Source organism: Lampris incognitus, chromosome 2, assembly GCF_029633865.1.
Source record: "Lampris incognitus isolate fLamInc1 chromosome 2, fLamInc1.hap2, whole genome shotgun sequence".
NCBI classification, from domain to species: domain Eukaryota; kingdom Metazoa; phylum Chordata; class Actinopteri; order Lampriformes; family Lampridae; genus Lampris; species Lampris incognitus.
This window is the reverse complement of record NC_079212.1, coordinates 138,635,180-138,707,268: the sequence shown is the minus strand read 5'-3', so window position 1 is coordinate 138,707,268 and position 72,089 is coordinate 138,635,180. Positions and strand designations below refer to the sequence as shown.

At 44.0% G+C, this 72,089-nt stretch overlaps 2 protein-coding genes across 7 annotated transcripts in view; both read right to left on the bottom strand.

Annotated features, from left to right (window-relative positions):
* Nucleotides 1-12,406: 12,406 nt before the first annotated feature.
* Nucleotides 12,407-30,923, bottom strand: prelp (proline/arginine-rich end leucine-rich repeat protein). Of its 2 annotated transcripts, none has more exons than XM_056274095.1 (7): nucleotides 30,830-30,923; nucleotides 26,147-26,582; nucleotides 25,801-25,986; nucleotides 25,287-25,444; nucleotides 23,645-23,841; nucleotides 13,151-13,226; nucleotides 12,407-12,963 (listed from the first exon to the last, which is right to left on the bottom strand). In XM_056274095.1, the coding sequence occupies exons 2-7, from the start codon at nucleotides 26,576-26,578 to the stop codon at nucleotides 12,873-12,875; spliced, it is 1,140 nt and encodes a 379-aa protein (XP_056130070.1). In that variant the 5' UTR covers nucleotides 26,579-26,582; nucleotides 30,830-30,923; the 3' UTR covers nucleotides 12,407-12,872. The 2 variants fall into 2 exon arrangements, with proteins under 2 accessions (XP_056130070.1, XP_056130071.1); XM_056274096.1 differs by lacking the exon at nucleotides 30,830-30,923 and adding an exon at nucleotides 26,739-26,846.
* Nucleotides 30,924-71,339: 40,416 nt separating this feature from the next.
* zgc:113307 (uncharacterized protein LOC553753 homolog) overlaps nucleotides 71,340-72,089 on the bottom strand; it is a 9,664-nt gene continuing 8,914 nt past the window's right edge. For all 5 annotated transcript variants that reach the window (XM_056274341.1, XM_056274340.1, XM_056274338.1 and 2 more), the window contains exon 5: nucleotides 71,340-72,089. This exon is cut by the window's right edge and continues 1,196 nt beyond it. The gene's annotated coding sequence lies outside the window, so the exon portion shown is untranslated.

The following is a 72,089-nucleotide window of genomic DNA, read 5'->3' as shown; positions in this document are numbered from 1 at the left end:
ACGATTCAACTGCCCTGCCAGGAGATAAGCCAAACTAAAGGAAAAGGGCGTCCTGATGGGGGACAGAGCAACGCAACCTCTGAGATCAGTTTCAGCCACACCAAAAGAGCCTCATCATTTCAGCCTGATCACACAAAATGGAAATTATGAATGATAACGTGATTAAAAAGATTTTTTTTGAACCTCAGCACACCTCCATGGTGACGTGTCCGTTTTCGGTATTGTTTTTCCTTCTCGCAGACATTGTAACCTATATAAAGGCTCATAAATATGCTTTTCTGCACTTTTTCCACTCTTGTCGCTTTCGGTTCCTTTCTACTCTGGGCCGTGTTTGGTGAACCATGAAAACAGCGATGATGCCATGATAGTTTCTCTCTATTTCTATGTGAATATTTTAGCTGTTGACTAGTGTCACTCCTGTTTTCAGTAGCGTTCACCACCAGAATTGAAACTCAACCCCATCTTTTATACCTGTCCATCGCTGTACGCTGCAGTCAAGTCAAGTCAGTTTGGTTTGTATAGCCCAGTTTCCCAAATGTGCCTCTTGGGGGCTTTACAGCAATCCAGAATATATATATATATATATATATATATATATATATATATATTCTGACCTACACCTAACCTGAGCAAGGTTAATTTTCACCCAACAAACATACTTGTGTTTAGATGTAACATGGCTGTATGAGTCCAAATTAAAACCCATAGCATCTGAAACAATGAGTTTGTAGTGACCTAAGTTGGTTTTCCAATATGGGATTATCCTCATTTTCTGATGGGCAACCTCCATGGGCAATTTTCCCTGAAAATTGAATGGATGTATACATGTTTGGTTGGTTGGTTGGTTGGTTGGTTATGTATGTATGTATGTATGTATGTATGTATGTATGTATGTATGTATGTATGTATGTATGTATGTATGTATGTATTTATTTATTTATTTATTTATTTATTTATTACATTCTGTTATCTTGCATTTGATCACCAGAAGGAGAACCAGGTTTCTCATCAGTACCTTTTGTGTGTCAATACTTCCCCTTCTTGTCCTTGAGGTACAAGTGGCTTCCTGTTTGACAGGTAATCAAGGAACCTCTTACCTCATCTACCTGCCTCCACATGTTGACTTCCTGATGCCGGGTAAGACGAATAAAAAAAGTAAAAAAGAAAGAAAAAAGAAAATGAAGGCAAAGGAAATCCAGCAGAACAGGAATGACTCGCATTCGTGGAACTGTACTGAAAAAGAACCAATTAATGTAACTGCTAAACATGTTTTCCTATTTCCTTCTGTGAAACAGCCTAAAATGATATGTACTACATGTACAAATCCCACTGTGGCTCAGTGGGATGCTTGGCTGTTTGTTTCCAGGCTGGTTTAAGGCAGGGACATCTCCCATGCAGATGTCCACTCACTGACCGATCTACAATATATTGTGAAACCTGGTTTTTAACTGGGTAAATTCTTTATTCACAAAAGGAAACTTCCAGAAAAGGAAACCCCTTTAGGATGGGCTACTCATGTCAGGTGTAAACTGTTTGTGTCACCTGTGCATGGTTTGAGGTCGAGGAGAGCAAGACAACACGTGAGTTGCTTATCTAATCTAAATTGGATTTCATGTTGTATTGTTGCTGTATTTTCAGGGGGCGGACGGAAACAATAATTCAGGCTGAGAATTGACTCCATCCCAGGCCACCCTGTCATATGATCACTATGTTGCTCTCATTGCTATCATATAACGCTGTGTTCCGGATAACCCGGAAGTCGAGTTTTTCCGACCTCCCACTAGAAAAAGTACAACAGAACACCCCTCAAAGTCGGAGTTCCTGCTTGTAAACTCGGGGCAGACTTCATGGAGAAGCAGCAGTCTGACGTCACACAACAATGGCCATACCCATGGAGGCGCACAGTGGCAATGGTAAACCATCAATCAAGGCAACGTAAAGTACATTTCCCCGTATTTAATTACACAAATGCATACTATCGTATAGTAAAATCTGTTCTGCATGTAAATTGATTTCACAACATGTCGACAATGTTATGAAGTAGCTGGTTGTGGAAAACAATCCCTGAAAGTTATCTCTGCACAAAAGTTATTCCTCTGTTCCGTTTATATATACAAGGAGGATGCACTGCTGACAGTTCAATTGTTGATACACTTACCAATAAACACACCAGTTTATCACGGTCAGCCATGTTTTTTGTTTACATTTGGCGTCAGGTACCTGGAATGCTTAGAGGTCGGAAACTGTAAATTACAATGGGGAATTCCGACCTCGGACTTTGAATGGAGCGCAGCATAATTCCTCTGCGAAGACGTGCAAACTGTGTAGCCTACAGGCTGTTGTGTCACACTGTTATTATCTACTTAGCTAGCTATGTTGGGTATGTTGTGTGTGCGTGCGTGTGCGCGCGCACGCCATGTTTTTCTGTCCTAATTGGGGACCAAATGTCCCCATTAGGATAGAAAACCAGAAACCACCTACTTTGTTGGGCCATTTTATGGGGGCCCCACAAGTAAAAGGGTCTATTTTAGGGTTAGGACCTGGTTTTAGCGTTAAGGTTAACATTAGGGTTAGGTTAAGGTTAGGGTAAGGGTTAGGGTTAGGCATGTAGTTCGCGTGGTTAAGGTTAGGGTTAAGGGCTAGGAAATGAATGTAGTCAATGAGGGGCCCCCACAAGTATAGATTTGCGAGTATGCGTGTGTGTGTGTTAGCTAGTGTTCTTGACTGACCTGGTCCCTTACTGGAGAACATTTTGCTTATTTGACAGCATATAGCTGTGTCTGTGGCCAAGGGCCTTTCTCTTTTTTATTCTGTCCCTCTCTGCTCCACCTTTCCTTTCATTCTGATCGCCCCTTTCGCTGCACGACTTGTCTAAAATGTTAACGATAGAGAAACAGGTAAACGTTTGCTATGTGACAAATTATATGAATTACCAGTACACTCCCCGCCTGGTATAATAATTGTTATACCACTCCTATCTACATTAATCAAATGTAAGTCCATCTTTTCAGGTTTCTTTAGGAAGAAGAAGGACGAGATCTGAAACTTAACAGATCTTGGCAGTCCCTTGTTTCACCACATTGACTTCTACCTTCCTGACCTTGTTGTCAGCACTGGGGATGGTCTTCACGATCAGTCCAGTGGGCCATTCATTTCATTTGACTTAGCTTTCTTTTAGCAACACAACATCTGCCACTTGGACATTGTGTCTCTCTTCAGTCCATTTTCTGTGAGGTTGGAGGGTGCCCAGGTATTCTTGCCTCCATCGCTTCCAGAATGTATCAGCAAGACACTGGACATGATTCCACTGTTGCATATAGAGGTCTGTTAGATTGAAATCCCCGCGTGGAGCAGATGTTGGCTCCATCTTTCTGGTCAGGAGCATTGCTGGCATGAGGATGGTAGGCAGCTCTGGATCAAACGACAGAGGAACCAGTGGTTTGGCATTCATAACTGCCATCACTTCTGCTATCAGTGTGGTAAGGACTTCGTGGGTAAGACAACTAAGGCCCACTTGCATCAGCCTACTATCCAAGTTGCGTTGTGCAACCCCGATCGGCCTCTCCCAGCATTGACCCATATGTGATGAATGGGGAGGGTTAAAGGTCCAGGAGCATCCTTCGTCTAAGAGGTAGCTTCTTATTTCAGAGTCGTCTGACTTAATCTTTAGCTCCTTGCAAGCACCAATAAAATTTGTTCCCCAATTAGACCTGAGCTGTTTGGAAGCACCTCGGATGGCAGAAATCTTCTCAGAGCATTAATAAAGCTTTAGGTAGACATGGACTCTATTACCTCGATGTGGACAGCTCTGGTTCCCAAGCAAGTAAACAGCACTGCCCAGCGCTTATTCTCAGCACTTCCTCCTCTGTTGTGGCATGTTGCGATGTTCCATGGCCTAAACACATTTAAACCAACCCGGGTGAAAGGTGGTTCAGTGGCAAGTCAATCGGCTAGTAGGTCTGCCATTTTTTGTTCCTGTGTCTTTCCTCGCAGTTTACGACAGGTGATGCATTTATGGATCACATTAGAGACCAGCCTTCTACTCCCAATAATCCATACTCCAGCAGAGCGAAGGGCTCCTTTCGTAAGACGACAACCTTGGTCGGCGACTCCTTTATGATAATGATGCACCAGCAGAGTGGATATGTGATGTTTCTTAGGGAGGATATAGGGATGTTTTTCCATCATCTGGAAGGTCAGCTGAAGATATACGACCCCCAATCCTTAACAACCCTTCCTAGTCGATGGTAGGGTTCAACTTCCACAAGGGACTTTTCTTGGAGACATCTTGTCCCTTTTCTAGTCTGCTGATGTCCTCTTTGAAGATTTCCCTCTGCACACATCTGATGACAATGATTTTCACTTGCGATTGTTCGTCTTCAGCATTTGGGTTTTGAGTTTTGGAGTAGGCCCTGACAAGTTGAATAAGTCTTCTTTTTATGCCTCGAATCATGAATCTCCAAGATGAAAAATGCTCAAAGCGACATGAGCTGAGATGTTCTCCAAAAGCCTTGGTTGCAAGACTTTTGGAGAACATCTCCAAAGAAGGCAATGACTTGTGGCCGGATCTCTCTCAGGCTCCACAAGAGCAACGTTGCTCACTGTCTCAACTGCAGAATCTCTTGTTTCTGCTTGTTTGAGGAATGCAGAACCATGGAACCTAGTCGTTTGTCCCAAAAGACCTGCTGGAATAGGCCTACTGGCACGGTCTTCTGGATTGTGATCATTTGTTACATGATACCACTGGTCAGGGTGTGTGGACTTTCGGATCCTGGTGACTCGGTTGGCTACATAGACATAAAACCACCGGGAGGTGTTATGGGTGTAACCCAGCACAATTTTTCTGTCTGAATAAAAAGTCATAGCTTGGATTCCAGCTCATGAGAAATCAGCTCTGCCATTTCAACAGCAAGGAGAGAGCATACAATTCCAGCCTTGGGATGGTGTATGCTGGTCGTGGTGCTAATTTGGCCTTTCCCATCACAAATCCAAGGTGAAAATTTCCTGAAGAACCCACAACTCGTAAGTAAGCCACTGCTGCTATGGCAATGGTAGAAGCATCAGAGAAAACAGATTCCTCTCCGCTGTGTTGAGGATAAGGACACAGGGACAGAGGGTCTTGGAATGCAGAGCTGCTTAAGATCCTTCAAAAACTCTTTCCAGGCTCTCCAGTATTGTTCCTTTTCAGGTGGAAGAGGATCATCCCACTCACACTGCTCAGAGGTAAATTCTCGGATTAAGGCCTTTCCCTGCATGGTAATAGGAGCCACAGAACCCAGAGGGTAGTAGAGACTGTTAACCATCGACAAAATGCCTCTCTTGGTAAATGGTCTCTCTTCCCAAGACACCTTGAAGATGAAACTATCAGACTCCAGGTTCCAGCTCAATCCAAGACTCCTCTGGACATGTAAGGGACCCGCTCCGAGATCTAAATCCTTGAGATCCTTTGCGAGATCTTCTTGAGAAAACGATTCCATGACAGCGGGGCTGTTCGAAGCTATCTTACGAAAATGTATGTTGGACTCTGCCAACATTTCTTTTGTTCTCTTCACGAGATCAACTGCCTCTTTTTCTGTGGAAAGTGAGGTCAAACTATCATCAATGTAACAGTTTCTGATGATGAACTGCTTTGCATCTGTGCTATGCTCTTTTTCCCCAACCTGGGCAGCCCTTCTCAGCCCATATGTTGCTATGGCTGGTGAGGGGCTGTATCCGAACACATGGATGTTCATTCTGTATTCCGCTATGCCTTTTTGAAGATCATTATCCTAATACCAAAGAAACTTCAGGTAATCTCGATGATCTTCCCAGACAATGAAGGAGTAAAACATCTGCTGTATATCAGCAGTTATGGCTATGGGTTCTTTGTGGAAGTGCATGAACACTCCCAACAGTGTGTTGTTGAGGTCAGGCCCACTTAGTAGTATATCATTCAAGGAGACACCTTGCGCTTGAGTCAAACATGACCCCGATTTGTCCTGGTTTTTGTGGGTGCTGGTTCTGCATGCTGCGTGCTGGTTCTGCATGCTAGCTTTGAAAGATCTTCTGCATAAAACTGATGAAGTGCTCCTTCATTTTTGGCTTTTTGTCCAGTGTTCACCTGAGAATACAGAGTCGTTTGAGAGTTTGCTCTTGGTTGTTTGGAAGTCGACGCCATGGCCTCTGAAAAGGTAAGGAACAATCCAGTTGTTCAAGCTATCCCTGAAAACCTCTCCATCCATGATATCAAGAAAAGCCTTATCTTCAACAGAGAGTGCAGGCCGATCATCATCTTTTGTCCTGTTGAAAACTGTGGAGCTGAGACCGTCCATAGTCTCTTATTGGTCTAGTCTAGCATTATAGTGCTGATGAAAATGGCTTGACTGGTGTGCAGAGCCAGACAAGGTCTCTCTGACGTGGATGCTGTTTGAGCAAGGACTGAGGAACAATGACCTTCCATTAAGCAGCAAGTTTGTCTTTGAGACTATCATGCTGGCAGGCTTGTGGGCCCATCCCAGACACACATCTCCTATCACAACCCACCCCAGGTCGAGACATTGTGCGTACGGAGCATCATGTGGTCCGTTATGCTGTTCCCTCACTTTATGAAGTCTCAAAATATCTCTCCCCAAGAGCAGGAGGATCTGTGCCTTGGGATCAAGTGGTGGGATTTTGTCGGCCACGGGTTTCAGGTGGGAGTAATGTCGTGCCATACCTGGAGAAGGAATTTCTGACCTATCTTCGGGAATTAGGTCACCCTCCAACAGGGTGGGAAGAGGTACGTTGGTGCACCCATCGAGAGATTCAGCCATGCAGTTGTGTGCCCTTCTCCCTGAGGTTTCAATCACACCTGAGCACGTCTTTAGGGTGTAGGTCACATAGCATCCTCTTGTACCGAAAAGATCAAAGAAGTTGGACTGTGCTAAAGATTGATTGCTTTGGTCATCCATGACCACATACATTCTGACTGCTTTCTCAAGATGTTTTGCCAGATACATTTTAGCAAGACATATCTTTGAACAAGACCTCGGACTGCTTGTTCCCCCACAGATCTCCGTACACTTTGATGTCACTGCAGAAGATGCCTCTGCCTCTTGCTCCCCGCCATGCTGTTCCACCATTGCAGAGATTTCTATTTTTACAGGAGCAGGGCCAGGGTGTAGAGCAGATATGTGCCTGTCACTGTCACACTCCACACACTTTGTCGTCACTCGACAGTCCTTCGCCATGTGCTTAGTTGAAGCACAACATTTGAAGCAGTAGTTCTTCTCCTTGAGGTAAGCTATACATTCATTGAGTGGCTTATTTCTGAAGCTATGGCACTTACTGGGGAGAGGGAGGGGGGAGGTTTTTTTGTGGAGAGGGCAATGTTTCTCTGGGTCTTCTTGTTTCTTCCCTGAGGAGCTGGTGTAGTTGGCAGTAGATTCGCTCTCCACCACTGTCTTTCTTACTGAAACCTGAGTTCTGTTTTTCACAGGTCTTTCCATCTTTGAAAAGTTTGTAGGACCGAATGATAAGAAACCGAAGCTTGGATCATTTCTTGTCCTGGCTTGGTTGCGAATAAATTGTGAGAAGAATGCAAAAGGTGGAAAGGCAACATTGTGGCTTTCCTTGTATTGTGACCCCACAGTGATCCACTTTTCTTGCAATCCATATGGCAGCTTTTCCATGATAGGGTTGATGCCGTGTGCAGTGTCAATATATCCAAGTCCAGGTAAATAACCCTCATCTGTTGCTATTTCCAGCTTCATGAGAAGGTCAGCAAGTTCCTGAAGCTTAAGATGTTCTTTGTTTGAGATTTTGGGAAACTCCTCAATTCTCTGAAATAAAGCACCTTCTATTACTTCAGCTGCACCATACATCTCTTCAATACGTTTCCAAACCATGGAGAAGCTTGACGTCGTGTTGTGAACATGTACAGAGCTTATTCTTTTTGTCTGTTCAGATGACTTAGGTCCTAGCCCCTTAATTAGAAGATCCGGCTCTTGGGTGATGCTGGTAAAAAATGATATCCATCCCCAGTAGTTTTATGGGCAATCATCAAACCTTTGGAGACCTGATGTCACACTTACTCTTTTGGCCAGATACTTGAGTGTATCTGACATGACTAGCATCTTATTGAAGGGAGTGTTCAAAACTGGTGTGCTCAGTGGTTCACAGTACTAGTTTGGAACGGGACCTGGTTGCTTAGGCACAAACTTAAAGTTGGAGGAGAGAGGGATGTGTCCCTGGATAGGCTGGCTGCTTCTCAGAGGTTGGAAGTTGGAGTTTGAGTGCATTAAGTCAGTAGCAAATGGTCCACCACAAGCAGTAAGATAATTTGTGACTGTCTTGTATCATGAAATTCATCCAGATGTCCTGTATATAGTGTGGCTTAACTACTTTGTGCATGAGAAAGGCCTTGTACATACTCACACTGGTACGCTGTGCTGGACTCTAGCAGGGAACTTGAATATTCTCTTCTTTGCAAGACAGTATTTTCATCTTCTATAGCAGCCTCCAAAACAGCAGCTTCAGCTGAAGCAGCCGCTGCTTTTCGCTCCAATTTTAAAACATGCAACTCAGCCTGTCGCTCTGCATCGTTACAAGCTGAATCTCCCAGGGACCACGGCCCTGCCTGGAGCTGCGCCCAAGGAGGAAACACAGAGGGAATTCTGACAGGAGGTGGGCTAAGCTAACTGCTAAGCAAGGAAGCGGGGTGGGCTAAGCTAACTGCTAACCCATGCAGGCCAGTGGTTCCAACAATCATCCTGGCTGGCGTTCGTTCCTTTGGACAGTGATTTTTTTTTTTGTTGTTTAGTTTGGATATATGTGTTAGTTTGGGTATGTGTGTTTTTGTAGTTTTTGGATGTTTTTGAAATTGTGTTGTACTGCTGTGGGCTGGGGGGAACGGCATTTCGTTTCATTTCATGTATGTAAATGCATGAAGTGAAATGACAAAGTGTTCCTGATTCCTGAATCTGCAGCAAGGCGTGCCTTTTCTTTCAGCACACTACTTTTGCAGCATAGGACACTTCAGCCTGTGTAGCCTCTGCTCAAGCTCGTGCTTTAACTGCTGTGGAGCTGACAGAAGACCTATGAGTAAGTCTTGAAGATTTGGAGCTTGGGCAACAGGATCTTGTTGCCACTGATTTCTGGTCTTCTGTGTCCTCTTGTCGTTGCATCTCATGCCTATGGCAAGTGGCCGAGAAAGACATGAAGCTTGCAGTTGTAGACGCTTTTGTGTAGGTGGAGTTTTTGCCAATATACCTTTTACTATTCTGTCCTCATCTAATGTTCTAGTATCAGACTAGACAGATAGTTAACATGGTTGGTCCAATAAAGACTTAAGGCTTGAATAAGTTTACGTTCTTTACTTAGTTTTCTTGTTTATCCAGCTTTCTCACTGAATCTTTCTTTTGTAAAACTGCAACAAAATATATAAACAAAACACATATGATTACAATTAGTTGTATGTGTGGTTATTTGCTTCCATATTACAGGTACACTATATGTAATTATACATTCACAAAGATAAACAATATATTCTCCAGGACATTTCTATAGCAACCACATTGTCAAATAAAACAACTGTAAAAACATTAAAACAATGAAATACAGTATTTTCAGGTAGGCAATACCAATTCAATTTGAAGTGAACCTGAGGACATGACTAACCAACCAATGTGAGGGCAATTCATATTTGATGTTTCGTTACTTTTAATCTTTCACCATGTATGACCTACACCATGTTTAACTTCATTTTACATTGCTTAGATAGATGCTTAAAGTCCATGTGTAATAGGACAGAGACAGCCTTATAAGACGTCTTCCCCAGGTGCACAAATAGAGACCCTGAGACTCTGGAGTCCCGCGACCCTGAGGGCAGGATGTGTGGTTCGAACAATGAACGAATGGCTGCCAAACTGTCAGTTGATGGCAGAGAAACATCTGGGAAGTTCATTCGAGTGTGGCAAGGCCTGAAGGGACGGTCTTGGGAGAAATACAACCTGGAGGATAAGGGCGAGGGGAGACCTGACCTATGAACTCTCTGAGCAAAATCTGATATCGATTAGGGTGAGACCAGCAATAAAAATGAGCTACTTCTTCCAACCAGGATAAGAGAGAAACTTGAGTAAACACCACTATGATTGAAACAATGAGCATGTTTGTGCTGCATGGTATAAAGGGAGTGGGCTCTAAGATCAGGGTGCGCATTCAAGCACCTGGGTTTGAATGCGTCTGTTCAGTAGACATATATTAAAATCGTGTGACAATACTGTAAGAGATTTTTGTCTCGTTCCACATTTAATGTCAAGAGTGGAATTTAATAATTGCCACGACACCAGCTAGGGTACTTCGCTGAACAAACCATCTAGCATGAATAAGCAAGATATTAGCTCTGCCAAACATATTCAAATATTTGCAGAAACAACTCAAGAAGGATACATTTGTCATCCAACTATCGTCAATATGCAACAAATCAAGTTATTACTCACAGGCATATACTCTCAAAAATTCACTGAGAAAATGCTCAACTGCACACTAGCTCCAGTTATGCAACAACTAAAATGGCGACTGGTGCAATGGACTTTTATGTAATTACTAATGACCACTAGAGGGCACCATTAATTTATACCTGGAGTTGGACAAATTATATGAATTACCAGCACACTTGCTATATCATTGCTGCTCAAGTTGACCGTTCAGGGCAGGCCATAACGATCCTCACTCCACCGGGAAAAGTCCCGATGCTTCCGACGGGCTGTCCACGTGTGTGTATTTTATTCTATTTTTGTGTACTGTGTCATCCTGAACAAGGGATCCCTCCTCTATTGTTCCCCTCGAGGTTTCTCCCATTTTTTCCTTGATTTTTTTTTTTTATGAAGTTCTCGGTTTTTCTTTCTCTGAATCGATGGTCTAAGGGGGTGTCAGACGTTATACAAAGTGTAACTGTGATGGTAAATCCCTCTAGAACTACATTGTGATCTGACCTGACAATCATTTGTGTGCACTTTTTGCTTTGGTTGTAATGTTACTTGTTCCTTAACCACGAGCTCCATCCATTGCACTGTCTGCTCACTTGAGTATCACAGCTCCTTTAGCCAGAGGATCATTTTGCCCAGGATGTACTGCAGAGAGGTTTGGGCACGCTTTTATTCCCGCTTCAATTAATTGTTTTAGTGGGTGTCTCGTATAGTAAATGCAGAATTATATAGGCTTATTGATATCCATCCATATCTAATAAAATCGAATAGAACATTTCCTTTATATTCCGCTGACCCACACTGCAGAAATTGCATCAAGCTAAAAACAAGTACTTTTCCAGTACTAGTGTTTGGCCACTAGATAGCAGTACCTACATTGCTTTTTTTAATAGGACTTCTTTTGGATGATCCGAGTGCCACTGCTAGCACAGAATATCTGGTACTGTGAATGCTCAGTGGTCTGGTATGTAGACACATAAGAAAGCAACCTGTTTCCTTCTCACATGAACCCGTTTCCTAACACTTTTATGCACAAAGTAAAACTTCCCATAGACTATTGCCCCATGACATATAGTTCTTCATGTCTAATCGTGGGGCAATTCTAACACCCCAGGGAAAACCCCGGGCAGAGTTTGAATATGAGATCCCACAGATGCGTACCTCAGGTATGTGTGCCGAGTTCGTCTGCAAAACACTGCAGCGAAATTCCACTCAGTTAATGCTACACCCATAACTGATCAAAGACTTTATTTCCTACCATTTATACAAAGCTGCTTTATACATAGATGACATGGGGGAAAAAGACATCTTTATATGGGGAACCTTGAAAAACAAAACAAAAACAAAAACAAAACAAAACAAAAAAAACACAGGCACATCAAGGACAGATTCAACTACACGGTAGTTAGGTTTGAACCTGGACATTTACAGCAGTTGTCCAGGAGTGACAGCTCTATCTAACCCAGCTCTTGGTACATTGTGTCCCAATCCTGCCATGAGCATAACTACCCCTTTGCACTGTAGCACGTCTGTCGATGTACCTGTATTTTCACTCTCATTGTAGTCTTTACTACTATTGCATCTGTATAATTATGGACATAAACTTACAGGTAAACTCTAAAAACTCCTACATACAAAAAAACCCCCAAACAAACAAAAAAAATGTATATATAATGCAAATACATCCATTCTTTGAAAGGACCCAACTGACTATGTTTGGAGTCAGTGGCGTGCTCAGTCCTCTCTGTAGTTAAGTAATATATTTGTTGGGTGGTCTTTGGTCCAAGGTTAGTAGTTTCAGATGAGAAAAAGAGAACAAATCTCTCTGACCAAGGCACTCCGTGTAATTAAAATGTCTTTATTGAAACTTAGACATATCCAAAAAAGGACCTAACATTTTTAGGTCCTTTTTGGATATGTCTAAGTTTCAATAGACATTTTAATTACACGGAGTGCCTTGGTCAAAGAGATTTGTTCTCTTTTTCTCATCTGGACCCAACTGACTTTTCCTTATTCTACATTGGTTTAACACTCTGGAATCTGGCAACTGTGAAACTTATGAAAATGATGAACATTAATCAATCACCTCGTACATGTCAAGACCGTAAAGGTGTTTCTCTTGATCAGGGTCCATTTGATAAGAATGTGATATGCAGTGTGTGTGTGTGTGTGTGTGTGTGTGTGTGTGTGTGTGTGTGTGTGTGTGTGTGTGTGTGTGTGTGTGTGTGTGTGAGTGAGAGAGTGGGAGAGAGAGAGAGAGTGGGAGAGAGAGAGAGAGAGAGAGTGAGAGTGTACCTTGTTCTTCGTTTCAGTTAGCACCTTCTAGCCTTCACCTCAATCTGTACACAACGGCGTGTTTGTGTGTTCCTGTGTATACGTGCACCGTGCGTGCATGCACGTGCCCGACGGCCTCAAGACATGGCTGTTCTAGATGACAATGGAGTGAAGGTGTCTGAAGCACATGATGACATCCAGAGGGACAGGGGGATTTAGGTGATTCCCATCCAGACGCAAGTACCTGAAGTACCAATAAAAACGGCATTAAGAACACAGATGCTTAGCATGCTTATGCCTTGACACCTAACCCAGATCTGCACTTCCATTTTTACGACACTTTCTTTTCAAACAGTGAAACCATGCGGGTTTGGGTTGTTGTGCAATGCTTGCTGTGCAACGACATGTGTTGTAAACCGATGTTGGCATACCTCAATCTGGGCGTCAGTTTGTCATCATTCAGGTCAGCCTGCAGGCTAAGTGGACAGATTTGGGTGCCATTGATACCTTGCAAGAAAGGGGAAACCCAGTTACCCACAATACCAGTTGACAAAAAAACATTCACCTGACGAAGACATTCAATCACTTGTTGAGTCTTAAAATCTAAAACAAGTGACAATGTCTTGAGATAAGGTGGATTACACACATTCTGTACACAGTAGACTGTATACAGCAATATATAGACTGGTGACACATTAAAGGAAAAACCAAACAGAGTGTCTTGATAAGGTGTTGGGCCACCACAAGCCTCCAGAAAAGCTTCATTGCGCCTTGTCATAGGTCCTACAAGTGTCTGGACTCTACTGGAGACATGGAGCACCATTCTTTCAAAAGATATTCCCTCCTTTGGTGTTGGGATGGTGGTGGTGGAGAGCGCTGTCTAACTCGTCGTGCCCTGTGGATGGGTGCATTGTCATCCTGGAAGAGACCACTCCCATCAGCATAGAAATGTTTCATCATTGGATAAAGGCGATTACTCAGAATAACTTTGTATTGATTTGCAGCGAACCTTCCTTCTAGGGGGACAAGTAGACTCAAACCATGCCAGGAAAATGCCCCCACAGTATAACAGAGCCCCCAGACCCCCTCAGTGTAGGGGTCCATTAATTTGTCACCTGTCTGTAGCAAGGACTCACTCTCTCTCTCTCTCTCTCTCTCTCTCTCTCTCTCTCTCTCTCTCTCTCTCTCTCTCTCTCTCTCTCTCTCTCGGTGCATGCTGGGAGTCTGTGTGTGAGTGAATGTGTTTGGTGAGAGCAACCTGCTGTTTGTAAGTTCGATATATTTATCCAATTTAAAGTAGTTTTTTTTTTTGGTCTTTAGGGCTGATGGTTTCAGATTGGGTTTGTTTTTATTTTTTGGTCGTGGGCTACATTTGCTGTAGTCTGTGTGTTTTGTGTCTATCCGACATGGACTGCGCGTTTTGCCCGATCCATTTGTTCTGACAGAGGCGGTTCTCCTGGCTGTGGGAGACCGTGTGGGACACGCCAACCTGTCCTACGCCTCCAGCATGAACAAATGTGCAGTTGTTTCCCTGAAAAGGGAGCGTTTTGTGGCTGAACCAATAGTGAGCGGCGCCTGTCTGAGCGGCATCTATCTGCAGGTTTCCGCGCGTGCCGTGCCTTCCACCCGGGTCAGTCTCTGGTGTTCCCCCGTTCATTTCCAACTGAGGTGTTGGAGCGGGAGCTGCAGAGCTTCGGAACGCTGGCGAGCAGTTTTAGGACTGTGGGGTTAGGCTGTACAAACGATAAACTGAAACGCGTCCGGTCCCTCCGGAGACAGGCGTTCATGTGTCTGAGTTGTCCGTCACATGGAGGTTTCCTTCAGAGTAAAACATGGGGAGGGACATTACATGGTGGACGCCAGCACAGGCAGTATTAAGTGCTTTGAGTGTGGGGATGTGGGGCACAAGTGGAACGCTTGTCCTCACAGGACAGCTGAGGGGCGCCCTGAGCCGGGGGGGACGGGCCGGCCGAGGAGCGCACTAACACCGGTGCTCCGCCAGTCGTCACGATGAGGAGCCAGCGGATGCCGCTGCTGCGGTGCCCTGCCGACTGAGCCCAAGGCGGGAGAGGGATACAGCGGGCAGGCAGGGGAAAAGCGAGTTGATTCAGGCAGTGAGAATGTTATTCCCACTGGCCAAAAACCCCGCAAAAAACCCCGCTAATCTCCGCTTTTGATCAATGTAAAAAGGCGGATGTTAGCGAGGTTTTGGGTCAGTGAGGAAATGATGATAGCTCGGCTGTCCCAACAGAAGAAAAGGAGTAGAGGAAACACCGGCAGCAGGAGACAGCAGAGGAAGGAAAATGGCCAGCAGCTGGACCTGACCAAAGTCAGGCTGGTGGTACAAAGGAGAGAAAGGGTGAGTTGGGCATTATGGAGAGTGTTGCTGGTGAGGATAAGATGGAGGAAATAGGGCATGACACTGACTGACTATCTCTGTTACAGACTCGCCGTCTCACAGTGGAGATCTGTACTGGCTAGAGGAAATTAATGGTTTCTTACATGACACTTTTGGAAAATCTGCGAAAGTATGAGTGTTTTCCAGATACATGACATTTTATTGAAAGTGTGTCGTCTTTGCAGAAAGTAGTTGGTTATGATTTGTTGGATGAAAAAAGGTTACGTTTCAGAAAACAACAGCTCTCAGAAAGATGCTTAAGACCAATAAAGGAAAAGGTTGTAAAACGTTAAAGACTAAATAAGTAAGGTCATCAGTGTGTTGCACTGGGTGATCTTCCTCTACCCGTTTATATAATCTTTCTGTCTTTTATGCACAAGGGAAGGATGTCTCCTCCTCCCAAACTGCTATGCCAGTGCCAATCATTGTCAAGCTAGCACTCCTGAATTCCACAGCAACCCGTAGAACTGACTTGATCACGTGCTGACTCGCCCCCAACAAAAGGGATGCCAAACATATTACCAATACTGCTGCAAAGAAGGCCTTCATCGCAGAGATGCATTCATCCTAAGGCCAGCCTAGTCAGGGGAAGAAGATTAGGGTGGATGCCTCAGGAGAGACCACATCCTCCGCCCTGAGAAGGTGCCATCCAGCTGGGTATAGGTTACATGGTGGGTAACCTGAGCGCCAAGCCGGAGAGACGTGTTGATGCAGGACTTCTATCGTCTTCCCCAGCGAGGGCAGTAATTTGACCCCAGCCCACTATTTCCCAGGCTTTTGCTTCAAAACCTACGTTCCTGTGGCTTTGCGCTATTTCAGAGAATTGTTCGGCATCAGACTGGATGACTACCTGTACTCGCTGATGAGCCCCTGATCGAGCTGTCCAACCCGGGAGCAAGCAGGTCAAATTTTTATCTGACCAAGGACGATGAGTTCACCGTCAGGACTGTCATGCATAAGGAGGCTGAGTTTCTAAAGAAACTGCTACCTGGATACTATATGTGCGAATGTCACACCGGGAGCAGGAATTGAGGACCCAAATGCAGACAGCGGAGACAGACTGGACTAGAACAATGCTTTAATAAAACAAAACAGACTTTCAGACAGCAAGGGAGGCTCGAGACAAGATGTGACTCATCCGGCTACCAAAAGTCAACATAACGATCCGACAAAGAGTCGGGACAACCCAATTGCGTAAATGGGGTGCAGGTGAGCAGGGCAGGAACAGAAATGCCAATCAGGAAATGGGGAACAGGTGAGTAAAGCATGGGCAGCAACAGAAATGGCAAGTCAATCAGGGAATGGGGAACAGGTGAGTAAAGCAGGGGCAATCAGGTAAATGGGGCGCAGGTGAACAGAAATGCTACTCAGGGAATGGGGAACAGGTGAGCCTTGACGATCCAGACCACACAACCAAGACTGAAAGGTTGGAGCCTGCAGCTTTCTTGCACTGGCTGTTGGAGGGGATCCTGATTCATGGAGCCAGGTTGGATGTCCAAGATCAGCACACTCAGGATTTTCCCCGGAACTGGTTTCCGCCAGGAACACCACCATACAGCGCTTAGTGACCGCAGCAGGATCAGGACTCGCCAACACTGAGGCGGTAGCACAGCTGCTCAACATGAGGTCTGCATGCCGCACATGAGACATTTTAAATCTGTGGATTAAAAACTCTCTGAAGAGGAGCTGAAGATGCTGAGGGACTACAACAGGGGAGCAGAGCACCCAAACAGAAATGACCTTTTTCCGGAACTTGGAGGAGTATTGGGCTCAGTGGGAGATGATGAAAATCTGGTTTTCTTTTTCTAATTTGTGTAACGAAGGAAAGTTCTGGCTGTATTGTTAGTTTATTTATTTATGTAAATTGTGTAAACACAACAGCCATTGCCCGTTGTCAGTCTTGGGAGAGCGATCCCTCCTCTGTTGCTCTCCCCGAGGTTTTTTCCTACTTTTTTTCTCCCTGTTAAAGTTTTTAGGGAGTTGTTCTTTACCGATGCGAGGGTCTAAGGGTTTCGTGATGTTGGGCTATGCAAGTAGAGTTCAATTGACTTCACTATTAAATTTGCAGTTAAGATCCTTTTTTGTCTACATACCAACTGTAGTGCTAATAATGGGTTTTGTAAATATCTCTGTTGATATGAGAATCTGTGATGGAAAATGAAGTCTTTATTGGACAGGTTAATGTGAAAGAGTTACTTTTTGTTCGTATTGTTAGAAGTCTGTTTCTTGTTTAATAAAGACTTGTTTTAAAATTCAAATTCTCTCATGCACACTCCTTGGGAATTTCACCAGAGATAAATATCAAGAGCATTTTTCTAATTGGGTCTGCAAAGTGACCCCCCCCCCTTCATCTCGTATAAAGGTGTCCAACTGATGTTAACCAAGCAAGAAACTCACAGAAACCATGATTTGGCCACAGTTATCAGATTTAAAGCATAGCATGGGACCACTTAGCAACCTTTCCGGGTTATCTTCACCGTTGATCACAAGAAGAGTTAATCTCATCTCCACACAAGACAAGAACCCCTTTCTTCTAGAGTGAGGCAAGTTTATTTGTAGAGCACACCTTTCTCACCCCACCGTTTAAGATGATGGGAGACTGGAACTGTGCGTTTTAGATTACAAGTCTCCGAATTCCATTCTGAGAACATTCTGTACGATCCGAACCAGTCTGGCTTTAAGTGGGGTCATTCTACCGAGACTGCACTCCTGTCGGTAATGGAATCGCTGCGTTTGGCTAGAGCTGCAGGTCTGTCCTCAGCTTTATTGCTGCTAGATCTGTCAGCTGCCTTTTACACGGTTAACTACCAAATCCTCCTCTCCACACTCACTGAGCTTGGTATCGCAGGCTCTGCCCTGAGCCCCTTGTCATCCCAGCCAGTCCATACATGCAACAACAGATCAATATCCAGCTCATGCCCACAAAGTCTGCCCTAAACATGGGTGTCATGATTGATGACCAACTAACCTTTAAGGTTAACGTGGCCTTGATTGCTCGGTCGTGCTGATTTTTCCTGTACAATCAATCAATATCTGGAAAATTAGGCCCTACCTGTCTGAGCATGCAGCACAACTCATGGTACAGGCTCTGGTAATATCACGCACTGACTACTGTAACTCCTTACTGGCAGGTCTCCCTGCATGCACTTCCACCAACCCAAAACAGCACATGTCACTGCTGTTCATATCCCTCCACTGGCTCCCAGTTGCTGCCCGCATCAAATTCAAAACCTTGATGCTCGCTTACAAAACAGCAACTAAAACGGCTCCTGCCTACCTGAACTCCCTCACTCAGGTCTGTACTCAGTCCCGCCTCACTATGCTCTGCCAATGAAAGGCGCCTGGCACTTCCGCCACAACGGGGCCCTAAGTCACTAGCCAGACCCTTCTGTAGTTCCCCGGTGGTGGAAGGAGTTACCGAACTCCATTCGATCCGCTGAGTCCCTCTCCATCTTTAAGAAGAAGCTGAAGACCCCAACTCTTTCACGAACACACACACACTTGATGGTATTAAAAAAAAAAAAAACAACACTTCTATGCACCCTATGCCTTGCCTTGTGCACTGCCTGTTGACACCTATGTCGTATCGGAATTGGACCTAGTTTTTTGGCACTTACTTGCATTGTCGCCTGCTGACTAGCTCCTTGCTTGTGTTGTATTAACTCTCAGATGCACGTCGCTTTGGATAAAAGCGTCTGCTACATGAAACTGTAACATTGTAATTTCCCCCCTATTCCATTATCCCAACTGGTGTCGCGGGATGCTGGAGCCTATCCCAGAAGTCAATGGGATAGGCTCTCTCTCACGCACACACCCACACACCATGTCACTCTATACTTGTGGGGACCCCTCACTGACTACATTAATTCCCTAGCCCTTAACCCTAACCCTAACCATCATAACTACATGCCTAACCTTAACCCTTACCCTAACCTTGATCTAATCCTAATTATAACCTTAACGCTAAACCCAACTCCCAACCCTCAAATAGACCCTTTTCCTCACGAGGACCGATAAAATGTCCCCATAAGGTAGGTGGTTTCAGATTTTCCTATCCTTTTTTTATTTTATTTTTTATTCCCCCTCCCTCCCTCCCTCCCTCCCTCCCTCCACACACACACACACAACTGTATCTGGCCAATTAGCCCCCTCTTCCGCGTCGCTGCTCCACCCCATCTGTCAATCCGGGGAGGGCTGCAGACTACCACACGCCTCCTCCATACATGTGGAGTCGCCTGCCGCTTCTTTTTACTTGACAGTGAGGAGTTTCGCCAGGGGGACGTAGCACGTGGGAGGAGCGTGCTATTCCCCCCAGTTCCCCCTCCCCCCCGGACAGGCGCCCCGACCGACCAGAGGAGGCGCTAGTGCAGCGACCAGGACACATACCCACATCCGCCTTCCCACCCGCAGACACGGTCAATTGTGTCTGTAGGGACACCCGACAAAGCCGGAGGCAACACGGGGATTCGAACCGGCGATCCCCGTGTTGGTAGGCAACGGAATAGACTGCCATGCCACCGAGAGGTTTTTCTATGGGGACACTGAGGCAAATTTGTAATTTGTGATATTGGGCTATACAAATAAAATTGACTTGACATTTGTTCCTCATTAGGATAGAAAACCTGACACACACACACACACACACACACACTACACACACACAATCAAATGACAGGGGTCACCATGGGCACTCTGACTGGTCTGCGGCTACACAGCCCCATCCGCAACAAGCTGTGATGTGCTGTGTGTTCTGACACCTGTCTGTCATAGGCAGCATCAACCTTCTCAGCAGTTTGAGCTACACTAGCTCTTCTGTGGGATCGAACCAGACCGGCTAGCCTTCAATCCCCACACGCACTAGGGAGCTTTGGGCACCCATGACCCTGTCGCCGGTTCACCGGTTGTCCTTCCTTGGGTACCAGTGGTGGCTGGCTAGTACAGGGCGCTGGGGCGCCGCCCCCTTCAAATGTCAAGAGATGAAAATCTACTTAAACATGTTAAATATAATTTAGTTGTATAATGCAAATAATGATGAAATAAAAGTGTTTTCAATCTGTGAGCGCCTGTCAGCAGCCATTAAATATTGGTTCCAAATGGTATTTGGTTGATTTCTGTCTGAATACATATACTTCCTGGGTGAGGGGCGCCGGCTAAACGAGACCTTATGTAAGCCCTCAAACTTGTGGCGAGTAGGTGAGCTGAGGCTGCTGTCTGATTGGTTTCTTCAGATTTTCCCGGGGGCGCAGTTCTGTGTGCCACGAACACTCCCACTTTTATCGGCAGCAAATTGGTATTGTTTTAATGTTTTTTTTGATCGAATGTGATTGGACAATTCTCGTGGCAGTCAAACCTCATCTCGACCGTCAATCATCCACCGTCCACGAGCCCTGATAAACTCTATAGGCTACATTGTCCTTGATAACTCTGCGACGGTGTAGACATTAAAGCAGCTGTCGGGTGTGCTGCGCCAAGGTAAACTGCGCCCCCCCCCCCTCAAAAAACTCCTCACACCAGCCGCCGCTGGCTAGATACTGACTACTGCATGCTGGGAACACCCCAGAAGACCTGCTGGTTTGGAGATGCTCTGACCCAGTCGTCTAGCCATCACAGTTTGGCCCTTGTCAAAGGTACTCAGATCCTTATGCTTACCTTGTCCCCCTACTTCCAACACAACTTCAAGAAGCGAGTATTCACCCACTGCCTAATATGTCCCACCCCATGACAGGTGCCACTGTCACGAGATAATCAGTGTGATTCACTTACCTATCAGTGGTATTTATATTTTGGCTGATCGGTGTATATATACTATATATATATAGAGAGAGAGAGATTCACTTTTTCTAAACTACAAGTTCACCAATACCCTGATAGAACCCTGTGTAGCACTAAATCATTAGCGACCACAGCAGCAGTTTATCTGGTTTGATCTGGTTTGATGTGACTTACTGTAATGCGTTCCTGGACAGTATTCGTAAGGGCTGCTCTGTGAGCATATAAATGTTGCATGGACTCAGACGCAAAACGCATGTTTCTGGGCGCGCAGCTTTAGCAGTGGGCTGTACTTGTTTCTGGCTGGTTGGGATTACTCGCATTTTTAAGTCATGCAGAAGGTTTTTCACAGACCATAAACTCTGCTCCCTTGGGTGATGAGTTCATTATCTCTGGGTTGGACGCGAAGCTGTGCACCCCCGCCCCTTGGTTGAATTAATTATGTTAACAGGAGAAAGTTCTGGGGTAAAAAGGATAACTAGATACCAAATCTTACATACATGAATACCTACAACAACAAAAAAAAGAAAAGAAAATATTTTCTATGGGCAAACCATATGTGTTGTTTTACTGGAATTATATCAACGTGGTTGTTGAAACCAGTTGGTGTAAGAGACAAGTAAAACCACTCCGTGTTCACTCTTTCACATCCGTCCATCCATCCATCCATCCATCCATCCATCCATCCATCCATCCATCCATCCATCCATCCATCCATCCATCCATCTATCTATCAGTCCGTCCATCCATCCATCCATCCATCCATCCATCCATCCATCCATCTATCTATCAGTCCATCCATCCATCCGTCCATCCATCCATCCATCCATCCATCCATCCATCCATCCATCCATCCATCCATCTATCAGTCCATCCATCAGTCCATCCATCCATTATCCAAACCACTTATCCTGCTCTCAGGGTCGCGGGGATGCTGGAGTCCATCACAGGACTGACACACACACACACACACACACACACACACACACACACACACACACACACACACACACACACACACACACACACCTAGGGACAATTTAGTACGGCTGATTCACCTGTCCCACATGTCTTTGGAATGTGGGAGGAAACCGGAGCCCCCGGAGGAAACTCACACAGACACGGGGAGAACATGCAAACTCCACACAGAGGATGACCCGGGACGACCCCCAAGGTTGGACTACCCCGGGGCTCGAACCCAGGACCTTCTCGCTGTGAGGCGACTGCGCTAACCGCTACAGACACAACTGGGCGTGTCTGCGGGCGGGAAGCCGCATGTGGGTATGTGTCCTGGTCACTGCACTTGCGCCTCCTCTGGTCGGTCGGGGTCCCTGTTCGTGGGGGAGGTGAACTGAGGGGAATGGCGTGATCCTCCCACGCGCTACGTCCCCCTAGTGAAAATTTCACATCTTCAAAGAAATACTAAACTTTATAAGTCGTTAGTAGAGAACAATTTATAACAACGGATTTTTGAAAATGCGCCTGTTCAGAGTCTTTTTTTTGTTGGTAGGACCCCCCCCCCTTTTTTCTTCTTCCGAGCCATCCCGGTCGCTGCTCCGCCCCCCTCTGCCGATCCGGTGGGGGGGGGGGGCTGCAGACTACCACATGCCTCCTCCGATACATGTGGAGTCGCCAGCCGCTTCTTTTCACCCGACAGTGAGGAGTTTCACCAGGGGCATGTAGCGCGTGGGAGGATCACGCTATTCCCCCCAGTTCCCCCTCCCCCCTGAACAGGCGCCCCGACCGATCAGAGGAGGCGCTAGTGCAGTGACCAGGATGCATAACCACATCCGGCTTCCCACCCGCACACACGGCCAATTGTGTCTGTAGGGACGCCCGACCAAGCCGGAGGCAACACAGGGATTCGAACCGGCGATCCCCGTGTTGGTAGGCAACGGAGTAGACCGCCACGCCACCCGGACGCCCCTGTTCAGAGTTTTCTATCTCATCTATCTGTCATGGCACACGTGGCTGTACCTACTGATTAGCTCCATATGATATTTACATTCAAATCCAGTCATTTGGCAGACACTTGAGCAAGACAATCAGCAGTTAGCAAACAAGTTCAAACGTTGCCAGCTGGCATCCCAGAGCATCACGCAGTAATTCTATCAAAGCCAGGAATGCAAGTCGTGTTACGTGCATTTTGTTTAGGCGCTCAAGAGACGGTTAATATAAGAATCATGGGACTAAGCTGATTTTTACCACCACAGGTCAGAAAACAGGAAAACAGCGCAAGTAGACACCAATAACGATGATGTTTAAGTACAGGCACAATCAGACCAGCGTCCATGAGCTATTTTTAGCCCTCCCCGAGCGGAAGCGGAGGCTTCGCAGCAAACGGAAGTCAGACATCGGATGCGCCAGACTACATTAGAAGTAAGCAGTTTGTTGTATTTTTCTTCGTTTTTTTGTGTTGTTTTTTTTTGCGTTATTTAATATGATCGGATATATGAAAGCATAAACGTGAGTTGGTGTTGTAAACACAACCACGCTGTACTGTCTAACGTGCTCCGCACATCTGACTTCCTGTGACGCGTCCATAGCGACAGCGATGCTGTGACATCACTCGGACGCTGCCCCATTCATACTCATAGCAAAGTGCCACCAGAGACCACTTTAATGAACAAGTTAGGCCTGGAAGATAAGTTAGCGCAACATGAAATGGATACGAATTTATTCAACAGAGGCCAAACATTGAAAAGATATGTTGAGTAATTTCTTGTATTGTAATGAAGAATGGTTACTAGTTACTCACTCTCAATGCTGTTGTGGTTGAGGTGGAGGTGTTCAAGATGGGCATTGAAGAGCGGGACAGAGGCCAGTTGGTTGTGGGACAACTGCAGGTCCAGCAGAGTGGACACATTGAACACAGCTTTAGGAACTCCTTTATCGCTCAGCTGGTTGTAGTTCAACCTGACAAAAGCCAGGTGGGTGAAGCCTTGGAAGTAGTCTCTGTATGTGTGTGTGTGTGTGAGAGAGAGGGGGGGGGGGAGGGAGAGGGAGAGAGAGAGAGAGAGAGAGAGAGGAGAGAGAGAGAGAGAGAGAGAGAGAGAGAGGGAGAGAGAGAGAGAGAGAGAGAGGGAGGGAGAGAGAGAGAGAACTTACAATTTTGACATTTCATCCAAGTGCAGTGTTTGGTGTGTAAATAGATAGGTATCTCCCTCCCTCCCTCTCCCTCTCTCTCTCTCTCTCTCGCTCTCTCTCTCTCTCTCTCTCTCTCTCTCTCTCTCTCTCTCGCTCTCGTTCTCTCTCTTTCTCTGTCTCCCTCTGTGTGTGTGTGTGTGTGTGTGTGTGTGTATGTGTGTGTGTGCAGGCGCGCGGGAAGATGTTTTAGGTAGGGGTGCTGCCAAATAATATGAAAAGTATTGTGGCGAGCCGGCTTGAAAGAATGAGTCAAGAGATACCGGCCAGAACGGACCAGAACTGCAGCCCAGAATCACGAGATTTTGTGTCATAGTCACGGCCTTTAATCTATGAAATCGTGCTGGGAGACAGGATGTCACTGACATTTTCTTGTCCGGCACCACGAACTTGTATCCAATGCATTAGTATGGGCCAAGTTTTTCTTGCAAGTTGTTCTTGGCCTCCCGGGAGAATGCCGGTCACTTACATATATTTGAAAACACAAAAACTATCCTAACCCTAACCGCCGTAGTTTTTGTGTTTTCAAATACATGTAAGTGACCGGCATTCTCCCGGAAGGCCAGACCAGCCAGAGCCGGCATCTGGATAACGTGACTCGAGCAAGAAAAATGTCGTGATACCCAGCCCCCACCCCCATGACGCAAGTGACGACATCAGTCCCAATCACGGTCCTACAGTCAGTTAGTCAATATAATAAATGGTCTCCTACTTAGTCTGAGTCGAACCCCCATAACAACAACACAAGAACTACCACAACATGAACACCACATCATCAAAACACAATCAGTCCCATCAGCCATTGCGCTCCCCCAGCGCAGAACCGCCGACAGTCCGAGCGACCGCCTCCCGCGGTACAGTATGACGTCATTGTTTTGTTTTTAAGGCGCGTGTGTAGCAGATTTGGAATGGAGTGTTTGTTCGCTTTATTGTGAAAAATGTACATTCCACGCAGCCCCACCCACTGTTTAAAATAAAGGTACGTCTTATGGTTTATTTATTGATTTTGCGTTTGTACGTTAGGAAAACTTAGGCATAGTGTTGTGTCTAAGATGTTACACAGCTACCTGCCACTACTGGGGGGGGGGGGGGCTGCACCCACCACTATGGGGAGCTGCAACCCCCCTTCCTGCGTTAATGTGTGTGTGTGTGTGTGTGTGTGTGTGTGTGTGTGTGTGTGTGTGTATTCAGCTGTGAATGAGTGTGGTTTAATAACGTTGTGATTTTGTCATCCGGCGAATGTATTGTATACTTGCTTTGGGATGTCATCTATACGGTTCTTATCCAAAAAGAGCTGTATGAGGCCGTTGGGGATGCCAGGTGGCATCTTTTTCAGGATGTTGTGGGCTAGGTTGAGTTGCATCAGGTTCTTCAGGTCTTTAAAGGTGTTTCTCCCCAGGTCGTTGTCACTTAACTAGGAGGACAAGACAGCAGGTTCACAGTAATAAACTGCTGATGTCATAACATCCAGGGGTCGATTTGAGCAGGGGATGCGAGGGAATGCCATATCCCCTCTGTTGAAAGAACTCTCTCACTCACTCACTCTCTCTCACACACACACACACACACACACACACACACACACACACACACTTTCCATCCCCCTTTGGGTTAATGGCACTATGTGATATATCTTAGTCAAGGACCGTTAGCACCTAATCTGTTATGGATCTCTAAATTGTAACCGCATTAGATCCCCCCCACCCCCCAGCCATACAGTGCAATATCACAAAGGCTGACTCCCCTTTTCTTAAAAAAAAAAAAGTATACCTCATTATGGTATAGGTCCAGCAGAGTCAGGTGCTCCATTTTGCTGAAGGCCCCAGATGGGATCTTGGAAATATGGTTCCTGCCCAGGCGTAGCTGCTCCAGGGTCGCTGGGAGATTTGAAGGGACCTCCTTCAGCTGGTTGCGCTGTATATAGAGGTACAGCAGCCCCGGGACCTTCTCAAACACCTGCACAAGAAATACAAAGCCCAGGCTCATTTGGATCGCTTTAGGAATTGCAGTTATCGTGGATTTAGTTATTCCGTGTGCTCGTGTCCCTGTCAGTGGCATGCTGTCAGTGGTGGTGCTACTGTAAAGTATATGCCTGTGACCAGAGAAACCCTCTGACCTGTCTGTCTATTCGTTTGATGCGGTTGTTGGCCAGGTTGACCCAGCGGAGCTCGGTGGCATTGATGAAAGGATCCGCTGTCACCTCAGTGACAAAGTTGTTCTGCAGGTACAAATAGTGGGTTCTGAACGGGATGACGGGAATCGTGCGGATGTTGCGGTTCTCGCAGTTGAGGGCGTTTGGGTAGGAAGGGGAGCAGAAACACTCCCGTGGGCAGTCGGCGAACATGGACGGGGGACCCAGGATGGGTGGAGGGAAGTCTGTGGGCTCCTTGGGCTCAAGTGGTGGTGGAGGACTCGGCAGGCGCACGGTGGGCCTCTTGGCAACGGTGGGCCTCTTTGTAGGCTTCCTCGGCCGAGCTCTCTGAGTGAACACTGCCCCCATCAGGAGGAACAGAGCCAATGCAGAAAGAATTCCCACGCTGACCTTCATGGTCCTGAGATAGAGAGAGCAGAAAGTGCAGGTTGATGTTCTTTTTTCAAGGCGTTAAAGCACCGATATTTGAATTAGTAAGCAGAAGCGGTCACACACGCCGTAACCGCTGCTGTCTCCACCATCACCACTTCCAGCTGCCATATCAACTAAAACTGACCTTTCACATCCAAACACCGTCAAAATGTTTTGTATACGACAGCCTTCCTCCCTACACTACTCCCGAGTTTCTGCTGGCCAGCTAAGCAGAAACTCAGCCGTCTCCGCCCTGTAAGTTCAAAAAGCCATCGTTTTACGACAGAAGTTACACACCGCAGGATAAAATTCCCATCGTTAAAAGTATCTTCTGATGCAACACAAAATACATAATGCCAAACCAAGGTCATTCCCACCAGATTTTGCTAACAGCCTTTTTTGGTTTCGTTTTTATTGATCTCTTAATGAGATGCAGAGTTTTCTTTACAAGGAACATCTGGTCGAGGGTGCAACATCAGGACAGCGGGATTAAAAGAATCAGCAGCTATCTAGCAACGACTTGAACAAAGCGAGTCCACAGTTTTCTCTTGGGCCTGTGGTACAGAACCACTGGGATTTTGCAATGCCGAGCGCTACCGCAGAGGTGACGCCACCGAGCTGCTAATCCTCCTCTCTGTGCGACCCGAGAGAGGAACCAGATTCACTCAGAGAGCGGAAACCAGACTACAACACGTACCGCGCCCTCAGAACCAGCACCTAGCCAGGGTGCACGTCCAGGAAGGTAAGGCCGCTAGGCTGTCACTTAACCGTATCGAGGCTCATCCCAAATTATTTAGAAATTTGACTTTGCTGAGAAGGCACCTTTGACCTTCAGAGGACACCCCCCCCCCGAAGCTACAGTGGGTATTGTCCTCATCTGCAGACACATATTTTTTCACACATGCATTGAAAAGTGAGGTATGTCTGTATGTGAAAGGGTGGGGGAGCTTGATTCGATTCCATTTGATTTGATTTACAGATCAAGCGGTGCAAATAAAGACACACATACGCCCAAGAGGGAGGAAGGGGAAGGTTGGAGAATAGAGGCCTCATTGTGTGGGTTTCTCCAGAGGAGAGGAGTCAGAGGGGAGGAACCGAGGAGGGCTTGGAAGGCTAAAGCTCATTGAACTCATGGTGGCGCAGAGGAAACCAGAGTAGAAATGCCAATAACTCACTGAGGGATCCAGTATGTGACCGTTTTTATTTTTTAGAAGGGGCTCAAATACAAAGTCCCACGTCCTCTCACTTTCGTTTTGTTCTGCAAAGTGTTTTGATGACGTTTGACATTTAGGACACCTTGGCTCTGGAACAACGTGTCCGAGGAGAAGCAGACTTGCAAAATTAGCATCCCCTTTTAAAACTGCACTGTTGTCTTATTCCTTTATTTTGTACTGTATAGTCTATTGTGTTGTTATGTTTCTCTTGTGCTTTAATTTTGCATTTATTAAGCGAGCCATTATTGCTATTATTATTATAATTGCAGCGAATTCAGGGGGGCAGTCCGGGACGCCGCATCCGGGACGCGAACCCGTATCTCCCGCACCGCAGGCGACAATGTTAACCAGTCGACTAAAGGGCCCGACACGTTAGCCAAGGGGCTAACGTGTCAACTTATCCATGCACGTTACATTATTATTATTATTATTATTATTCACTTCCTTGGATTTGACCGGAACGTCCGCGCGCATCGTTCAGTTGTTATTTCAAAATTTCCAACCTGTTTTATGTATGTATATGTATGTATGTATTTATTCTAATATTACTCTACACTAAAGGCATTCTGGAGTGGTTTGGATCAGTGAGTTCGAGCCACACCAGCGGTACCTTGCGTTCTGTTTACATGCAGAGCGCTTTGGACCCGCGAGAGGAAGTCGGCGAGCATCGGGGAGGCGAGGCGAGGCATGTAATTGATGGAGGAGTGCTGTAAATGTGCTCAGCAGATGTGTGTAAAGGAGATCAGCATAGCTGTGCGTTCATGGAGTGAAGTCACTCCTTCTCAGAAGGGTCCCTTAAACAAGGAGCATGGAATGCATGGAGCAAAAGACCAATGCAGGGTGTGTGTGTGTGTGTGTGTGTGTGTGTTGGGGCTGAATTAGTTAGAATATACAAATACACACGCACACGTTCATATATATATGTACACACACACACACACACACACACACAGACACACACACTACAGTACTCAGTGGAAGTAGATGACATACAGATGTTTGAACAAATGGAAGTATTTACTGAGATAATGGAACTTGTTTCAGGGACTACATATGTGGTTGTTTCTACTGCATGCCTCCCTGAGGTGGGGCTGACAATATTCCCGGCACTGATCTCACTTTACACAGAATCTGCCCCTTTCTGCTTGTGTGTGTGTGTGTGTGTGTGTGCGTGCACGCCTGTCTGCGCGCTTGTCCGTGTACCCCTGTATACAGCTGTTCCTCCAACCCCATCGGCGTAAGGCCATTGTAATTCATCAGAAAACAACTGTCAACATCACGCCACGTTCGAGCCATAAACGCACTGTTTATTTAAGATTTCTGGCTAATTTGATAAACAAGTGAATCATGGCGGAAGAATGAGGCCTCGAGCCGGACTCCAGCCAGCCAGGAAAAACAGCTCTGAACTCCTTTCCCAGGCTGATGGCGTTCCCTGGCACTGCCCCGGAGCGTGTGAGTTCCCTTTCCCCTCCCGGTCTTCCAGAGCCTCCCAGCCCCTCGCTCTGCAGCCGCAGCCAGAGAGGAAGAGTGGGGACCTCCTCTCTTCCCTCGCCACCGTTGGCTTAGCCGAGAAATGTTGTTTGGAAGATGGAGCGACACGCTTGGCTGGTTGTCGAGCGAGATCAGCCATTCTTATGAATATCTCTAAAAAGAAATGAACATTTCTATTTATTTTTCAGTGACTACGGTACATCTCAGTAGCTGTTCATGTTCCTCGGACTGTGGACACGCTTGTTCTGTGAAAGCTTATGAAAACCCCAGTGGGAACCGCTTACAAATACCCCCCCCCCCCATCCCGCCACACCCGCTCATCCACCGACCCCCCCCTATCCTGTATCAGTGTTTTCAGGATTGCAAGGCATTTCCCTCTGGGTTGGGCATTGCTGCATGCCAAGTGCAAAAATTGGACGCCAGTCATGTGTTGTTGCCAAGAAATGGACGTAACAGAAAAGGGTTTTTTTTAACTTTTCTTTTTTCATCCAGAGTCAAGAAGGGGTACAATAGCCAGAAGAAAACAAAACCCTACAGCTCTCTATTAAGCACCGTTGATGCAAGCACCATCTGTCTCTTGCAGACCTAAGGCAGTCCAGTTTGTTCTCCATCCTGACTGCACAGCGAGGGTGGTCTTGGTTTGCACTGCATGTCTGTCCTCATAGACAACTCAGTCATGTTAACCTCCATCAGCGATGAAATCCTCGCACAATTTTTTGCAAACTGCACTCCCTCCATAGGCTGCAAGTCTGCACCATAGGCTGCACGTCTGAAACCAGCTTGTTTATCCAGCAGTTTAACGCAACTTACATTGCCCAATTATATTCAGTTGTCCTTCGTCCAATTTTTTTTTTCTTTTTTGCAGTAGTGTGGGATGATAACCCAGCAAATATTTCATTTTTCCGAGACACGTAAGTTGGGTAATTCATAGCAAAGCTTTTAATGAGGATCATGGCCCAAACTGTCCTAAGAAAACCACAGCGGACTGCCTGGAAACCCTTCGTGACCCATCTGCTACAAACTGCAGTTCTGCTGAAAAGGAACAGCAACACGTTTGCCCCTGCAGAAGCTAGCAGGAATGTTTACACAGCGGATGAAGGTGGGGGGGGGGGGGAAACATAATCGGCATCAGCCTCCATATTTGCCTCTCCTGCATTTGTCAGCCCTGTTCCCTCACTGACGGAAAATGATGAAGGAAGGATGACGGGGGCAGAGGGACGCGGTGGAGGAGAACAGAAAGTGGGTACCAGCTGTTATGGTAAAGTCTCTATAGAAACGCACAGGCTTTTGCTCCCGTGTATCTGAGCCAAGGTTTTCCTCGCTCCGCACAAACTCTCACACCCCTTTCTACATTTCTCTCTCTCTCCCTCTCTCCCTCTCTGCCTCTATCCTCTCCTCTGTCCATCTCTCTCTCTGTCTCCCTCTCTCACACACACACACACACTGCTGCGCTAGCCCGTGTTTCTATCCCGTTATCGAATAAATTCCACGAAAAATAGTTTCCCTGGAAACAGCAAATAACGATCCTTACCTGTCTCTGGTACCTGCCCTCTTTTGTCCAGTCACAAGTTTTGTGTCTTTTCTTTTCTATGCTTCTTTCACTCTTCCCTGCTAACCCTCCCTCCCTTTTCCTCTCTCCCAAACTCTCTCTATCCCCCCTCCCACCCATCATCCCTCCCTCCTTCCCTCTCATTTGGTGGTGGACAAGCCTGAGTGTTGGGTCTGTTCCCTGGCTCCTTTCCCTGAAGGTCACATTGCCCCCGCTCCCCCCCGCTGGGCACTGGGCCCGGTGAGATTTAATCTAAGCTTCCTCCGGAAGACCGTGGTCTCTTTATTGTGTCTGACCTGTGCCACAGTTCTTCATGTATTCTGTTGGACCATGCATGCATGACGAAGGAGTGTGTATGTGGAGTGAAAGTTGGAGCAAAAAGAATTTTGTTTTTCGAAATCATGTTGTGTGGTGTGATTTCAATGTGTGGATGCATGCATGCATTACGTGCATGCATGCACATAATGCAAACATCTGTGCATGTGTTTGTGAATGCATGTCTGTGTTGTGCGTGTGCACATGCACTCATAACTTCTAGCACATGACCCCAGACCTTTGTTTAGGAAAGCTCGGGACTGATCTCCTCCGTTTCCTGCCCACAACTCTTCTGCTGAGATAACTGCACAGAGATCTTATGTGCTTTTCATTAGTAGTATCTCAGCGCTGGTGCTCTGCAGCTTTGTCTATGGTGGTGTTAAATGTCTAGGAGCCTTTTTTTTTTCTTAATTTCTTCAGCTTCAGTGGGCTCATAGAATCTGATGATGGAGGCCTTGCCAGGTCATGGGGCGTTTATGGAGGGTCTTCCAGGAAGCAGGGTTGTGTGGCTTGGTGGTTAACAAGGTGGAGAGGCTGACTCAGATTGTGTGTGACTATATGTCTGTGTGTGTGAGAGAGAGAGAGAGAGCGAGAGAGAGAGAAAGAGAGCGAGGGTGTCAGACATGTGTGCATGGTGGTGCAGCTGAGCAATAATGAGGCCAACATGGGAACCACTTTTTTGGTATACGCATACAAGTTCCCCCACGGTTCTTTTTTCTTTTTTTTACTCTTTCCCCCTTTTCTTTCACTCAACTCTTTGGATTTGAATTTCCCTCCCATTTCTCCCAATCCAATTCTATCTTTCTCTATCAGTCCTGCCCCACAGCTGAGTTCACTCCCCAGGTTTGGGCCTCTCCTCTGGGCCTAGACATCTGGTTCAGACCGGTCACAACCAGGGGAGGAGGGTTACTTCAACAAATGAGGTTAAGAAAATACTTGTTCTTTGTATGTGGGACACTTCTAGAAATGTCAGTTGTGTATTTTCTTTTTCAGGGGTGGCTCATTTCTTTCCCCCTCATCCCCATTCTCCTCCATGTTTCTGGGCAGTTGTGGAAAAATTGTGTGAATGCTGTTTAATGACTGGTGATTAGCTACTATGACCTCTGTCTTCTGTACAGTTTGGGACTCTTGTGAGGATGACATTACTAGAGGAAGCCCAGTTATTATGAGGCAATACCTAATTAAACTGATTTGATGTCAGTCTCCCCCAGCCCACAGCATGTATCCAAAAAAACCCTCCAAAAACAACACCGCCAAAAACATACAAACACAGAGAGAACAAAGCATGCCAGTTAGCTTAGCCTGACCCGCTCCCGCGCCGTCAGACCGTCCTCGGTGTTTCCTCTTCAGGCACAGCTCCAGGCAGGGCCGTGGTCCTTGGGCACCATCGGATGCAGCAGACCAGGCCCCCTCAGCCGAGCCAACGCCAGCTCTCCCGCCAGACACCTTCGACACACCTCCTCCGCGCGACGACACAAATGCAGACGCAGACCAAAACACGCAGTCGTCTCGCCATCTGTGTTAGATAACGCATTACAACATTGGCATAGAAATGGACTGGTGTTTTTCTGCGATCTATTTACAGAAGGAACGTTCACCTCGTTTGAAACACTTACCAACAACCCAGTGGCGCCCCCAAGGGAGGGCCACGGCCACCCCTGATACTTTCCCTGGCCCCCCTGCTGTCCCCCCCCCCCCCCAGCCACGAATCGCATATGCAGAATATGCTTCTGATTATGCATAATATGCTTCTATCTGATATTTTACATTAGGTGCTGTTCATTTAAATCAATAATGTATATTTTTCATAATAATTAATGTCAAAGAAAATAACAAATGCATAGCCAGGCAGCCAGCCGCTTCTGCTCGTCCGTCACTGCGTACCCCCCGTGCACAGTCTGCCTCTGACAGCAGCTGAGCAGCTTCTGTTTCTAGCTTTGTTTTTTTGTTTTGTTTTTCATTTTTGGACATAGCCTATAATATGTTTGTTTACAAAAAGACACAGCAACAGGTGAATAAAGCTGTATTGAAAAGAATGTAACCTAATAAAGTAGGGATATGAAGAGGTTGAGTAGGCTATAGTGAAATGTACATTGTCTATGATAATGCTTTTTTTGTTTTGTTTTTCATTTTTGCACATAGCCTATAACATATTTGTTTACAAAAGACACAGCAACAGGTGAATAAAGCTGTATTGAAATTAATGTAGCCCAAGAAAGTAGGGATATGAATAGGTTGAGTAGACTATGATAAAATGTATACTGTTGACCATGATTATGCTTTTTTGTTTTGTTTTTCATTTTTGGACATATACAATATAACAATGAATGGTCTAACACGTTACAATATATACAGATACATAACACATTAAAACAGAATTGTTGTGGAACTCAAAATGTTAACTGTACCGGTATTAGTCTATGCACATCAGATATTTAGTAACATTAAATGTAGAAAAATAAGAAACCAAAGTATTTCAGTATGCGATAATACTTAACTCTCATACCGACAGTTTTCAACTAGCCTATTCAGTATACTACAACAGCATCATAGAATTCCTGAAATTCAGTCATGGCTTTTGGTTTTGGTGTGCCACCCCATGATTTTCACCCCTATGAAAAATTTCTGCGGGCGCCACTGCAAAGACCATAACATACCCAGATCCCATTGTTTTAGATACCTTCAAATTCGTAGTTTTGCCAAGAAAGTGTTTCCCTCATTTCCTTATCTGCCACCCAGGAGCCAATTAGATGTTATTCCAGAGCTAGATCCCTTTTGGGAAAAAACGGGTCTCTATAATCTACACACTGATACAGGGATTAAAACAGATATCCTGGGACAAAGCAAAAACTGCATGGGAGAGAGAGCTGGGTGTAGAGCTTTCTGAAGAGGCGTGGCGGGACAGCTTAACTCGTATACACACTTCCTCGTTGTGTATACGACATGGGTTAATTCAATTTAAGGTGCTTCACCGTCTTCAGTACTCGGGGGACAAGCTTGCCAGAATCTTTCCCTCCACAGACCCTGGGTGTCCGAGGTGCAGCCATAGTCCAGCCTCGGTGGGACACGTGTTCTGGGCTTGTCCCTCTCTCAGCAGTTATTGGGGACAGATATTTAATGTATTCTCACAAATCTGTAAACAGACCATAACCCCTGACCTTCCCACAGCAATCTTTGGCATACCGCCCCCTAACTGTAAGGTCACAACTTCGCAGGCAAATGCTAGGCATTGCTAGCTCACAGACTCATTTTTTAACTGGGAGTCGAATAAAGCTCCATCATTTTTGCAGTGGTTGAGGGAGGTGCTGTCCTTTCTACCTTTGGAAAAGCTCCGATATAAAATTCGTAAAACCCGCAAAAACTTTGCTTTGACCTGGAGTCCTTTTATAGGCTTTATTGAAGGTTTTCCCTTTTATTGGATGTACTTTTTTTAACCTGGTTGTAATGACAATATTTATACAGATATATGTGTAGAACTTTATATTGTCTTCAAAAACATAGTTATTATGTGGAATTGTAAGAAGTCCCTGCATAGTCCTTTTTTTTCTTTCTTGAGCCACAGGGGGGAGGGGGGTTCCTACATGTTTTGTTTTTTTTTAATTTCATGTGTCTTGTATACCTGTTCCAAAAAAACCTGAAGATTTGAAAATAAAGTTTTCCAAAACAACAAAAACAAAAACACACACACATAGTCGGGGCTAGTAGTTAGCTTAGCCTGCCCCGCTTCCGCGTCCTGTCAGACTGTCCTCGGTGTTTCCTCTTCGGGCCCACAGGACTCAGCAGACCAAGCTCTCTCAGCCGAGCCAGCGCCAGCTCTCCCGCCAAGTGAAATCGGCCATCTAAATAAAAACGTGATGACGCAAACTCAGACGCAGACGTGGACAAAGACACTGTATAAGCAGCGCTGCCATCTTCCCACACCTTAAGCGTATGGAAGCTATAGTATGCTAATAAAACTAATGAGACATCTATATATATCGTAACGTACATGGATAAATAGACACGTTGGCCCTTGGCTAACAAGTTGGACCCTTTAGTCGAGTGGTCGGCGATGTCTCCCGCGGTACGGAAAATATGGGTTCGCGTTCCGGCCGCAGCAGTTTCTGTGGTTGCCCCCCGCATTCGCTACCATATATATGAAGCTCATAATAATGTTATATGTATTAAAGATGTAATCCATAATTTTTTCATACTAAAAATACCATATTTGATAGCTTTTCCCACTGGCCACTCAATGTATTAGTCTTCTGTAATTGCTCCTTTATATGCTATTTCTTATTGGTGTCGGCGGGGTTGGCCATCCCAACAAGTATTCAAATATAATGGTGCATGCACGGGAAATGTGTAGAGTCCGCCACAAAAGGAAAAGAAGAAGAAGACGAAGAAGAAGAAGAAGAAGATGAGGATGATTTTTAATTCAAGACTTCAAATAAACAAACACATCAGCAAAGCCAGTATACTCTAAAACAACAGAGTAGGCTAAGAACAGTACATCAAACATGTCAAAGACGGTGAGAACAAAACAAGGAAACAGAAATAGTAAATTAAAAAGAGATAAATAACTAAAAATAAAATAAAATAGGACAATACAATATTCCAGGGGTTACATTACATTAAATTATTCAAATGCAAAGAGTAATTTTTGAGCATTTCTGTTTTTCATACATTTTAGAGATTTGGAAAAAGTTACTAATTCGGTTTTAAAGGCTGCTAAACAGGGTTGCGTTTTGCAAGATTTACATTTGTGTATAAAATATTTTGCCAAAATAATTAATTATTCAACAAGAATTCTATATTTCTATCTTCCATAAACAATCCAAATTTGACACTTACTAGTAGAAATGGAGGCAGCGCACCAATGCTAGATTTCAACCATACATACAAATTATACCAAAAATTATAAGTAATGTGAGAGTGGAAAGATCTGTTGTTTCTATGTCTGTCTTACAAAATTGACAGAAATTACAGTCTAAATTAAATTTTAATCTTATAATTTCACTGAAGGAGTAGATTTCACTAATTATCTTGAAGTGAATCTCTTTGGCTTTGCGGGGGGGGGGATAGGGAATGAAATGTATCTTTTTCTAATTTTATGGGCATTCGAATTTGAGTACATGTCTAAAACATAATTCCTTCTTAAAGGATTAGGATAGCATATCTTCAACAGAGAGTTTCTGATAAAGAGATTATTGCAGGTTCTGTCGACAAACTTTAGTTGTCAGTCATTAAGGGGCGAAGTGTGGGGCTGAAAGAGGAGTAAATAAGACACTGTGAGACCATCATCTTGAGTTGTATAGGGCTCGCACCTATAACCATGTAATACACCTCTTCAAAGGAGTATAAACTATATGTCAAACACAACTCATTATAATTCAAAAGATTGCCTCTGTCATCCATGATGTGTGTAATGGACCAAATACCCTTCTTCCACCAGTCTTCCAAAAACAAAGATTTTCCCTTAACCAGGATACATCTGTGATTCCAAATTGGAACTGCATGAGGGGTAAAGTTGTGTTTAAACAACAATTTCCAATATTGCAAAACTTGTTTATGAAAGGCAGATAAACGTAATGGTATCTTGGACAGTTCAAAATCACAGTTCAAAAGAAAAGCAATCCCTCCCAACTTTTTAAAGATTGCATTAGGAATGGCATGCCAAATCACCATCTCATCTATGACAAAGTCTTTTAGCGACTTCAGTTTGATCATACCATTCATAATGTCAAAATCAATGGCATTCAACCCTCCATTTTCATAACTTTTCAAGGGGTCACTTTTTCTGATATAATGATGCTTGTTTTTCCAAATAAAATTTAAATTAGTTTGGTTTATGGATTTAATCATTCTTGATGAAATAGCAAATGAGTAAGCAGGATAAACAAATCTAGAGAGACTCTCCATCTTGGTGAGAAGAGTCCTCCCAAACAGAGTAATGTCCCTCTGTAACCAACTGTTTAATGTAGCTTTACACTTTGTAACATTATTCTGAACATTCATCTCTTCTCTTGATTCAAGGTTTTTACTCAAGTGAATTCCTAAATATTTAACCTCAGTTTTAACAGGGACACCAAATAAAGACCTAGAATGATGCTCATGTATCGCCAGAAGTTCACAATTGCTTATATTCAGAGTTAAACCTGATGCTTTAGTGAAGAGCTCAACTGATTTAAGGGTCAAGGGGATCTGGCAGCAGCATTTTTTAAGAAAAGTGTGACGTCATCCGCAAGGTGACTTATCAATAATTTGTTGCCCAAGGCCTCTAGGCCCTCAATGTTGTCATTTTTAATTAGAATGGAAATTAATTCTGCTACAACAAGGAATAACAAAGGGGAGCTGCCACAGCCTTATCTAATGCCCCTCTTAATACCAAATCTCGGGCAGGTACCACCAGGTAAGGACACACAACTGTTTATATCCTTGTATAACATGCTTATGACACCAACTAACTTTTCACCAAAACCAAAATGATGTAGGGCTTGTAAGGTGAAAGGGTGCTCAACAGAATCTAACGCTTTGTGAAAATCTAGAAATGGTTAACACTCCTGACAAAGATCTTATAGTCTGTATTTAGCAAAGTGATAGGCCTTAAATTATCTAGAATACGTTTAGGGATCAATATTATTACTCCTTGTTTCATAGTTGGAGTCAGTTCCTGTCTTTCTATGCTGTCCTTTATTGCATTTAGTACTAATTCTCTAATATCTGACCAAAAAAAAAGAAGGAAAAAATTTGTAGTAAGACCATCGGAGCCAGGAGCTTTACCTGTAGCCATTTTTTGGATAACAGAATCCAATTCTTCTGTAAGAACGTCTGAATCACACAAATCTTTGAAGGGTTGATCAATGCTAGTCAGGTGACCTTTAACCTTGTCAAAAAACTGCGTAGAACCAGAATCAGAAAATGAAGAGGAATACAGTGACTTATAGAAATTAAATACCTCATTTGCTATATCCTTTGGCTCAGAGGATTCAGTCCCATTAAGAAGAAGAAGAAGAAGAAGAAGAAGAAGAAGAAGAAGAAAGAAAGAACGAAAAGAAAGCGAAAGAGAAGAAGAAGCAGGAGCGGAATGAATTTGCATGCCAAATGCAGAGGCGCATGTGATAGGTGCTAACATACAAAGCTAAACACTACCCAGTATTTAATTTGGTTTAATTACATGTTGGATGTGCCTTGATATGTTGCTCAATATTTCCTTGTCTGGTGTGGTGACATTGTTGATCAATGTTTTTCTCCAAATTATGAACACTACCAACGAATTGTCTTCCTAATGCGCTCCTACTGCTATGATGCACAGCCAAGCAAACCATGCCGGTGTTAAATCAAAATCTGTGACCGTCAGAAATTGTGACCTGCCCATGCATTCAGGACCATGTTCCTTTCGAATGAAACTGGGATTTGTGGTATGGAAACGAACTATTCTGACCACCATATGACATCAAATCCACCAAAATTGAGGAAATGAAGGAGAACTATTACTCTAGATATATATTCTGAGAAAATAATGAAAGACCCTTCACACATTCTCTATTCCGTATATGGACCACTACCTTCAGGCAGACATTACAGAACCAGTAAATGGAAAAAACAACCACTTCCAGCTTTCCTTTCTCCCAACTTCTCTAATACTGCTTAACAAACAACCACTGCAGCTGTACATAGCACTATTGCCCAAGGCAAATTTCCCCTCAGGGACAATAAAGTATATCTTATGTTAGAAAGCCAAACATTCTGTTATTCCCTATTTCCTTTTCTTTGTCTGCTTGTATTGCGCTATATTAATTTATAATGTTTGTGTCTTCTTGTTTATCCTCCTCAGAATCCATGGGTTTCATGAAAGGTAGTTTAAAAAGTTATGATCATTCTTATTATTGTTACAGTTACAATACAAATAGTAGTAGTTACAATACAAACACGAATTAAAAAATACCTACCCCCAGACTTCACGTAATCTCATCAATTCCCCGACTTCCCCTGCTGACTCACAGTAGCAACATCAGAGTTGAATTCAGACCCAAGAGTCTGAATTCAATTCATGTCCTCACCGCTGGAAAGGACGGTCATGGCTGTCTCCAAGTTGGGTGCAGTGTTTTACTACATTACTCACTCTGTCTTTCATGCATGTAATAGGACGGTCAAGTACATTTTAAGGTAGTCGGTTGCAGTGTTGCTGAGAAAATGTACTGTAATAATGATTATAGGCCTGGGGCGACAGTGACTTGGAGGTAGAGCAGGTCGTCTGGTAACTGGAGGGTTGCCGGTTCGATCCTTGGCTCCTCCTCCTCGCAAAATGTCAAGGTGTCCATGAGCAAGACACCTAACCTCTAACTGCTCCTGATGAGCCGGTTGTTAACTTGCATGGTCACGTGTGTGTGTGTGTGTGTGTGTGTGTGTGTGTGTGTGTGTGTGTGTGTGTGTGTGTGTGTGAAAATGGCTGAATATGAGGCATTCATTTGATTGTGAAGCGCTTTGAGGGGCTGTTGCAGCTACAAAAGCACTATATAAATGCAATCCAAGTACTTAAGTTACTTATGGAAGGATAAATTCAAAACTTGTTTCGTCATGACTCCCTGTTTATGTACAAGATTGCTTTCTATCTATGTAGGTGAATAGCTTTATGCCAAGAGCTTGTCGTGTGCACTTAACCAGAGTTTTGTAAATGGTAATTAAAATTGACCTAAAACTGGAAGGAGCAGATTGGGGTCCCATTTTGCTCTTTTAAAGTCCTTATTTCTAATTATGAACTTGATTATTACTTTTCATAAATAAAAGATGGAACCTCCTTTTTAGTAATTGAATTATTTTTCTGCAGATTCAGTTGACTATCTGCAAGCATTGTTGCTTGGATTGCTGCGTTCAGTAATTTACATAAAACGCATCAGCAAATAGAAACTTTAAAGCAATCTGTCTACACTTCTCACAAATAACCTCTACTACTACTACTACTACTACTACTACTACTACTACAATCAGCTGTTCCCGTTGGGGGTCGCCACAGCGAATCATCCATTTCCATCTCTTCCTGTCCTCTGCATCTTCCTCTGTCACACCAGCCACCTGCATGTCCTCTCTCACCACATCCATAAACCTCCTCTTTGGCCTTCCTCTTTTCCTCTTCCCTGGCAGCTCCATATTCAGCATCCTTCTCCCAATATACCCAGCATCTCTCCTCCACACATGTCCAAACCATCTCAATCTCGCCTCTCTGGCTTTGTCTCCAAACCGTCCAACCTGAGCTCTCCCTCTAATATACTCGTTCCTAATCATGTCCTCCTTCATCACCCCCAACGAAAATCTTAGCATCTTCTCACAAATAACCAAGTAGAAAAAAATTGCATCCATAAACGAATTAGGCCTCCCCTTATTCCACCCTGCACTTGTTTTAACAGGTGAAACATCTGCACTTACTTTTACAATTACACAATTTAATGTGAGCATCAGGTTCTCTTGTTAATAAGGCGTTTTGTCAATATGAAATACTGAGAAGAAGAAGAAGAAGACAATCATGATACTGGTGATGACGATAATGATAATTACTAATATTAGAAGAAGAAGGAGGAGGAAGAAGAAGGGACAGGACAGTAATGATATTGGTAGTAATGATGATGATGGTTATTGCTAATGTTATCATTATTATTGTTATAATTGCCTTCGTAAATTGTTTCTATGTGTAATGGCTTGCTGAAATTTCGTCATGGGGCAATTGAAAGTCAAGAAGATCTGGAGAGAGATGGTTATATTTTGACGTCCGTTCATCGGTCAGGAATGAATCAATCTTCTTGATTTGAAGGACCTTTACCAGACTACCACCCGCTATCTTTGTAGGAGATCTTTAAGAAGCAGTCCCTACCATTACCAGCACATAGCAGCTGTTTTCCAAACAGATGGAGGGAATTAGCCAGGCCTGGGCCTACGGCCAAAATGACTTGGTTTGTATAATATTCTGATGGCTGCCCAAGAACAGCCTGTTCTGTCATCTAGACGATGATTAGGATGATTCAACTGTGAGGTTTTGAGGAGGTCCCTGTGGGCTTCAGTTTTCATACTTTACCAAGGGAAATACTGTTACTGAAAAACAAGGCTCTGATCCGTCGCCAGCACTGTGGCACAGCTTCCTACAGCATCATTGCAAGTAAAGACAACTTTCAAATCTTTGACGCATAATTCTGCAGCAACCACTTTTATTGATAAGAGTCCTTTCAATGTGTACATACCTAGGATCTGCTCTCTCGGCCATGATTTATCTAAAGGTAGTATTTTGAAATGCCTTGCCTGAGGCCCTAATGCTTGCAAAAGTGTTGTCATCTTTTAAACCACTTCAGACAATACGTTTTTACAGAGTCTTCAATTCAACATAATTGCCACATATTGTATTGTTATTTTATTTGACTGTTCAGAGTCCCTGTAACTCGCTTGGACTGGTTTTGTCCTCTCTTGGTTTTTATTTGTTATGCTTTTATGGTCTCCGCTTGTGCAACTTTGTTTTGAAAGTTGCCATACAGCTTGATGCCCCATTTATCATTTAGTTCTTATTGACATCATTTATTTCTTTGTTCATTCTCTATACTCATTGCAACAATCCATCCACCCATCACTGCTCAATGCAGCACAGGGCCTGCACACACCGATCAGCCAAAACATTAAAACCACCTGCCTAATATTGTGTAGGTCCCCCTTGTGCCACCAAAACAGCTCTGATCCATCGAGGCATGGACTCCACAAGACCTCTGAAGGTGTCCTCTGGTATCTGGCACCGAGATGTTAGCAGCAGATCCTTTAAGTCCTGTAAGTTGTGAGGTGGAGCCTCCATGGATCAGACTTGTTTTTCCAACACATCCCTCAGATGCTCAATCGGATTGAGATCTGGGGGAATTTGGAGGCCAAGGCAACACCTTGAACTCTTTGTCATGTTCCTCAAACCATTTTTGAACAGTTTGTACAGTGTGGCAGGGTGCATTATCCTGCTGAAAGAGGCCACTGCCATCAGGGAATACCGTTGCCATGAAGGGGTGTTGCTGGTCTGCAACAATGTGTAGGTAGGTGCTACGTGTCAAAGTAACATCCACATGAATGCCAGGACCAGAACATTGCCTAGAGCAGTGGTTCTCAACCTTTTTGGGGTCCTGGACCCCCTGCGTATTTTTGATCTACCCTGAGGACCCCTCCACCTGATCTTGGGGGAGGGGGGTTGCAATTTGATAGAAACAGTAGAAACTGCATTTTAAATTGCATTATAGCATTTATTCACTCTTTGGGGCAAAAATAAGAGCTTTCAGTTGTAACTTAGATATAGTTAACAAAACAGAATTCTTATGCAGTAACTTTCAGATATATGTAACAACACAGAATATGTATTCAGTAACTTTCAGATATATGTAACAAAACAGAATATGTATTCAGTAACTTTCAGATATATGTAACAAAACAGAATATGTATTCAGTAACTTTCAGATATATGTAACAAAACAGAATTTTTATGCAGTAACTTTTAACAATGCAAACGGGAGCGAGATCTCTTATTAAAATACAATAAATTACACTTGTGAAACAGATGTAATTAGACAAAAAAGTCCTGTCACCCTTTATAGTTTAGGTAGATAAAGGTCTCAGTCACATTTGAGTAAAATAATCGTATTTCTATAAATGTCATAGGATCTTTTTTTTAAAGATATTTTATTTTCACGGACCCCTTGCAATTATACCACGGACCACTAGGGGTCCGCGGACCCCCGGTTGAGAAACACTGGCCTAGAGCATCACTCTGCCTCCGCCGGCTTGCCCTCTTCCAATAGTGCATCCCGTTGCCATCTCTTCACCCGGTAAATGACGCAAACACACCCAGCTGTCCACATGATGTAAAAGAAAACATGATTCATCAGACCAGTCCACCTTCTTCCATTGCTCCATGGTTCAGTTCTGATGCTCACATGCCCATTGTAGGTGCTTTCGGTTGTGGACAGGAGTCATCATGGATACTGTGACCAGTCTGCAGCTACGCAGCCCCAGATGCAGCAAGCTGTGACGCACTGTGTGCTCTGACACCTGTCTTATTATAGCCAGCATTTACTTTTTCAGCAATTTGGGCTACAGTAGCTCTTCTGTGGGATCTGATCAGACGGACTAGCCTTTGCTCCTCACATGCATCAATGAGCCTCAGGCACCCATGACCCTGTCGCCAGTTCACTGGTTGTCCTTCCTTGGACTACTTTTGGTAGGTATTGACCACTGCATACCGGGAACACCCCACAAGACCTGCTGGTTTGGAGATGCTCTGACCCAGTCATCGAGCCATCACAATTTGGCCCTTGTCAAAGTCGCTCAGATTCTTATGCTTGCCCATTTTTCCTGCTTCCAACACATAAACTTCAAGAACCGACTTCTCACCCACTGCCTTATATAGCCCACCCCTTGACAGGTGCCATTGTAACGACATAATCAATGTTATTCGCTTACCTGTCAGTAGTTTTTGCTGATCGGTGTACAGTCACACTTCTAGTTACATCTAAGGGTCATTTGGAGTCTCCAATCCACCTGAAATGCATGTCTTTGGGCTGTGGGAGAAAACCACAAAATCACAGGGGAAATCTCATATGTAAATGATATGATTATAGAATTAATTAGGCGTAACCTTCATCATTTATCAAATCAAAGTAAAAATACCTAACATGAATTGATCATTCAGCCAACAAGATGGGTACGGGATGGATTGCAGTTTGTTTATGTATGAGGTCAACAGATGGACAATATTTCTTACCCAGACGAGCTAACCCTGATGAAATTATTTTCGGTTAATCAATCTCATGTTGAATCATGGGCTAGGAAATCACACTTCCGACATTTGTACCCTTAAATAAAAGAGGTATTTGGTCATAAATTTCAAGTGTGATTGTTGTAAACACACTGTAGATCAGAAAAAAAGACCTGAGCATTGGCAGCAAGTTGTCGGTGAAGCCTGATGGACAGATCCCATTTCCACAGGAGTCTCAGATTATTGTCATGTGTCTCCTATCAGTCTGCCAAAGCCCGTCTGCCCTGACTTAGATTAAAAGGCATCAGGTTCATGTCCAGGCCCACATACTGAAAACATAATCTCTTTTGAGGTCAAATTTAACCAGGTCACTCTGATGTGCTCCACATTAAAAAAGAAAAAAAAATCAAAATCAAAAGTGAGAATATTGACTCTAAATCTAAAAAGGAAATCTCAGAAAACCTTCAGGATTCCTGCAGGCTGAGAAACATTTGAGGTCAGTAATATCTAAATAGTCAATTTTTCATAGAGTGTTTCATAGAGTGTTGGAACAAATTTCCCATTTTCTAACTTGACATGAAGTACCTTCTCCGTCTCCGTCCCCAGCTCCAATCAACTGCTGCTGGATGCACAATATAATGTGATCAGGAGCAAAACTGGAGACAATCGTGGTACCCCCCCACCACCACCACCACCACCACCACACACACAGACATCATTTATCAGAAGTTTCATCTTTGGTTACAGTTTGGATCAATGGGGATTATGCCTGAAGTTTTTCATTACAATAAAATTTTTATTATTTTATTTCATTTTTTTCCTTCTTTTGAGTCATTGCAAAGTCTTGGCTGCAGTGGCCTTGTGAAATTGTTGCGTCAGCGGGTGTGTGTGAAGGTTGAGACGGGACTTTGATGCTTAGAATAGGTTTCAAAATTTTTTTAAAATCTTTTTTGAATAAGAATAAATGGATTGGACTGTTAATTTCCATGCATAACGGTTAAAAAAGTGGGGATATTGGCAGGGGGAGTGCCAGCTGTGCACAAGGCACCCAATCTGGAGTCTGTGCCTGGAAAACGGGGACATCTGGCCCAACCTAACATAATATTTCTTCAAAAATTACAGCACACTTTGTTCTTCTCATCGAGCTGTCCCCACTCAACGTCAGCACTGTGTCATCCTGTGAAGTTTAGTAGTGCTTTGTGGCATGTGGGCACTGCTACCCAACAATCCGCATGATGATGATTGTTTTGACCAAGCTTGCCCATTCATTAGCTGCAAATCAGCAGTGTTTGCATCCTCTGGTCTATTTGTCACCATAAAACAGGACGTCCCCTCTCATCTCCAATCATGCAGACAAATACACTAACTTGGAGGAAGAAGGGAAAAGAAGAGTGCGTCCCTGTTACGGCTCTGTCACAGATGGTTAGTGCTACATGTTGCGTATGCCGAGCATGCCTGTATGCTTGTCCTAGTCTGATTTTCTGTGCATGCGTTTGCATGTAGATTGCGTTGCCTGGTGACCTCGCACCAAGACTCTATTAGATACAGTATGGGATGTCAGATATAGGTTATAATCTAATTATATAAGTAGTGGCACACCGTCTCTCACACACAATCCAGGTAGTTACAACTCATGCATCAACTCGTCAACCTGAACAGGACGATGCCGGCTCTTATCCACCCCTTCCCATCCTCCGGTGTACAGTCTTCTTGCAAATGAAAGCCAGTGAAAATGTCATCTGGAAAAATATTGAGGCACTCAATTTGAAATAACAGATTTATCGCTCTCTTTTTTCCTGACACGGCATGAGTACATTAGCCAGCCATGAAAAGTGGAGGAACTCTTGACATAATCACAGGAAACAGTGGAATGTAAACAGCACTTTTGGATATTGTGGTTCACTGTGTGAATGTTTTAGGAGATGTGAGAAGGCATAATCTGGAACTCTCTCCCCAAACACATCGCCGATCTGTCCATGTTCAAATCATTCATCAAAATTCGCCTTTTGAGGATTGCTTTTGCAGTTTTTCTCGATTGCTTGAACACAAAAAACTGGTTCCTGTCGCACAAAAACCCTTACCCTTATGTCATTCCCAAAAACACACACACACATTTCCCATAACGACAAACACTAAATCACCCGAGCCTCAAAATGTTAATACACCAATCAGAACTGCAGGGTCCATAAGTAGGACCTAGAGGCATGTCCATGTGCTTTGGACCAATGGATCATAACAATGCCAAAGTTACAAGACAACAGAGTGGAAGAGGCAGTGGACGAAGACGAGGATGACAACATCTAAGACGAGTAATCTCAGATGAAACCCGGGCCACCCTAGCTCATCATGTGCTCATACATGGGAGGACTGTGAGAGAACTGGACAGCTTGTGCAACACACGGTTGCAACAAGTAATTTGCCTGTGATATATGTAATGTTGCCGTGCATATAGACTGAATCCAGTGACGTGCAGTGAGGTCAGTGGCTGGACGTTTCCGGTGTGGGAAGATGGTGGCCGAACTCACGTTTGCAGCGGCTTCACCCAGTACCGACTATGTAGTGTCTTTGTCCATGTCTATGTCTGCATCTATGTTTGTGTCATTGTGTGAAGTTTTTATAGTGTTTATAGTTTTTTGATCTTCGATTTTTTTCCCCTTAATTTAATGGCTGGGAGAGCTGGCGCTGGATTGGCTGAGAGAGCTTGGTCTGCTGCGTCCTGTGGGCCCAGGGACCACGGCCCTGCTAGAAGCAGCGCCCGAGAGGAAAAACTGAGGCGGTCTGGCGGCAGCCTCACCTAGTGTTGACTGTGAAATGTTTTTGTCTGCATTTGTGTCATCATGTGGAGTGCGGGAGAGGTGTGTCGAAGGTGTCTGGCTGGGAGAGCTGGCGTTGGATCGGACGAGGGAGTTTGGTCTGCTGTGTCCGATGGGCCCAAGGATCACGGCACTACCTGGAGCTGCGCCCGAAGAGGAAGCACTAAGGGCGGTCTGACAGGACGCGGAAGCGGGGCAGTCTAAACTAACTGCTAGCCCATGCAGACCTGCAGTTCTGACAGCCATCCTGGCTGGCTTTCGTTCTCTGGACAGTGGAATTTTTGGACTGTGATGCACTGAATGCTCTGTGTTGGTAACTGTTTGTGTTTGTTTGTTTGTTTTTTGTTGCTTTGTTCTCTCTGTTTTTTTATGGTGTCGTTTTTGGAAATTTTGGATATGTGTTTTTATCTTTTGTGTTGCACTGCTGTGGGCTGGGTGAAACGGAATTTTGTTTCTTTTGTGTACGCAAGTATATGATAGAAATGACAATAAATTGTTCCTGATTCCTGGGTGGGCAGTGGGCATTCACAAATCCAAATGACATTCCCTTTGTGCTCTCTAATCTGATCCTTCTTCATTCTTCCAACTGCCACAGAATTCTAGAATATTGAGCCCCCCTGGCTGAACTACACTCCAAATGAAACCATAAACAAAAATATTGTCACAGTATATATGAAGTACTTTTTTTCTTGTTTTATACGGTTTTTGATAGCTGTGAAATGACTAAGTAACATCATTAGAGCTCCCAAACCAGTGTGGATTTCATTGTGGTCGCTACGAACAGCAGTTACGAGATACTATTTGTAAATATTGTTGAAACATTACCTGAAAAGAAGAACACAAACACAACACAAAGAAACAACATTTGTGGTAAAAATATGTAATTTAGGGCGTCCGGGTAGTGATTCTGTTGCCCATCAACACGGGGATCGCCGGTTCGAATCCCCGTGTTATCTCCGGCTTGGTTGGGTGTCCCTACAGACACAACTGGCCGTATCTGCGGGTGGGAAGCCGGATGTGATGTGTCCTGGTCGCTGCACTAGTACCTCCTCTGGTCGGTTGTGGCGCCTGTTTTGAAGGGGGGGGGGGGGACTGGGGGTAGCATAATCTTCCCATGCGCTATGTCCCCCTGGCGAAACTCCTCACTGCCAGGTGAAAGGAAGCGGCTGGTGACTCCGCATGTATCGAAGGAAGCATGTGGTAGTTTGCAGCCCTCCCAGGATCTACAGAGGGGGTGGAGAAGCGACCGGGACGGCTCGGAAGAATGGGGTAATGGGGCAGCATCCGAGTAATGTCACAGCATCGCTGTCGCTATGGACGCGCCACATGAAGTCAGACATGCGGAGCACATTAGACAGTACAGCATGGCTGTGTTTACAACACCAACTCACATATATGCTGCCATGGTGAAAACAGCAAAAAAATTGCACAAAAAACAAAGAAAATTACAACAAACTGCTTACTTCTAATGTAGTGTAGCGCATCCGATGTCTGAAAATAGCTCATGGACGCTGCCCCATTGGCCAGCTGCAATTGGGGAGGGGAAAAAAAGGGGGGGTAATATATGTGTAGTGCCTCCAGTGCAAACTAGGGGTTGCAGTAAAGGCGCGAACATCTAACTAAGTGTGAGGGGTATGCCTTGACTAACTCACGAGAGGAGTTGATGTGTAGTTGAACAGTTGACAATTTTATTGCCTCACCACAGCAAAATATACACAACGCTGACTTTTACATAAAAGAATTGAAATAAAACAAAATAGAGCTCTTTAAAGTAAATAAAATAATAAACCAAAGAAACCCTCATTCAAATCACAACCTTCAATGAGTGTGTTAGCAGTTTGATGAAAGAAAAATTCAGTTCCTTGTCCTTGAGTGTATGTGTTGGTCCAAGAGTTCCGTTCCTGATCCGTGAGTGTATTGAATATACTTCAACGATGACTATTTCTACCCTGGTAGAGGAAATAGGCTAGTGTGTATGAGTTCTTACCTGGTGTCTGGATGAATGATTCAGGCTTGTCAGACGTTTCCTGGGACAGATCCTACGGTAGGCCACCGCTTCTATGATCGTCCACAGTCTCACTGGGCTGGGCTCGCCATCACAATCTTCCAAATTCTATCTGGTAGTTAAAAAAACAATCTACACAAATAGTGCAGAATAGTAAGTATTTCATTCTATATCTGTTTCTGACATGAGATCTCATTAAAAAAAATTCATTCAAAACATCTTACAATATACTTTCCATTAACATGTATATGAATTGCAATACCATTACTTAATCACTACACATATATATAATTATGTTACACAAAATCAGGGCAATCACAGTATAGCCTCAATACAAACCCTTTAAGTGCGCTAACCACTTAAACCGAATGGCTTTAACGTCAACAGGATAAGTGCCAGGCATCTTTAATGCTACACAATTCCCCAATGCTTCACTGGCTAAGCTAGCGCTTGGCACTAGCTAACTATTGGTGTGAGCTATCTTCTAAAACATTCAACATGACACAATGATACAAAGTACAGGCTATTCAAACATTACACATTATTGTAACCCCGACTGGTTTTATGAAGAGTGTCTTAACAGCTATATATGAGCCAGCGTTACCGTTCCCCTTCAGCGGTTAGCAATAAGCTAGCACACAAACCTGCTTTACTCACCGGAGTTCCAAATACTTAAAACTCGACAGACCTTCGTCTCGTAAGCTCACAGACGAGATTCTGATTATAAAAAACACTTTTCAGAATGAAAAAATGTCAATACTCTAACTTTCTGAGGCTATGTATAATAAAATTCAGTCGTCGGTTCAAGAGCACAAGTTCCGGGATGTTCACAAAAAGAAAAGAGGAAGAAAAAAAAGACGACTGCGTGTAGCAGACTCTACCCTAGCGAGTTGCATAGTGCGCCCCTTAAGGAGCGGCATGTCACTACACCTCTAAATCAATGGCTATTAGTAGCCCTGTATGTCATATGGATTACATATGTAAAATATACAAATACATATATTTAAATTATGTACCATTTCATTAATTAATTTCCAGCATTATCATGAATGATAAAATGACTGATAGCAGAACTGAGAGGGAATTCGTGCAAACAAACTGGGTGCTGAGGTGACAGAACGTTGAGATCCTATGTATTGAGGTCACCTATATATCAATTAAAAAACACTCATTTTTGGGCAATACATGTGAAAATAGCAGTTAGTCGCTTAGGGCATGCTTTACCCAAAAAGATTTAGAGGCAAACTTACAAGAGTGACTCAGCCTATTAAGTGACAAATGGTGAGAAGGTAAGCATATAATAGCACATATCCCATCATTAATGCTTCCCCTGTGTAGTTAGATCCCAGTCCAGTTCAACAGCATAGTACAACTTGTGAACACCTTAAAAAGTGAATCAACAAAATCACAAAAATTGTATAGTGAAAGTGAACAGTAAACATTATTCATGAATAATTGCACTGATTTGTAGAAATGGAAGACAAACTGAGATGACCGGCACAAATCTGTAAACTTCGAAATGGTTGATAACTTTCAGGGCTGTTTTTGATGTATTGGTGGGAGATGAATTGTCAATCAATGAAAAGAAAATGTGGCATGACACAGCAAAACAACAAGTTAAAAAAATAGTGTGACTTGGGATGCCATATATGACCCATGCACTCAATTCATTCACAGTACACAATTTCGTATTTAGCCAGTATCTTAGACAACACAAAGTGAAAAAAGCATAATAAATGATACTGTCTGCAAAGCATGCATGCAAGCATCCACTGCAGCTAAATACTTCAGTTCAGCTACGCAACTGCAAAAGTGCATGAATATAAGAAGAGTGGCATAGCTTTGTGGACTCTACATTGCATAGGTTTGTAAAAATGAACAATAAATATCAATGCAAACTAGAGGTCCAAAAATGAACAATGAATACCAATTCAAATGTTGTATAGACTTGTAAAAACCATTACTAAACACTTCAGTTCAGCTACACAAGCAGCTGCATACCTTTGTGAGCGCTACATTTGTATAGATTAGTAAAAATGATAAATGAACCATGAATTAAAACATGTCTATTAGCTGCTCACCATTCAAAGCCCATGAATTTCTATATTTTTTTCTGCAATAAGGTTGAGGAGATCTTAAAAAAAATTAGTTCTTTAACTCCATCTACTCCTGCAGATCCTGTCATACTAAATGCATATCTACACAATGAGTCACTGACAGTTCCAGTTATTACAGCTTTTGAGACTATCTCTCTTGATACTTTGTCTAAGTTCATGTCAGCTTCTAAACCAACTGCTTGCCTACTTGATCCCTTACCAGCAAAACTCTTTAAAGACCTCTGGCCTTTTCTTGGACCTACAATGCTAGACATCGTTAATTTATCTCTTACTACTGGCATTGTTCCCAGCAGTTTTAAGACAGCTGTGGTTAAACCTCTACTTAAAAAACCGCACCTTGATCCAGGGTCTCTTAATAGCTATCGGCCAGTCTCTAATCTTCCATTCTTCTCTAAAGTACTAGAGAGAGTTGTGCATCAACAACTTTTGACCCATATAAAAGAAAACCATCTATATGAACCTTTTCAGTCGGCTTTCAGGCCCTGTCACTCCACTGAAACTGCTCTGACCAGAGTGGTAAATGATCTTTTTCTGGCTATCGACTCTGATTCCACTTCTGTGCTTCTACTACTGGACCTCAGTGCAGCCTTTGACACCACTGATCACTGTATACTTCTAGATAGATTAAATTGTAGTTTTGGTGTCTCTGGCTTAGCTCTCTCTTGGCTTACGTCCTACTTATCTGGAAGAACACATTGTGTCTGCTATAATAATATTATATCAAAAATTTCTGACATTAAATATGGTGTGCCTCAGGGCTCAGTTCTTGGCCCTCTACTTTTCTCTCTTTACATTACACCTCTTGGCCAAATTATACGCAGTTATGGAATACATTTCCATTGCTATGCTGATGATACTCAGTTGTATGTGCCTATAAGCGCTGATGATCATACTCAAATCACTAACTTAGAGGCCTGCTTGGCTACTGTGAAAAACTGGATGTCACTTAACTTTCTGCTTTTAAATTCAGATAAAACCGAGATGCTAGTCATTGGCCCTGCTAGACACAGACACCAATTTGATCAAGTAATGATAACAATTGACAACTCTGTGGTTTCACAAAGTGTGGCAGCCAAAAATCTTGGTGTTATGTTTGATCCCAGCCTTTCCTTTGATAAGCACATAAGAAATCACCAAGACTGCCTTTTTTCACTTACCTAACACAGCTAAAATTCGGTCTTTTCTCTCCATGGCTGACGCAGAGATTCTAATATATTGTTTTGTTGCTGCTAGAATCCTAACTAAAACTAGTAAATTTGACCATATTACACCAATTCTTGCCTCCCTTCATTGGCTTCCTATCCATGTTAGATCAGAATACAAGGTGCTTCTGCTGACTTATAAAATACTAAATGGGCTTGCCCCATCCTACCTGTCTGATCTCCTTAAACCTTACATGCCATCTCGAGCTATTGTTCTAAAAATACAGGGTTCCTGTGTGTACCCAAAGTTAAAAAGAAGTCAGCTGGTGGCAGGGCCTTTTCCTATCAGGCTCCATTGTTGTGGAATAACCTGCTTGGTGCCATCAGACAATCAGAGTCTGCTGAGTCCTTTAAATCCAAACTTAAAACTCATCTTTTTGCCTTAGCTTACAATTAGTTGCCTTTAAGTTGAGTCCTTCACAACCTGTACTGGATGGCGGGTTGGTTTTCTGTCTCAGTGAATTAACCAACCACTGCTCTGCCAACGAGATTATCGAGTATAGATTACAGAGTATAGATTATGACTAATTGATGACTTAATTGATTATGGCTAATGACTATTGCAAACTGTTCTCTTCTCTAACATCTCTTTTCTCACTCTCTGAATGATGTCTTCTCCTTTCTCCTTTTCTGTGTTTGAATGGTGTCATGTGAGTCTCTCTTGCATGCATGTGCAGTCGGTTCTCCTCCCAGGTCTCCGTGGTGATGGTGGTCGCCATTTGGATGCTGCCCGCCCTTCCTCTCCTCACATAAGTTTTTCTTTTTTTACATGATGATGCTGGTCGTGTGGCTTGGGTCCTGGACTGCTCCGTTGGCATGTGGACACTGCTTGGCATCCTGTGCATCATGTTCTTCATACATTTTATGTCCACTATAATTCTGTTATCCTCTTTCAATGTTGTATTATGTAAATTGCGTGAACACAACATCCATTGCACGCTGTCCATCTTGGGAGAGAGATCCCTCCTCTGTTGCTCTCCCTGAGGTTTCTTCCTATTTTTTCTCCCTGTTAAAGGGTTTTTTTGGGAGTTGTTCCTTATCCGATGAGAGGGTCTAAGGACAGGCTGTTGTGTTGCTGTTAAGCCCACTGAGGCAAATTTGTAATTTGTGATATTGGGCTATACAAATAAAATTGATTTTGATTTGATTTTTGATTTGGTCTGCAAAATAATTGTAAAACGCTATTAATAATAAGGATGTGACATGACGAGTGTGTGCAGCTGATAGGGAAGGCATTTCAGCGATGGTTGTGTGATCCAGGGCAGCTTTCTATAAAAAAAAGTCAAAATTTAGAGAATAAAATCCAATTAAAAATCATATTTAAATGTTTTGTACAACACAGAAACAATACACGAAAAACGCATTGACAGATTACTTGAATACAACACTGCCACGAGCATAAAAGTGCAAATCTTCAGTTGAACATGAAGTCCATCCGCCTGTCTCCACGAATCTCTCCGTGACGTGCGTGACGTCATGTGACGTGGCGTGACGTGACGTGACCTTGATGGCTTTGGCTGGCTCGCACTCCTGCCATAAGCAGTGCCTTTCCTCGTCAGTTGATTTCGCCTTAAGCCGCTTCGTACAAATAAAACTGTTGTTTTTAAGGTAAAAAACGTGGCAGCTGTGGTTGCCAGAACTTTATCGTAATAACTATGGTAGAAGTTTTTCTATTATTACGGTAAAAGGTTCGTAGTTGTTTTTACGGTTAAAAAACAAAAACAAACAAACTGACGGTATAGTTCCGTTATAAAAAAAACAGACTCTTTTACAGCCTACGTCATCAAAAGTATGCGCGCGCATTTAGGAAACGGAAGTGAAACGCTACCCCCAAGCCTCCCGTTCATTCACGGATTCAGACGAGGAAGAGGAGATTACAAAGTTTATTCAGAAGTATAACCAGCGTCAAAATGTGCGGTTGTTGTGTGTTTGGCTGTACGAATCGGTACTCTCCCAACAGCGGACTGAAATTTTACCCAATCCCGACGGGATCACGGCCATTTCAGAGCAACCGGAGGCGCCTGTGGTTGCAAGCCATCAAACGTGTTGATGGAAACCGAACCGAGGACAAGATCCAGAATGCTGGCGTTTGCAGTGGCCATTTTATATCAGGTAAGTTATCTATCTACTCTTTGGTTTCACTGGAATGCCTGGTTTAGATGGAGACTAATATCTAAAGTAACCGATAAGCAGCGTTAGCTGGTATTATTTGGCTAATGTGGTGTGTCTGGCTATTTACAGGTGAGGCGTCACTGGACTCACAGAATCCTGATTTTGTGCCCTCTGTTTAAGTACACAAAACAAAGCCAGAACCCCGAGGCAAAGGTGGAAAGGTAAGAATAATTAGGCCTAACACTTCCTAATCGTTTTAGAATTACTTTTTCCCTCGTTCATTTCATGCTATTCAGTGCACTTTGGAGCTTGCAGCTGCTGGCTTTGAGAAAATGGGGCTGTATAACAAATATTTACCGTCTTAAGTTTAAAGTGAAGATAGCGATGTCTAAGATAGCTTTAAGAGGAGCTGCCAAACTCTGTTTCTATGCCACCATTAAGTTCAACATGGGACAACTCATTTTTTTCACAGGGCTTACCTCCATTATCTTTGACTGGCTGTGTGTAAAAATAACAGACAGTGTAGAAAGAATTAGCCAAAACCTCTCTCTACAGGATCATCTACTGGTTGCACTAATTAAATTAAGGCTGGACCTAACTACTACTGATTTAGCCTATAGATTTAAGGTATCAAAAACCACCTTATCAAATATTTGTCGGAGCTGGATACCTGCTATGGCCATAGTCCCCAAGCCACTCACGAAATGGCCCAGTAAGGGAGCTATACTAAAGAACATGCCTAAAATCTTCAAGCAGAACTTTAAAAGATGCCGGTGCATAATAGATTGCACAGAGGTTTTCATTGCTAGACCCAGTAATCTAACTGATTACTGGGTCTAGCAATGAAAATGATGACAGGGCAACAAGAAGACAATTATTATGCTGAATAATATTTTTTTTCAAGATTTTATTAATCTTGATTGAATTTTTACTAACGTCATGAAGCAGAGCATTAAAACAGAAACAGTACACAATAGAAACTAGACAATCTGATTTCCTGAATAAATAATCTGATGGTAAAGGTCAAACAAATACATTGAAATGACTCAGCGTCTATACGTCTTTATGATTTTCATCTCTGTACTATAAAAAAGCTCGGTTTTCAGGGTAGTTTATGGTGTTACAAGATGCAGGAGAACTTTTGAAAATGAATTAAATGCACAATGACAAAAGGAAACTTATCTAGCCTCTGTCAACTATTGCCTCCTGGTTTGACACTGTTCCTCCTAGACGTTTTGGAAGCTGCTGCAAGCTGCCTGCCTAGCCTCTTTGGTTTATGGAAGCTGATTTCCCCAAGTGGAACTGGCTTTACACCTTTCCTGCTTAGGTCTTTCCACACACATGCTTCAGCTGTAACTGCTGCTTTCCCTGTCCTCCCCATCCTAACACAGAGCTCAACTTTAAATAAAATTGCTGCTGCATGGCTGCAGCATGACCCAAGTCTGAAATGTGAAAAAGACAGAATAAAACATATTGACTTACCCAATATATGTTTTAATGTGATGGCAAGGGCTTGCAATTAACACTTAATCTCAGTCAAAATTAGGCTGTGGCTGAGAAGACTGTAAATTCTACTATATAATTTCGCATTTTTCCACTGCAAATTAATAACTTCCACAGCTGGAACTCTGAATCAACAAGACACTGTGTAGTTCATGATAATGTGAATTTCATGCCCCGTTTATCATGACTGAGTTACAGGGAAAGGCACATTTTGATGTGATGAGGGGAGAAAATGACAGTAAAATAGAAGCAGATTTCATTTTTGCAGAACAACTAGGCCGATATCATTAACCCAGGGCAAACTAGAAAAGCTACAGGACAAAAAATACTCACCCTGCCATGTAGGTACAATTGGCTGTGAGGACGTAGTTCTCGGGTTTGTTTATGATGACCCATGCCTCGTACATAGCCGTCTTGTGTCCTTGTCTTTGACTTGGCAAGACTTTGGATTTCAGGACACAAAACTCAGAGTCTATGTCATGGTATTTTATATTTTGTACGTGACCACAGACAACATAGTTGTAAGCATCCAGTGACTTGTATGCCCGCAACTTCTCTCTTGTGTATACGCTCGGTTTCTCCACCAAATATGTATATAGATCTGGCCACTGGATATTAGGCCTCTTAGGAACATCTTCCACCCAACCCAGCCACTGAGGATGCACAAGCCAGTGCGTTCTTAGTGCCGGTCCCAAGCCCAGACAAATGGGGAGGGTTGGATCAGGAAGGGCATCCGGCGTAAAATCTTTGCCAAATCAAATATGCGGATCATAAATAAGATTTCCATACCGGATCGGTCGTGGCCTGTGTTACCAACAACCGCCACCGGTACTGTTAACCAGCAGGGTGCCGGTGGAAACTATGCTACTGTTGGGCGAAGGAGAAGGAGAGGGGGAAGGCATGTCCAGAGGCAGCTAGAGAGGAGGAGGGGTAGGAATGTGGAGGTGAGAGTTGGAACTTTGAATGTTGGCACTATGACTAGTAAAGGGAGAGAGCTGGCTGATATGATGGAAAGAAGAAGGGTAGGCATACTGTGTGCAAGAGATCAGGTGAAAGGGGAGTAAGGCCAGGAGTATCAGAGGTGGGTTCAAACTCCTCTACCATGGTGCGAATGGGAGGAGAAATGGGGTAGGGGTAATTCTGAAGGAAGAGTATGTCAAGAGCGTGCTGGAGGTGAAGAGAGTGTCAGACAGAGTGATGAGTATGAAGCTGGAAATCGAAGGTGTATTGCTGAATGTTATCAGCGCATATGCCCCGCAAGTTGGGTGTGAGATGGACGAAAAAGAAGAATTCTGGAGTGAGTTGGACGACGTGGTGGAGAGGGTACCCCAGGAGGAGAGAGTGGTGATTGGAGCAGACTTCAATGGACATGTTGGTGAAGGGAACAGATGTGATAAGAAGGTGATGGGAAGGTATGGAGTCAAGGAGAGAAATGTGGAAGGACAGATGGTGGGCGATTTTGCGAAAAGGATGGAAATGGCTGTGGTGAATACATATTTCAAGAAGAGGGAGGAACACAGGGTGACATACAAGAGTGGAGGAAAGTGCTCACAGGGGTACTATATCTTATGTAGAAGGCGCGATCTAAAAGAGATTGGAGACTGCAAGGTGGTGACAGCGGAGAACATAGCTAGGCAGCATCGGATGGTGGTCTGTAGGATGACTTTGGAGACCAAGATGAGGAAGCGAGTGAAGACACAGCCGAAGATCAAATGGTGGAAGTTGAAGAAGGAAGACTGTTGTGTGGAGTTCAGGCAGGAGTTAAGACAAGCACTGGGTGGTAGTGAAGAGTTGCTGGATGGCTGGGCAACCACTGCAGAAATGGTGAGGGAGACAGCTAGGAAGGCACTTGGTGTGCCATCAGGACAGAGTAAGGAAGACAAGGAGACTTGGTGGTGGAATGAGTAAGTACAGCAGAGTATACAGAGGAAGAGGTTGGCAAAGAAGAAGTAGGCTAGTCAGAGAGATGTAGAAAGTAGGAGTACAAGGAGATGCAGCGTAAAGCAAAGAGAGAGGTGGCAAAGGCAAAGGAAAAGGCTTATGGTGAGTTGTATGACAGGTTAGACACTAAGGAAGGAGAAACGGACTTGTACTGATTGGCTAGACAGAGGGACCAAGCTGCAAAGGATGTGCAGCAAGTTAGGGCGATCAAGGATAGAGATGGAAATGTGCTGACAAGTGAGGAGAGTGTGTTGAGAAGTTGGAAGGAGTACATTGAGGGGCTGATGAATGAAGAAAATGAGAGAGAGAGAAGGTTGGATGATGTAGGGATAGTGAATCAGGAAGGTCAGTGGATTAACAAGGAGGAAGTGAGGGCAGCTATGAAGAGGATGAAGAGTGGAAAGGCAGTTGGTCCTGATGACATACTGTGGAGGCATGGAGGTGTTTAGGAGATATTGCAGTGGGGTTTTTAACTAGATTGTTTAACACAATCTTGGAAAGTGAGAAGAAGCATACTGGTACCGATTTTCAAGAACAAGGGCGATATGCAGAACTGTAGCAACTACAGAGGTATAAAGTTGATCAGCCACAGCATGAAGATTTGGGAAAGAGTAATAGAAGCTAGGTTAAGAGGAGAGGTGATGATCAGCGAGCAGCAGTATGGTTTCATGCCACGAAAGAGCACCACAGATGCGATGTTTGCTTTGAGAATGTTGATTGAAAAGTATAGAGAAGGCCAGAAGGAGTTACATTGTGTTTTTGTTGATTTAGAGAAAGCATTCGACAGTGTGCCGAGAGGAGGTGTGGTATTGTATGAGGAAGTCAGGACTTGCAGAGAAGTATGTAGGAGTGGTGCAAGATATGTATGAGGGAAGTGTGACAGTGGTGAGGTGTGTGGTTGGAATGACAGATGGGTTCAATGTGGAGGTGGGATTACATCAAGGATCGGCTCTGAGCCCTTTCTTGTTTGCAATGGTGATGGACAGATTGACGGAAAAGATCAGGCAGGACTCTCCATGGACGATGATGTTCGTGGATGACATTGTGATCTGTAGCGAGAGTAGGGTGCAGGTTGAAGAGAGCCTGGAGAGGTGGAGGTATGCACTGGAGAGAAGAGGAATGAAAGTCAGTAGGAGCAAGACTGAATACCTATGCGTGAATAAGTGAGAGGACAGTGGAATGGTCAGGATGCAAGGAGTGGAGGTGACAAAGGCATTTGAGTTTAAATACTTGGGGTCAACTGTCCAAAGTAACGGGGAGTGCAGTAGAGAGGTGAAGAAGAGAGTACAGGCAGGGTGGGGTGGGTGGAGAAGAGTGTCAGGAGTGATTTGCGACAGAAGGGTACCAGCAAGAGTTAAAGGGAAGGTTTACAAGATGGTTGTGAGACCAGTTATGTTATATGGTTTGGAGACAGTGGCACTGACGAAAAGACAGGAGGTGGAGCTGGAGGTGGCAGAGTTGAAGATGCTAAGATTTTCACTGGGAGTAACGAAGAAGGACAGGATTAGGAACGATTATATTAGAGGGACAGCTCAGGTTGAACGGTTTGGAGACAAAGCAAGAGAGGCAAGATTGAGATGGCTTGGACATGTGTGTTGGAGAGATGCTGAGTATATTGGGAGAAGGATACTGAATATGGAGCTGCCAGGAAAGAGGAAAAGAGGAAGGCCAAAGAGGTTTATGGATGTGGTGAGGGAGGACATGCAGGTTGCTGGTGTGACAGAGGAAGACGCAGAAGACAGGAAGAAATGGCAAAGGATGATCCGCTGTGGCGACCCCTAATGGGAGCAGCCGAAAGTAGTAGTAGTAGTAGTAGTAACGTCTTCCACCCACTCGGTAATACCACACGGATCTGGAAGTCGGTTGCCGTTCGCCAAAGTTAATTTATTCAGGTAACTTCCGCGATCTTTTGTCGTTAATCTCCTTGCATAGTTTGACAAGCTAGCTAACTCCGCCATACTTCCGTTGCCTAAATGCGCGCGCATCCAGACCTATGTCATCACTGTTTGCAAACAGTAAAAGGGTCTATACATAGCAGTGCAAGCTTGTTCCGTGTGCACTCATCAGCTGCTAGTGTGATTCAACAAAGAAAACACAGTTTAGGTTGCCCCGCGTCACGCCCCTAATTTCAGTGGACTGCAACCAATCAGAGGAGAAAACAATTGAACTTTTACAACCAACGGGGTAGGTAGTTACGATGCACAGCAACCAATGGTGAGGTAGAAAACATTACAACCAATGGGGTAAGAGCCCCAGCCCCTTACCCCGTTGATGTGTGTGTGTGTGTGTGTGTGTGTGTGTGTGTGTGTGTGTGTGTGTGTGTGTGTGTGTGTGTGTGTGCGCATTTTCTTTCTACAATAATGGACGTTTTATTATGTAGTAATATTGCATGGTTGATGTCAGTTCATGAAAGAGTATAAGTTATTCCATGGGAGTAAAAGTTAAAAGGTAAAAAGGATAATACACTAATGGTCTGTTACAAAAGACAGTTAGGTCTGCTTGAAAAGAGTAAATTCGTGGTCTGTAATAAGATTAAAACTCAGTGATAACGAGGTTAAAAAGATCATACGCTCATGAGAAGTTAATAAGATGTGTTTAAAAATGGTTAATAACAGCAAAAATTCTTTGGATGCTAAAAAGAGTTAATAGAGGTTAAGATGCTGAAAAGCCTTTAATTCATTCATTGTTTATTAATTCATCGGTTGTTTATTTACTTCTTTAGTGGTAAAAGTTATTATATGTGGTCTACAAAACAGTCATCATCTGCTAGCCGCAGATCGATTACTCATGCCTGCCTTTGTGCAGTAGGGGGAGCTCGTGCTCCTTTCTTCACTTGTGATACAGCCTTTAGTGGAGAAACACCGTGTTGAGTCATGTTTTTTCCCCTTTCCAGGGGTGTGTGTGTATATATATATATATATATATATATATATATATATATATATATATATATATGTATGTGTCGAACCCTTTAGTCGACTCATTAACGTTATCGCCCGCGGTGCGGAATACACGGGTTCGCATCCCGGCTGGGCGGTCCCCTCCATCGGATGCGCTTCCGGAAGGAAGGAAGGAAGGAAGGGAGGGAGGGATGTAACGATCACAGATGGATAGGCTCGGTAGGCCTTGACTAACGGGTTGGACCCTTTAGTCGAGCGGTTAGCGAGATACGAGTTCACGTCCCGGCTGCGGTGGTTCCTGCAGTTGCCCCCCGAATTCGCTATATTGGTGTCAGAAGTGGGATGTGTGCGGACACGCTTCCCGAAGGAGGGGGGGTAGTGTAACGTGCATGGATAAGTAGACACGTTAGCCCTTGGCTAACGGGTCGGACTCTTTAGTCGAGTGGTTAGTGATGTCTCCCGCAGAGATACGGGTTCGCGTCCCGGCTGCGGCGGGGCGGTTGCCCCTGAATTCGCTACAACATATATAGCGTTTTTTTTCCGAAACCATCAATGGTGTTGAGTGCTCGACTAATTATCAACACGGATACAGGAAACAAGAGTGCACAGCAACCAATGGAGAGGTAGAAAACATTGCAACCAATGGGACTGGGGTTTTGTTTTGAAAAGCATTTAGGGGCCGGGGCACTGTTGAAATGGCGTACATTAAAAATATTAAAAATATAACAAGGTAACTTATGTGAATATATATTGGGGTGGTGTTGGGGCACAGTTGGGAGGACAGGTAGTTAAAAAAAACATATTTAAAATAGCATATAAAAAATTTGAAAAAAACTAATAAAAGTCATATGTGTATCATCTAATGGGGGGGGATAAAAAAAGACGTTTCACTTATCGTTAAAAAGGAGATATTGTTTTCGGTGCCACCAGTTGCCGACACCGAAAAAAATATCTCCTTTGTAACGTCTTTATTACCCCCCCCCCCCATTAGATGATACACATATGACATTTATATATATAGATGTCAGCAAAACCTCCTGGAGGCAATGGTGGACACCTGTGGTGGGGTGTCTGTGGAGTCTATCCGGGGTTTTTTAAGGCACACAGGGGCATTTTTCTCACGCTGCCTGGCAAGAGCAAACATAATGTATGATGTTGAGGAGATATTATGGCCTGACCCAGACGTGAGAGGAGATGATGAGAATGCTGATGCTGTGCAGTGTAACCTGTATATTTGCTGCATTTGGAAATTGTGTGTTTTACTGTGCATGGACTCTTCCTTATATGTTTTGTCAGTGTGACATTCAAAGGTGAGATTTTTGACCAAAACATCATATACACTGGTATTCTCTTATCCACTAATGTAAGAGGTATTTATTGCAATGCTGTTTTGAGTCAAAATGTCTTTATGCATGCTCAATAATCCAGGTGAGGAAATCACAGAAAGGTGAATTGGTTCGTCTGGACACAACGTTTAGCGGGAGAAACGTTTCACCATTTATCCAAGTGACTTCATCAGTCTCAATTGACTGCAGGTATCCCCACCCTTATAAACAGCACAGTACAATACAGCTCTTAGCGACTGAAACCAACAACCAGCAGTTTCATATGCAGATATGGGTGCCCAGAAAGTGGTCCACCCCAAGGATGGGGTCCCCCGGCACAAACGGAGCACTATAGTGTACGCTGTTAAGTGTCAGAAGGACTGCAGTGACTTGTACATTGGGGAAACTAAACAGACGCTGGCGAACAGGATGCCACAACACGGGAGAGCTAACACGTCAGTCCAGGACTCCGCAGTCTACACCATCTACAGGCCAGTGGCCCCTCTTTCAGGGACAAGGATGTGCACATCCTTGATAGGGAGGAACGCTGGTTTGAACGGGGAGTCAAAGATGCCATCTATGTTACGAGGGAATGACCATCCCTGAAGTGGGGGGGGGGCTAAGGGTACATCTGTCGCCATCTTACAATGCTGTGATTACAACAATCCCTAATCCTTTGTGAATAGTACACACGGTCATTTAAACTAGTTAATGTCGCACCCATATTTGCATATGAAACTGGTCGTTGGTTTCGGTCGTTAGGCACTGTGTTGTTTATAAGGGTGGGGACACCTGCAGTCAGTTTAGACTGAAGAAGTCACTTAGCTGAGTGGTGAAACGAATCTGACAAGAAACATTGTATCCAGGTGAACTGATTCACCCTTCTTTGATCTTCTTACCTGGATTGTTGAGCATGCATCAAGACAGAGTCCGTGCTGTGATTTTACCAAGTGCCAAATTATTTCTCTGGAAACCTGCTCTAAACTTCCCTCCAGTGTGTAACAAACAGTCATATAGTCCCTGTTTCTGACAGCTTGTGTGTGCTGTTTGAGACAAAGTTCAAATTGGAACCCACAAGTGGGATGTTTGAACCGTTAGGTGTGAGTTTTTAAAATTTCGTGTGAAGATTTGAAAAGATATTGAGTTGTTCCAGGAAATGTGTCTGAGCCATTATGTAAAACTGTAATGGGTGATTAATGTTGTGCGTCATATGGTTTTTGTGTGTTGCTTTTATTTTCATTTTAACTTGTGTAAAACGTCATTGAGTACCCTGAAAAGTTTTCTATAAAACAATGTATTATTATTATTATTATTATACAAATGTCCTTTAACTTCATGCCGTAATACAATATAATAACTGGGCCCATTCCTTGGGCCTAGGGTTAGAATGAGGTACTAGAAGTCTATTTGATGGATAGTGCCTTTCTTAGGGTATGAGATGTTCCAGGTAGTGCGATCTTCTGTAGGTCTTGTATTCTGATGTTACCCGGGTTCCATTGGGTGTATTTCTCCATCCCTTTGTTATTATTATTATTATTATTATTATTATTATTATCAACCAGCCACTGGAGATGCACAAGCCAGTGCATTCTTAGTGCCGGTCCCAAGCTGGCACTAAGAATGGGGAGGGTTGTGTCAGGAAGGGCATCTGGTATAAAACCTTTGCCAAATCAAATATGCGGATCATAAATCAGATTTCCATACCATATCGGTTGAGGCCTGGGTTACCAACAACCACCACCGGTACTGTTGGCCAGCTGGGTGCCAGTGGAAACTATGCTACTGTTGGGTGAAGGAGAAGGAGAGGGGGAAGGCATATCCAGAGGCAGTGGGAGAGGAGGAAGGGTAGGAGTGTGGAGGCGAGAGTTGGAACTGTGAATGTTGGCACTATGACTGGTAAAGGGAGAGAGCTGGCTGATATGACGGAGAGAAGAAAAGTAGATATGCTGTGTGTGCAAGAGAGCAGGGGAAAGGGGAGTAAGGCCAGGATCATCGGAGGTGGGTTCAAACTCTTCTACCATGGTGCGGATGGGAGGAGAAATGGGGTAGGGGTAATTCTGAAGGAAGCGTATGTCAAGAGTGTGTTGGAGGTGAAGAGAGCGTCGGACAGAGTGATGAGTATGAAGAATTATTATCATAATTGTACAGACAGAGGCCCAATCTTCTCCATCTCTTTCCTGTCAGATGTCAACCCTAACTTTGAGCCCAAAATGTATGAAAGAGAACGAGGCATAAAAACAGCTTACGACAGAGGAACAATTTGTTTCCTCTCCCCCAAGCCATTTTAGTGACCCAAATTAAGTGTTTATTCTCTTGGAAGAAGAGAACAATGAAAACTGTCGTCATCATTCTAGAAGCTTCAGGAGTGAAGCAATGACATTTGGGATTTATGCTGGGCACATTTATTTTTTTCTGCATTTCATTCTCATATTTATTGTTGGCCTCATGTCTTGGTTAAATTTAACCTCAGTGTTTTGATGATTTATATGTGACAATGTTTAGTTGGGTAAAAGAAACATTGTAGAGAATAAGCAAATTGTGTGTGTGTGTGTGTGTGTGTGTGTGTGTGTGTGTGTGTGTGTGTGTGTGTGTGTGTGTGTGTGTGTCTAATGAAAGGGGTGGAGGTCTCTCGATTTGGTTGTAAACAGGCCTGTAAAGCATCTTCCAGCCCCCTCAGCCATCTGGTGAAAAACCGCTATACCATGGAGGTCTGTGATGCAGTTCCAGTGAACGCTTTTCCCCGCCCGGCAACAAAAACTCTCTACAGACAGCAGGCAGCTCTGCCTTACCCTTTGAAACAACACTTAGTCTGTACAATATCCATTGGAGTATGGGTAGTGACTTCTATCAATGCAGAAATGTGCACAGAACACGCCAAATGCTTAATTGTAACACATAAATTGTGACAAACCTACATACATTTGGATATCACACATACATTTCCATTTATCTCCAACAATTATTACCACTTGGAGACTAATTTTGCATTCCAGACACAAAATTGGATGTAGGAAGTTGCTACTTCATATTTCCAACTTCCAACCATAAAGCATTTCAGCGTCTGGAGCTCGAAAAGATTACATGTAAATGATGGAAATGGCTAAGTCACATACAGGATAAATGATACTGCTAACTGATATCCAGAGTGAAAAGTTTAATATAGATTAATGAAGAGATCCATAGTGAATTTGTTCTGAGCAGAACAGCTGCGCTTGCTCACTAAGCTAACGCCAACGTTTTGTGGTTAAACCCATGGTTACACATCTTTTCTCAATAAGTGGAGCAAGTTTTATAACACCATGTAGGAATCTTGATTCAACAATGCATTTTATCAGCTTAAAATTGTCTTAAGATGATTGTTTCTCATTCACAGTGTACTCTACCCTGTGTACTGCCATATAAAGGCCTCTCAGTGAAGTCAGGATTTATTGAATTCCACTTGAATTAGTAGTTGGGACTCGGACAATGAAAGGAATTTCACTGTTCCTAGGAGGATGACGGTTATTCCAATTTTCCAAGTTGTCGGGAACGCAGCATAAACCTTCCTGTATAAACCAGATTGTCAGTATAGGCTTGGATTTCTTTGTATTCTGTAGAAACTAAGTCGCATCAAATAGTTAGCCATGACATAAATCTTCTTGTCCCAGCTGGAGCTATTGTGCTGAGATAACTTTGGCAAATGTGAGATAATTCAAAATTCCTGGCCCCCGACAGCAACAACACACAACCTGCTTATCTGGAGTCAGATACGCTACTGCTACCGTTGCACCATGAGGTCATGTACATCTCATGTTCATATCATCGATCATGTTGCTGTGGTAATGCAATCAGATGCACCACCTCTGCATACAGCTCATCACAGTTTCAATATTTGGACATATTGGAAACAAGACGCTAATGGTTGTCCAACTGAACACAAATAAGTTGACCAGAATACATTCTGCCGATGGCCGGTTTTGGTCTGCAGTGCAGTAGGTGCGTTCAGGTCTGGCATGTGAGGGCCACTGTATAATGGTGTACTAACACCATGGGGAGGCCCATGAGAGATTGTTTTGACTGATGGTTTCTGAGTTCCTTTTCAGAGGAGAGGATTGGCAGATTCTGTACTATGTGATGACTCCTGCAGTTAAAGCTGTATGTCATTCGGTCTTTAAATGTACCTGCCCAAATTATCCCCAAGGCCACATTTAGGATTATGTGTCAGAAAATTTAAGTCTGATATACAATTAACTGAAATGTAAATGGGTATACAGCTACACAAGCTGACCAGTTTGGATGAAGGGGTCCAGAAAATGATATTAGCAAAAGTTTTCGCTGAACAGCTTGATCTAGAACCTTTATAGGTTTGGTGTTATGACGTCAGTGCCAGATAGCACCCTTAGTAAACACAGCATTCATTTAAGGTGTCTCAAAGTGCTTTCCATGTGTTTGTGTCATGTGGCTTTTCATCCAGTAATTACATGTTCTGCATGTATGTATGTTATGCCAACTGTTCCAGTTTACGGGTTTGACCCTCTGCTATGGTAAGGTCACAAATGCTACGTTTTTTCTGGACCCCCCCCCCCACATCATTTATCTACCAGTCCGATGGCAGAGTTTAACTTGGGCATCCAATGAGAAGCCGTAATAGGCGGGACTAATCACGACCGCGAGAATTCAATAACAGCTGCAGCGTTAAGCGCTTTTTCTCTGTGGCAAGAAGAACCTGCATGAGGGCGTCCGGGTAGCGTGGCGGTCTATTCCGGAGGGTTGATGCTAGATCCAACGGGGTGTAGGCACGGAAGTAGACGTGATTGGTTGTTGGTTAGGGTTAGGGTTTAAACTCTTTTGGAATTTCCATTGTTAGCAAGCGTTAACGTTAGCTATCGCTGCAGTACGATCTGGTAATGTATTAACATATGGTTTGTGTCTTAAAGTAGTTTTGAACTATAAGAACTCTTCCTTACCGTTTGTTTAATTGAGTTGGCGTTAGCGTAATGTGAGCTAGTGTTGTGGGTTTGTGTTTTTGTAGCTAGCTCTCACGTTGGGTTTGGGATTTCCAGTTTACCTAAAATCGTCCGTTCAAGTGTCAGACCAGCTTTCTGAGGGATATGCTACAAGGTCGTCAGAGATAACTCAACTGACAGATTTTTCACTGACCGACGTGTGTGGAATTATCAACGCAGAGACGTTATTTACTACCAATTTTATAATGGAGCACAATTTACCCGTTGCCGTTTCAGATCACATAGGTCACCTCGTTAACGCTGCATTTCCGGTCAGCAAAATCGCCTCAAAGTATGCGTGGGCAAGAGCCGAGACAACTGCCGTTACAGAAACCTTGGCAGCTACCTCCCCAACAGACCAGTCTTGAAGCATACAATACAACAGACCAGTCTTGAAGCAAGTATTGTATGCTTCAAGACTGGTCTGTTGGGGAGGGTAAGAGAGGGACCAGGTGCCAGCCCAGTACTGGAGATATCAAATCAGGTTGACTGTCTTAACACTTGGTATTTGGAGATTTGGCCCAGGGCTAACCCTGTTGGCATTTCTGACATCTAGTCAGAAATGTTAATTGGCTTGTAAAGATGGCTGCAGGGTTGTGAGCTCCTCCTGGGGGGGGGGGGGGGGGGGGTTAATAATTTCCTGACCTATTAAAAAGTCCTGGAACAGTGCAATTTAATCCGATTTTTCTATTTTTTTTATGTCATTAAGTGTGGATGAATGTTGTAGTCACAGACCGTGAGTGTTAAACCTTGGCCCTCTGCCTCCTCTTCCCTCGCCGGGGAAAAAAAAAAGCAAACTACCAGCCTCACTTACTGTGTCCTCTCCTATAGTACTGCAAGAGTTACCTATGACAATGCCAGCTCTGAAACAAAAATTAAGACGCTAGTCCAGCCTTAGCAATGCAATGAGCAAACGGCGCGGAGAGAGTATGAGGTATCAGCAAAACCGCCCCCTCCTACCACACAAAACCAACAAAGTGTCATATAAACCTACACATCATGACAGCGCACAGCCCAAGCAACCATTAGCGACTGACACTTCAGAACCATGGACAGTGAAGAGCGATCATGGCATTTTGCAACCCACCACCACAAACAAGCAATATTGTTCATAAATAATATTAGATTGGCACAGCTGCCTGTTAAATACATATGTTACGGTAAATGTGCATAATGACCGCTGAGTTGGCAAATTTACCAATTTCCATTTTCCCAGATAAACCTTAACATATACAATTTGTAAAAAATGTTTTGTTTATTTATTTATTTATTTTGGGCGGCACGGTGGTGCAGTGGTTAATGCAGCCGCCTCGCAGCAAGGAGGTCCTGGGTTCGAGCCCCGGGGTAGTCCAACCTTGGGGGTCGTCCCGGGTCGTCCTCTATGTGGGGTTTGCATGTTCCCCCCCGTGTCTGCGTGGGTTTCCTCCGGGTGCTCCGGTTTCCTCCCACAGTCCAAAGACATGTAGGTCAGGTGACTCAGCCATACTAAATTGTCCCTAGGTGTGAATTTGTGTTTGTGTGTGTGTGGGCCCTGTGATGGCCTGGCCTGGCGGCCTGTCCAGGTTGTCTCCCCATCTGCCGCCCAGTGACTGCTGGGATAGGCTCCAGCATCCCCGCGACCCTGAGAGCAGGATAAGCCATTTGGATAATGGATGGATGGATATACAAAACAGTGGCAGGGGCGGCCAGAATAAAATCAGTTGGCATGGTGCCCTATTAGATTTTAAATAAGCTACCAAATTAATCTCTGGTGTAGGTCTTCCTCAACTTCCTTTACCGATCAACTACCTATCCGGGGGGTATCCCAGCCGACCGGAGGATGCGCTAGTCTCGCGAACAGGACACATACCCACATCTGGCTTCCCACCCGCAGACATGGCCAAGTGTGTCTGTAGGGACGCCCGACCAAGCCGGAGGTGACATGGGGAGTCGTTCCGGTGATCCCCGAGTTGGTAGGTAATAGAAGAGACCACCACGCCACCCAGGTGCCCAGAAGATGAATATTATTTTTGAGGATATCTTGGGCACAAAGCAAGAGAGGCAAGATTGAGATGGCTTGGACATGTGCGGAGGAGTTATGCTGGGTATATTGGGAGAAGGATGGTGAATATGGAGCTGCCAGGGAAGAGGAAAAGAGGAAGGCCAAAGAGGAGGTTTATGGATGTGGTGAGGGAAGACATGTAGGTGGCTGGTGTGACAGAGGAAGATGCAGAAGACAGGAAGAGATGGAAACGGATGATCCGCTGTGGCGCCCCCTAACGGGAGCAGCCGAAAGTAGTAGTAGTAGTAGTAGTAGTAGAATATCTTGGGCGCCTAGAGGGCCCTGATGGTTCCCCGTCACTAATGTCAAATAGAGCATTCATATTTCAAAACTCAAAACACAGTAGCATTTGTCTTTACTATATCTTCACTGTTGATCTGTTCTTTTGTATTTGATCTTTTACAGCAGGGATAGGCAACATGGTCCAGAAAGGGTCCGGTGTGGGTGCAGGTCTTTGTTCCGACCGAGCAGTTACACACCTGATTCTATTAGTCAGCCAATAGTCTTTGCTAAGGACCTTGATTTGTAGACTCAGGTGTGTAACTCCTTGGTTGGAACAAAGACCTGCACCCACACCGGACCTTTCTGGACCATGTTGCCTATCCCTGTTTTACAGGAGAAACAAAACGGGTGTGCTGATGAATTGAGTAGGAAAGAAAGGGTTTTGGGGTCTGACAGAGAGCGGTCCGGTGAGGGAAACAGTATCTGTGATGGCAGGCTGAGCAGACAGGGCAGGTACAAAGGGTACCATTTAGTTTATGTCTGCCATACACCAAATCTGGGTAGTAGAGCCGGGGATTGTGGACTGGTGTCACAACAGCTGAAAGCCAACTTCAGCAAACTGCTGTGCTCATTTCTGAGACTCCCTATAAACATGCAGCTCATTGAACAGACAGCCGATTGCCGAAACAGTTTCCGAAAAACAGTGTGGAGCCGCTGTTATTCTGACCGTGCACTCCAAAGGGCTGTAGACGGCACCGCGTATGACACATACTGTTTGGATTGTCTTTCAAGCCTTGCAGTAGCACCATGGAAGCACTGAGGTTTTTTTCCCTAAAATGTTTCCCCGTCCACCATGACTTCATTTCTATTTGACTACAAGCTAGTCATCATTGGAACAAGCTACACAGACTATTATGGCCTGTATTCATTCTCCCATTAGGCTTACTGTGAGTGACCGCCTCCAGTAAAAATTGACTTGACCCAGACATAGCATAAAGCTGATGTGGTGGGGACACACGCACACACCACAAATACACAAATACATTCACAAATACATTATAAGACCTGGAAAATATGACGGTGGCTTTTGCAATGGTAAAGAAAACACAAACGCAAAGCGCACACTCAGTAAGTAGTGATCGGCGACTCGTAACAGAAAATGAGGGTGTCTCAGTAGTCTACATTTACTCAAGTAGCCCGCTTAAAGGTAATTGATCTCTCATGAAAGTTAAGTAATTTGTGTTGCAAAACCCTGGAACGACCGGGAATTCACTCCTACCCGAAACGGCCATGGGCGGTCAAAATGACCGCCGGTTTTTAAACTCTATATTCTGTCTAGATAAATACCCAGTTGAGATATGAATGCATTGCATATGTTAGTGTGTCTGTGAGGAAACGACTGACACCAAAAGTAACATTTTAACAACTTTAATACTGTTTTTCTAACAATTTAAAATGGCCGCTGTCCAACGCCTGTAAATACTGCAACGCCTCGGTGGTAGTCATGGTGCGTCTGAAATGGCGGCTGTACCCAGACATGACCATTTTGACCGCTCAAGGTCGTTTTAGGTAGATCTTACCATAACTTTTTTTGTTGCATGCAATTGATCTAAAACGAATTTTAATACAAATTATGCAATTTTAGGAGCATTCAGGGGGCGTCAGGTCTGCATCTTTTTCTTTTTTCACAAAGATATTAAAATTTGAAAATCCAAAACAAACATAACTGCCTCGGTCGTTCTAGTGTTGAGTTGTGATGACACACCTGCAGCCCACAAAAGGGAACAAAAGCTGTTTTACTGCTGCAGATGACACAAGTCCTTTACCGCCACTCCGAGAAACCTGCCGAGACTAAAGTCATACCAACCCAAGTGTTGTTTTACGTGCATCATAAGTCAAGTTGCAATGATGGCATTAGGCAAATCTGGAAATGCAAATTAAGGTTGGGGGTATGGGCTGTTGATTCATATTCAAAGACAGATGTTGGGGCTCGTTTTCATTATGTGTTTTCAAATTTCAGTCATTTTCAAACTCGGTTTTGAATGTCTTTCTGATGAACTGAAACGGAATGACGTCATTTTATCAAGTCCTGTTTGGGTGAATGGTTCAGCACTGACGAACAGAATTCCCTCTCACGTCATTGTTCCTCTCTACGGGAATTTCAAAAGATGGCAGGACCCGTAAACTCAAAACGGGGCGTGCGTCTTAGAATGTACATAGAGAAATTAGATTTATGAAGAAAAAAAAACAAAAGACATGATGGTGATTATTTTTATTTATTTTTTTAAATTTTTCTTTCACTTATGCAAAACGAAAAGTCTCATGCTTTAATAAAGCAGCATCAAGACAAACTAAGCAGAGCACGGGTCATTAAAAAAGTTGCACAAACCAGGCGTATTATTACCGTATGGAGAGTAATATTATGCATGTGTGGTCGGTAGAAGAAGAGGGGAGGGGGGTAACAGAGAAAGGAAACATTCTGACTGTGCAATGTTGTAATGCTAACATCATGGCACACTTATACCTTGCTAAAAGACTAATTCCTGGTGTGTACTTGCCACTTGCATACATGGAAATTAATGCGAATAGAAGATTCCGGTACTCGGTTTGGCAACACTGTAGTTATTACAAAGTGTTACCCACTGACACTGTTGGATAGACGCGTTTGCAGCGATTCAACACAGATAAAGTTAGCACGTCTGAGTCATGTTCTTAGCCAACCAACAACCCGGAGAAGTGAGCTGACTCATCAGCAAAACAAAACCAAAAAAACCTTTTAACCAAAGATTGCTCGAAGGTGATAGAGCACATCTTGCGTGTATCTCTGTCGATGGTGTTTCTTGTGAAATCCTGCTTCGAATGAAACTACATAGACAACACCAAGTGACAGGACACGAGGGAGACGCGTAGAGAGAATAGCGGTGGGGGTGAAGGGGAAAAACGAAATGCATTTCACCAATTGTCTTTTCAGTGATGATTATCATGTTGATTAGATCTTTTACATCTCACAACGGCA

Excerpts from the sequence above, each read along its gene's own strand:
- prelp (XM_056274095.1), bottom strand. The coding sequence starts at position 26,578 with ATGAAGGTCAGCGTGGGAATTCTTTCTGCATTGGCTCTGTTCCTCCTG. Across the intron at positions 23,842-25,286 it reads CGTATAGATGACATCCCAAA|AGACTACTTCCAAGGCTTCA; the intron begins GCAAGTATACAA and ends ACACACATACAG. Across the intron at positions 13,227-23,644 it reads CAACCACAACAGCATTGAGA|GTATCAATGGCACCCAAATC; the intron begins GTGAGTAACTAG and ends CTTTCTTGCAAG.